We start from the raw sequence: 71,398 nt of genomic DNA, 5'->3' as shown, positions 1-71,398 counted from the left end.
CCCCGACGCCACCTCGACCCCGCCCCGACGCCGCTGCCCCGCCACCTCGACGCTGCCCCGCCGCCTCGACGCGACCCCGCCGCCCGGACGCCGCCCCGTCCACAGCACCGTCGCCGGAGCACCACCACCACCACCCGTCGCCGGAGCATCCTTATCCTCTCCGACCGCCTCCTCCACCCCGGCCCGCTCCTCCAAGGTAAGCTACTATTCTGCATTAGAGAAGTTAAGGGGAGTTAGAATATTCTGTTGTTAGATTTGATCGGTTTCTACCAATTTATAGCTGAACTAGCCTAAGGCTTAAGTAAAATGCTACTGTTTGATTCTCTCTGAAGAAGTAAATTACGTGAAATACCAAGCAAACAACTTATTACTTCTGCAGACAAGAGTTAGCTTAGGGCTTGATGGAATGCTGTTTAGGGCTTTAGGCTACTTCATAAGTGTTATTTAGTATAGTGTGTGCATACAAAATTCCAGCAAATATCATAGATATATGATATATCATGTTCCAGCAAATATCAAACATATATGATGTATCTGTCTAAAAATGAAAGGAACTCCCTGCCTTGCAAAAGAAAGTGCAGTATTTCTGCCATTCTGTTTGGTACTTTGTAAGTAGAGATCACATATGTTTTCATATTTCATTTCAAACGAACTATTTGGTTCAGTCCTCACATCATAATATTCCACAAATTATGCCTACGCAAATTGCCTATTTTCTTGTATTTTACCTTATATTGCTTCATGTGAAATTTGAAAATGCGACTCGGTCATCTTCACACATAGAACAATACAAATAAAAGAAAAAAAATCAATCCATCTTAACAAAATTATGGAGCTATATTTTGATTAGTACAAAATTTCGTTCCTGCGTGCACTGGGCCCAGACATGCCAGACCTAGGTCAAAAATCTGCTTCATTGTAGGCTAAGGGACAACTCAGATGAGTAAGGTACATATCATATTCCTGGGGAGATAATCTTGACAGAGCTGCCATGGTGGAAGACCAGGCAACATCTGTCAACCAAGGGATCGGATGTATTTATCTTCATGGTCCCAAACTCCCAAATCAAACCAAAAGCAAGGCAAAATTAACAGAAACCACCAAAAGGGAACTGACAAGATGCTATGCATAGATCTTAAAGAAACAGAAATAAACAATGAAGCTCAATAGTTATTTCACAAGACACTAGCCATGATCTCTACTTGTTTGAACAGAATGGAGTGAATCAGAACAAAGTATATGTAATATTCACAGAGGCCTAGACCAGCTTCTCGGCACAACTAAACAAAGTTGCACCATGAGTACCCATGTAAAAGCCTCATCATAAGTACCTGTCACATTTCATCATTTTCATCTCCATTCCACTAGACATAACAAAGCTAGGGCAAGAGCAAAACATCATGTTTACAAAGGCAGTAATCCTGAGGACTGAGTTTGCAGTGCTAGACCATGCACCATGATGTGTAGGCATGCAAAAATCATTTATGCAACTGTAAGAGTACCAACCAGATTACACAAATCATTTTTTCTTCAGAAGTGTGTCATAATTTCCCTGTCCTAATTGTTGTTTTGATTCAGAAATGATGATTTGCTACAACCAGTGCATGCATGCCTTTTTTCTTCTTCATTTTTAGTAAAGTGCTCTGTTCTGGGTCATGGACTTTGTGCCATGGACCAGTGCATGCATGCTGCTGCTGCTGCTGTACTACTTGTCAAGTGATGCTGCTGCTGCTATCTGCGAGCTGCTGCTAGTTGTGATTTTGTCAAGTGATGCTGTTGCTACTTGTGATCTTCTAAAATGACCCCTTTCTCCTGAAACGTTGATTAATTTCCGTTTCGGTTGAGAAATGGGGCACTCCAAGCTCAAGAAAATTAGCAAAGGTCATGCCCAATTTTCTTGACCTAGAAGGTGCCCGATTCTCAACCGAAATAAAAATTAATTTGCTTTAGTGGTTGGATTAGTTTAGTATTTTTTGTCCATATAATACTATTTTGTTGCTTCATACTTGTACTGCTCCTGCTGTTAATGTACAGTAGAATAAGAATTACTCCTACGAAGGAGTACAATGTTGATTGCTTGCTTGCTTACATATGTGATTAATTAATTAATGGCCAAGATGTCTTTGAGCCTAGTCTACAACGTTGATTACTCTGCTCTGTTGCAAACGCGTAGAGCATACTTGCGCCGGCAAGCAACTGGTTTGAGAATACTCATACTTTTTCTATTTATTTAACCGTCACTTGTTGCAACTAGTAATGTTATAATAAAACTGTTAATGATGCTATTTACCATTAAAAACGCCTTCTGGTTGTCTTTGGACTTTGGTTGTAGTATAGGACCTTGTATTCGGCGGGCAAACAATAATTGAGAATAGTATATATCGTGCTGCTTTTGGTCTTGATAATGTTTCTCGTGTGGCATTGATCGACAAGTAACAGTTTGCCCGGTCACAATTGCAACAAAGGGAAGCGACACAAAAAATTGTTACATGAAAATGGATCAGATAGACATGTCTGTGCGGGTAGCGGACTGATGGATATCCTTGGTTGTATACATCTTATTCAGCTCGCAACCAATAACCGCGGAATGGTTTGACAAATGTATTATGCTCTTTCTTGTCTCGATAATGTGTCTTGGGGTCATATCGAGCTAAACTTTAGTAGTATACTCATAGCAAATGCCTCGTCATTTCACGTGGTGTTGAGTCAAGAAATAACGTACCGGGCGGCTGAATACGAGCATGTGGTGTGTCCTCTCGACCCGTCGACCCCCTTTTCCAGTTGTCCTTACCCTTTAGCTCAACATCAATTCGACCACAAAAACAAGAACAAAAAGTGTTGCCTATGAACAAAAATAGTATTCTTATTCTTTAGTGGTTGGATTATCATGCAACAGTGCCTTCAAGATCCAAGGCAATATCAAAAACATCATAGGCAATTTGACCAAACTCACAACCTTGTATCTTTGCAGCAACCAACTTTCTAGACACACCCCTCAAGAACTAGGTTACCCTGAGAACGTGGACTTGGACCTTAGCAACAACACACTAACATGTTCTATCCCAAAACACCTAGGCAATATCACAAACATCTCTCAATTGTTACTTCACAATAACCAACTTTTTGGCGACATTCCTCGAGAATTAGGTTATTTGGTCAACTTAGAGATCTTGTTCCTTGACAATAACCAACTTTTTGACCAAACTTTGTTTCTATTTAGAGAGAAACATGGCCCACAACGATGAGGCCGGGGGTTCGGGCGGCAAGGCATTCTGGGAGCTGTCCCAGGAGATGGAGGAACAACCTCACTTCTATGAGGACGCCGCCTTCCCCACCGATCCTAATACCACGGATGGTGCCGCCGAGGATGACCACACTGATGCCACCACTGATGGTGCCGCCGAGGATGCCACCACTGATGATGGCGGCGCACGCACAGATGGCAGCCAACCGAAGAGGCAACGGAAGGACCGGCGCCCGATCGTGCTCCGCACCCTCAAGGAGGAAGTTACTGAAGTGGACTCCAACGGGAATCCAACGGCGCCCGAACGAATAGTCAAGGGGTACTCGCTTCATCTCGGGTGCATTGTCCGGAGCACCGTCTCGATCAACGCCGAGAACCTGAGGCATCCTGACCGAGGGAATTTGCGCCACCTCCTCTTCACGAAGCTGCACGAACGATACAAGTTCCCCGCTGAATTTGAAAACACAAGCCTCAAAGGGAATAAAGTGAACAATGCTGCCCTCACGAAGATGAGCAAGGCCCTGTCTACTTGGAAAAGCAATGTGAATAGAATGATCGAGAAAGGTGAGAGTTATCAGAAGATCAAGGAGAAAAATCCTTCGATCACCGAAGATGACTACAACGACTTCAAGATCAATTGCTCGAGCACCGCAAGCTCCCAATCAAGTGAGTGGGGGAAACAAATGCGGGAGCTGAACATAGGGGAACACACACTCGGTCCCGGCGGTTACAGAGTAGCGGAGCCTATATGGGACAAGGAGGAGGCGGACCGTGCCGAGCAAGGCCTACCACCCCTCTTCGATAAATACGGTGACAAGCAGACCAGGAACTTTGTTAGGGCCCGGTACAAGAAGGACCCGAAAACAAAGGAGCTTACCACGGATCCGAAGACCAGGCAGCTTGAGCTTGTTCTGGTAAGGAATACACCCCCGCGTAATTAGCTCCATATGGTTGCATTCTAATTAATGAAGCCAAATTTCTAAATGGTTCACATTCCTTCCGCAGGCGACTGAAAGCAGTAGCGCGGGGTCGACTAAGAGCAACCCTTGGGACACCACTCTAAATAGGGGGTTGAATGTAATGAAGAACAAGGATAAGCTCAGTAAGCCGACGTCAGCTGGTCGTGTGGCCGGCAAAGGCTTGTCGACAAAATGGGGGTCATACTATACCGCTGGTGTGCGGAAGGAGAAAAAGACCAGCTCGGAAAGCCAGGCGCGAGAGGTTCAAGAACTCAAGGCACAGGTGGCACGGATTCTGGAGATTGTCCAAGAGCAAGTGGAACAACGACTCGGAGCGACGATCACCGCCCTTGTGCCTACCTTGATCTCGGGGTTGAGTGCGTGGATTGCGGGCGGCCAACAGGGGCCGCACCCGATTCCTAGCTTCACGGCCAGCAACTCGCATAATGCGATGGAGGGGCCATTGGTGCCTCCGGCGGAGGCGGCATTGGTGTCTCCGACGCCGGCACGGGAGCTTAATGCACCCGGGTGTACGCCGGCCGGCACCTCTTCAGCAAGCGGCCCCTCCGTCAACTGCACGCCCGCCGTTGGCGGTGCCTCGACATTAGCCGAGCTCGACACCATCATCACGGTAACTAATTAAGCCTCTCTCGGCCGAGGACTTCATCTCCTTGCCTTTGACTGGGCATCCCTGACGCCCTACATGTTTTCGCAGGGCGCCGCCGACGTTCCGTGCACTCTCCTCCACTTCGTGAACAACGAGTTGGTCGATGTCGCCAAGGGCAAAATCGTTCAACCGGGCAACCCCTTGTTCCACGGTACCCAGATGCCACCCAACTTGTTTAGGGTTCAACTGATTCGGGTGCTGCCAGGCTGCGACGACTTGTTACCTCCGATTCGACCCGTCGGGGCCGACGATGAAGATGTGATGACCCTCAGCGCCTGCCTGAGCTGGCCCCTGCTTTGGCCGAAGAGCCAGATTCATTTGGGGGCGGGGGACACCACCCCAAAGACAACACCGCCAGTCGTGCCGGCGCCAAGTCGGCCCCATGGCAAGACCGCCGTAACGGTGCCGGACATCCCTATGCCACTGGATCCAAACATGCATATGGCACAGGATCAGAACAACGACGATGACGACAATGATACATTTGGCAACGTCGATCAGTACTTTGCCGAGCATGGGTACGATGGCGACTTCATGGGGCCTCCTTCTCAAGAACCAAACCCAACAAAAGACCTGTGCGATCTAGCTCGTACCACGGAGAAGCCAAGTTGCAATAGGCGCCGTCTGGCGTTCAGCTCTCAGGAGACGCCTCCAGCTGCCGACTTCACCGAGCCTCAGATAGGCGAGGTGCAAAATATTATCAGCCCCAACACACTCAAGAAGGCGGTCTGTGAGCAGAACTCGGTCCCATTACAGGAGAAGAAGAAGGCACGCAAAAGAAAGACTAAGAAGGGTGCGAGCCAGCCGGCACTGAGTACGATCCGTGCTCAGGACGGGCCACCTTCACCGCAGGATATCTCGAGGAGGGTGCATGTGGCGGGTAGGGCGATGCTACCGACAAATATGATCAATGCTGCAACCGGTGCTATGCGGAGTCTGCATGACAATGTTCTTGCTTTGGAGAAGCGGCGTCTCAGGGAGAAGGATGTGGCATACCCGGTTTTCGCGGCCAAGGTGCCAGAGGGCAAGGGCTTTGTGGATAACTCCATCGGGCGTACGATCGTCCTGCGTTTTCATGACATCCACACTATGTTGAACCTTCATCCGCTGCACTACACCTTCGTTCGGCTATTTTCGCTGAGTATGGAGATGCGGATCATTCGCGACAAGACCCCGGACATCATGATAGTCGACCCCTTCTACATGCGTGCCAAGATCTTGGGCAGCACTGGGGACCGGCAAGTCGCGAGTTCTTACCTCGAAGGCGTCATTCTGGCAAACCAAGATAAGGATAACTTCCTCGTGCCTTACTTTCCCGAGTAAGTCCTCCCCTCAACCGGCCCATAACATATGAATTCTTACATTTCGATCGTTTTTCTTTTAACATTCCGTGTTTTCTACAGTGACACACGTTGCACGCTCATCCTCCTAAGCCCCAAATATTCCATGGCCACGTATTTCGACCCGGACCGTCAGTCGAACGTAGACTACACAAATGTCAAGAAGGTTCTTGATGATGTTCTCCCCGGCTACGCCCAATCTGGAGGCACCTTCACTAGGCCTATTCGTAAGTACGGCAAGCACGTGTTCTCCCACAATACGACGTTCTGCTGCGTCAAGCAGCCGCCTGGCGGTCAGAAGGATGCCTACTATGCCATCCATCACATGCGGGCGATCGTACGGGACCATCATCAACTTCTGCTACCGAGTAAACTCAAAGATTGGGCCGCGAGCGTGTCGGCAATCCAGGACGCGGACCTCCGACAAGAATTCTTTCGCATCCAGTCGGAGTTTGCGGAAATCATCCATCAAGATGTCCTTCGTACCTCGGGGCAGTTCTACCTCAGAAATCAACCGTCCAACAGTGACATCGACACAATGCTACAAATGCAGGATGACAACGCCCGTTCTTTCATGACTCCCACGATAGACGGCGGCTTCATCCACGCTCCGGTCCCTTGAGTCGAGTTGTCTAGTTCTGAAACATCGATTGGCTCATGTTGTAATTAAACTTTAATGAACTTGTAGTATGTCTCTTTGGTTTCGAGAGTCGTTCAACTTAGATGTAATCGATGCTATTAATGTCTTGCTTTTCTCTTCCGATCGTTCTGTTGCATAATTATATATTGCTTATGTATTGTCCGTGAATTGGTACTAACGTTTCGTTTGGCTAGTGCATAGTGATGCCGACGTATGTCGTGTACAAGGGTAAGGTTCCCGGAGTCTACGATGACTGGGAGGAGTGTCGGAGACAGGTTCACCGATTCAGCGGTAACAGTTACAAAGGGTACACCACTAGGGCCGAGGCCGAATCTAGATACGCCCGTTATCTAGCGGGAGAGGGGAGGGAGCGTTGGAGGAACCGGATGAAGACGAGTTTCATCGTGATGATGCTCATCGTGATGACCGCAACTCTCTTCTATGTGATGGTAGTTTAGATGATCGATATCGACTTGTAATGTGAAGACAAACTCGCTACTCGCGGTCTCGAGAATTGTAATATAATGTTCTATCTTTGTTCGGTCTTTTTAATTCGGAGACTAATATGATGAATTGTATTCGGAGACTAATATGATGAATTGTATTCAAAGACTAATCTTCTATTGTATTCGATGAATCTGTTGTTGATGTGTGCTGTCTATATTTTGTCAGACTATACATTTTGTAACCTGTGCAAAAAACAGAAAATAAAAAGATAAAAAAAACCTAATATTCATACTAATGGCGCATCACAGGACAGTGCGCCATTAGTATGACAGTGCATACTAATGGCGCATCACTGGGTAGTGCGCCATTAGTATGCCGCGGTTACTAATGGCGCATCCAGTGGTGGTGCGCCATTAGTATGCCAAAGCACCTGGGTATACATGGCCCCTGGGAGGCATACTAATGGCGCACGCTGGCCTATACTAATGGCGCACCCGCGGTGCGCCATTAGTATACCAGATACTAATGGCGCACCAGGTGGTGCGCCATTAGTAAAAATTACTAATGGCGTGCTGTTAATGGCGCACCACAGATGCGCCATTAATGGCCATATTAGGTGCGCCATTAGTAGGGGTTTTTCTAGTAGTGAGCCGAATACAGTAAGGACAAAAAGAGCCATGTTACCTCTATGGGGGGTTCTCGGCATCAAGGCCTATGTCCTCTCTTTCGGCAGGCCACTTCTTCCGAGGCTTGAACAATGCCTTCCATATATTTTTGTGGGTGATGCCATAGAAGTGATGGATGGTGGCCGGACCCCCGGGCTTGTAAGACCACAAGGGATTGGCCCTTTGCAAACAGGGAAGGAGGTGGCGGATGAATATTACCTGAACCACGTCGGCCAGCATGGCGCCCACCTTCCTCACACCCTTAATGAGCTTTTGCAGCACCTTTACCTCTTCGGGAGGCCCCCAGTCCAGGCTCTTCTTGATCCACGAGGTTAGCCTCATGGGGGGGGGTCTGGATCTAAACTCAGGAGAGGCCGTCCAGGCTGCGTCCCGTGGCTCTGTGATATAGAACCACTCTTTCTGCCAAACCTTGACAGTCTCTATGAACGTACCCTCTGGCCACTTGACTCGAGCAAGCTTGTTGATCATCACCCCGCCACAATCTGCCTGGGTGCCACTGACTATCTTTGGCTTGACATTGAACACCTTCAACCATAGGCTAAAATGCGGTCGAACTCGCAAAAAGGCCTCAGAGAGGGTGATAAAGACCGAGATGTGAAGAAAAGAATGGGGGGCTAGATCGTGGAAATCTAGCCCGTAGAAAAGCATCAACCCTCTGACAAAGGGGTGGAATGGTGTAAGTGCATCTAGTGCCCCTTAGTGATTTTGGTGTATTGAAGACTTATAGGATAAGGATCTAATGTGTTTATGAGTGTACACAGGTCTATAAGTCTATGAGGAGTTTGATATTTACAGAGAAAGTCGACCCCTAAAAATGAATATCTTCGACTGAAGATTCTGGTATTTCTGAAGACTTTCATGAAGACTTTGGAAGTGAAGAAATTGGTGTGTCCGTGAAGACTTGATATTCATGCGAGGAATGTGAAGCTTGAAGACTTTCATTTTCATAGTTTTGTTTTTATCTTTCTTGAGTCATAGGAAACACCGTACTATTAAAGGGGGTCGAGGAAATACTAAGGAAAAATTTCCATGTGATACTCAACTCAAAATCCTACACCTACCAATCCCTTCGAGTGAAGCCATTGGAAATCTCATACAATTCAGTCAATTTCTCCAGAGACAGAGACGAAGTTCTTCTGGTCACTGAGGAATTTGTTCTGACTAAGGAGTTAGGAATTCGCCAGTGCGGATTGCCTACACAGTGAGGAACATGATAGCCCTGAGGAATTTGAGAGTCAAATTTCCGACCGTTGCTGTGCTACGCGCCAGCTATCCCAAAATATCTTATCCACATAACGGTCATATCATTGAAGGGCATTTATGTCTTATCACGTCGGGCTGCTCCCTAGGCTATAAATAGTCGCCCCCTACAACCACTAGCTGGTTGGCTGCTCCGAGAGAAACTGACACTTGTCATTTGAGAGCAACCCATCCTCCGAGGACTTTGAACGAAAATCATCGAGTGAGGAAAATCCAAACCCAAACACCCACAAACCCAAAGTGATTGAGCATCACTGAAGAGATTGATCCTGCGTGGATCCGACGCTTGTTACCTTTGAAGACTGTGCTTCTTCCAGACGGTTAGGCGTCATGGTCTAGAGCATCCAAGAGGAATTGTGGATCGCCGAGTGACCGAAGTCTGTGAAGGTTTGGAAGTCGCCTGAAGACTTACCACGAGTGATTGGACGAGGTCTGTGTGACCTTAGTTCAAGGAGAATACGGTGAGGACTTGGTGTCCTGAGCTGCGTGCTCAGCAACTAGGTGTCCGGGACTGTGTGTCCTCGAGTTTAAATACTCAGCCGCTCCAACCAGATGTACAACTGAGACAGCAGTTGGAACTGGTCTACCAAATCATTGTCTTCACCAACCCTACTGGTTCTATTTCCTCAACTCTTTCATTTCCTCATTACTGTGTTGAGTGATTGTTCATATCTGTGTTTGAAGACTTTGACTGAAGGCTTTCTCAATTCCTCAGTTCAATTTCTTCAGTCTGTTTGTCTTCATCTTGTGTTATCCTGTGTTTACGCTTTCTGTACTCTATGCTTGTCTTCATTTCATCATGATGACCATGTGTGTATTCTGTCATGCTTACTTCTAAGTACTTATTCCGCTGCTAGTAGTTCTTCGCTAAGGAATTTCCTCACCGGCAAATTCCTTAGTGAAGAATTCATAAAAATCTCCTATTCACCCCCCCTCTAGTCGATATAACGCACTTTCAATTGGTATCAGAGCAAGGTACTCCCTTGTTCTGTGTGATTTTGGTTTAACCGTCTGGAGTTTTAGTTATGTCGACCGCAGGTATGATCAAGGTCTCTGCTGGGTGTCCTACCTTCGATGGCACGGACTACCCCTACTGGAAGAATAAGATGCGGATGCATCTTGAAGCAATTGACAACGATCTCTGGTATGTTGTGGAAAATGGTGTTCCCTTTGTCACACCTACTCTGAATGCTGCTGATGTGAAGAGATTCAAGCAACTCGATTCTCAAGCGAAGAATATCATATGTGGTCATCTGAGTAAAGGGCAGTATGGCAGAGTGAGTGCTTTGGAAACTGCTAAGCTTATCTGGGATAGGCTCTCCAAAGTAAATGAAGGAGTCTCAACTCAACGTGACTCTCGTGTTGACGTTCTTCGCAATCTCTTCAACCGCTTCAAAAGACTCGACAATGAAAATGTTCAGCAAACCTTCGATCGCCTCACTGATATCTCAAATGAGCTTCAAGCGCTCGATGCCACTGACATCACCGATCATGAGGTGGTGAACAAATTGCTGAGATCACTCGATTCATCATTTGACACTCTCGCACTGATGATTCAAGAGCATGCTGACTACAAGTCACTAGATCCCGCTGATATCCTCAAGAGGCTAAATACTCATGAGTTCCAGCTTGCTGAAAAGAGAGATCTCTATGGTTCAAGCTATGGCAAACCACGTGCCCTGAAGGCCAAGGCAGTGTCTGAATCTGAGTGTGAAGATTCTGGTAGTAGCCTTGGTGACCCTGAAGAATTGAGCTAGGAGCTAGCACTGCTAGTGAAGAAATTCCAGAAATTCTCAACACGTGGTCGCTTTGGAAAATCTTCAAGGAGCAGTGATTCCTCATCAAGTGACTATAAGAGAAGGCTATGCCACAAATGCAAGAAGCCTGGTCACTACATTCAAGATTGTCCTCAGTGGGACAAGGAACTAAAGAAGAAGAAATACAAGGATTACAGTTCTGATGATGCCAAGAAGAAGAAGAAATCTTCAAAGTCTTCATCATCAAAATCCTCGAAGTCTTCATCTCACAAGAAGAGCAGCTCCAAGAAGGCTCGGGCATTCATTGGCAAGGAAATGGATTCTGAGGCTGAATCTGAGGATAATGGGGAAGAAGAGGGATCCGAGGAGTCTGAGTCAGGTGTGGCAAGTCTAGCTCTTGCTACCGCATTCGTCAGCAAGTCAATCTTCAACTCTGAAGAAAATGGCAACACCAACAATGCTGATGAAGGCAATGATGACTATGCCCCCACCTACTGCTTCATGGCAAAGGTTGCTAAGGTAACTAAATACCCCTCCTCTGAATCAAGTGAGGATGAATCTGATGAAAATCTTAAGCCTAGCTACTCTAAACTTGCTAAGATTGTTGTGAAACAACAAAAGGCTATTGAAAAACTTCAAAACATGCTAGACAAAAGTGATGATATGTTGGGTGAAGAAATGGACCGCACTAAAGACTTAACTGAAAATCTTCAGAGACTTCAGTCTAAGCTTGACAACCTTCAAAGTCATCATAAAACCCTCTTAACTGATCACGAGAAGCTTTCTTATGAATTTCTTCAAAGAAAGCAAGATCTTAAGAAGCTAAGAGTGTGTTATGAAGATCTTTAGAAGGAGCGTGATTCATTGCTTGCTCAACAAATCAGTGCTACTCAGGACGAATTTGATCCTCCATGTTTAAAGTGCATTGAACGTGAATCTGCTAATTCTTCACCTGAATGTTCAAATGCTTCAAATGTTACAAATTCTTCACCTGCCTCTGTTATCACTAATTCCTCATCTGAGGACATTGCTAGTATCACTAACGATGCAGGGTTGAAGGAATTATATATGACAGGCATGTACAAAAGTCTCAAAGGGCATCAGATTCTTTGTGATGTGCTTAAAAAGCAGATACTCAACAGAAATCCTAGGAAAGAGGGTATTGCCTTTGAGAGGAAACTCAATGCTGATGGAACATATTGGAAGCCTGAGCAGTACCCCAAAACCTCATGGATTGCTGCAAAGGGACCTCCAGTTGATCCATCTAACTTATCTGGCTTTACATGTGATTCTCCACATTCTTCTGATGAGTCATTTGACTCCAACTATAAACTGTTCAAAAATCAGAATGGTGAAGTATTTGCTAGATATGTTGGGACTAACTGCAGGAACAGTTCTCCTATGAAGCAAATCTGGGTTCCCAAAAGCTATGTTGAAAGTCTTCAGGTGAATGTCCTCATGACACCACCAGTGAAGAATAGGAACCCCGGATCAAACTCCTCATATGAACATCATCATGCTAATAACTCTGTTTCGCAGGGTAGAGCTAAGGGTTATGAATAGGAGCATTATTCTTCAAATCATTATGTTCATAAGTCCTCAAAGAATTTCTCTGCTTATTCATATGCTTACCCTAACCCATCTTATGTGAAACAAAATGGTTTGGCATCTTTGCCACCTTTCTCATATGGTGCTCGCAGAGTGATGAACTCTTTGCCACCCCTCCAGATGTGAGTGGTGAAGAAAAAGAACTAATTTCTTATGCAGGGTCAGGTCTCCAGTCGTGTTCAAAACGGCTGAAGAATTTGCTGGAGACCTGAACAATGCCTAAAAGGACGCAGGCGAATCATGATGAAATGAACTTTCATTTCACACGTCCTCATACTGATTATCTGATCGAATTACTTGATGAAATTGAACTGATGATACTGATGTCATATTCTTCACTTATGAAGTATATGAGTTTGTAAGCTGCACTAATTCATCTATAGGATGATCAACCCAAAGCAAACGAGTGGGTCCTTGATAGTGGTTGTACAAATCACATGACTGGTGACAAGAATCTATTGATAGATGCTCCATTAACTCCATCACATCTGAAGCATATCATCTTCGCTGACAAAGGCAAAAGTCAGGTATTGGGTCTAGGTAAGGTTGCGATCTCTAAGGATCGACACATGGACAAAGTCATGCTTGTCGAGTCCTTAGGATACAACCTCATGTCTGTCTCAATGCTTTGTGATCTTGATATGGTTGTTGTCTTTGGCAAGTATCGTTGTATTGTGATCATGGAAGCTGACAATTCCAAAGTCTTCAAAGGCTTCAGGAGAGGAGACTTGTACATTGTTGATTTCTCTACAGGACCACAACCTTCCATGTGCTTACTTGCAAAAGCTTCAGAAGGCTGGCTATGGCATCGATGACTTGGTCACGCAGGCATGAGGAATTTGCACACGCTTGCGAAGAAGAAGCATGTCATTAGCATTGAGAATGTCAAATTCCTCAAGGATCACTTGTGTGGTGCCTGTGAAGCTGGGAAGATGACTAAGGCCAAGCATCCAGCGAACACTATTATGACCACTACTCGTCCATTGGAATTGCTTCACATGGATCTCTTCGGTCCTAATCATTATTCTGCTGTGACTAATGATGCATCTCTATATGGCTTTTTTATTGTTGATGATTACTATCGTTACACATGGGTACGCATTGTTACTTACAAACATGAAGTGCAGGAAGCCTTCAAACGATTTTCCTCGAGGGCTTCAACCAACTTTGGTGTGAAGATCAAGCACATCAGGAGTGACAATGGAACTAAGTTCAAGAATTCCGGTCTTGATGGCTATCTTGATGAACTCGGTATTACTCATGAGTTATCTGCTCCTTATACTCCTCAGCAAAATGGCGTTGTGGAGCGCAAAAACAGAACTCTTGTTGAGATGGCTCACATATGCTTGACGAATACAAAACACCTCATCGGTTTTGGATTGATGCAATTGACACCGCGTGCCACATCATTAACAGAGTATATCTTCACAAATTCTTCAAGAAGACTGCCTATGAACTCCTCACTGATAAAAAACCCAATGTGAGTTATTTCAAAGTCTTCGGTGCTAAATGTTGGATTAGAGATCCTCATCGCAATGCTAAATTTGCACCGAAAGCACATGAAGGTTTTATGGTTGGTTACGAAAAGGACTCGCACACCTACAGAGTCTTCAACATCACTCTTCACAAGATTGTTGAAACTGTAGATGTGTGGTTCGATGAAACTAGTGGCTCGCAAAGAGAGCACCTACCTTCTGTGATAGATGAACCAACACCTAAGGATTCTATCAGGTTCAAGGCTACCGAGGATATCATTCCTACCGAAGAATCTACTGAAGAATTCATTCCAGAAAGCGAAGATCGTCGAGCTGATGTACCTGAGGAAAATGCTGAAGAAAATGCTGATCAAATTCCTCAACGACAACCAGCTCATCCTCGAATTGCAAAAGAAGTGCAAGTTGAAAAGATCATCGATGACATTGAAGCACCAGGTCCTCTCACACGCTCAAAAGCTTCACATTTATCTAACTTTTGTGGGCACTATGCTTTTGCCTCTATCACAGAGCCCACCAAGGTAGATGAAGCATTTCTGGAGCCTGAGTGGATTCAGGCTATGCAAGAAGAATTACATCAGTTCGAGCTTAATAATGTCTAGGAACTGGTTAAACGTCCAGATCCTCGCAAGCATAATATCATCGGCACAAAGTGGATCTACCGCAACAAGCAAGATGAAAATGGCCTCGTGGTGAGGAATAAGGCACGACTTGTAGCTCAAGGCTACACACAGGTTGAAGGAATTGATTTCGATGAAACTTTTGCACCTGTTGCTAGACTTGAGGCTATTCGCATATTACTTGCTTATGCTAACCATCATAATATCACTTTATATCAAATGGATGTGAAAAGTGCATTCCTCAATGGTAAGCTTGAGGAAGAAGTATATGTTGCTCAACCCCCAGGTTTTGAAGATCCAAAGAATCCTGACAAAGTCTTCAGACTCAACAAGGCCCTCTATGGCCTCAAGCAGGCCCCTCGGGCGTGGTATGATACTTTGAAGGAATTCTTCGTGAAGAATGGCTTCACACCCGGTTCACTCGACCCTACTCTCTTTACTAAATCTTATGATGGTGAACTGTTTGTGTGCCAAATATACGTTGATGATATTATCTTTGGCTGTACTGACCAACGTTATAGTGATGAATTTGCCTATTTGACGAGTGAAGAATATCAAATGTCTATGATGGGAGAGTTGAAATTCTTCTTAGGTCTTCAAATTCGTCAACAGCACAATGGCATATTCATATCTCAGGAGAAATACCTCAAGGATGTTATGAGGAAATTCGGCATGCAAGATTGCAAAGGAGTCAAAATTCCTATGCCCACAAATGGCCATCTATGCACTGATGAAACTGGTATTGACTTCGATCACAAGGTATACCGCTCCATGATTGGTTCTTTATTGTACTTATGTACATCTAGGCCAGATATAATGCTTAGTGTTTGCATGTGTGCCCGATTTCAAGCTTCACCGAAGGAATCACACCATAAGGCTGTGAAGCATATTCTTCGATATCTAGCTCACACACCAACACTAGGACTATGGTACCCCAAGGGCTCTACCTTTGATCTCATTGGATATTCTGACTCTGACTATGCTGGTGATCGTGTGGACCGCAAGTCAACATCTGGTACTTGTCATTTCCTCGGACGATCTCTGGTCTGTTGGTCCTCGAAGAAACAGAACTGCGTATCACTGTCTACTGCTGAAGCTGAGTATATTGCTGCTGGTTCTTGCTGTGCTCAATTGCTGTGGATGAAGCAAACTCTCAAGGACTACGGCATCAACATGAAGAACGTGCCTCTCTACTGTGACAATGAGAGCGCCATCAAGATTGCTCATAACCCAGTTCAGCACTCGAAGACAAAGCACATTCAGATCCGTCATCATTTTCTTCGTGATCATGTGTTGAAGGGCGACATTGCTATTGAACATGTGAAGACTGAAGAACAGCTAGCCGATATCTTCACAAAGCCCTTGGATGAGAAGAAATTTAGCAAGTTGCGGTGTGAGCTAAATATCTTAGAGTCTTCAAATGTTCTTTGAAAAGGACACACATCCTAACACTTATGCAAAATTGATGACTTAGATGTGCAACACATGAAGAAACGTTTTTCTTCAATCAATGAAGAATAACACTCTAAGTGTGAAGAAATTAATGAAGAATTTGATTCTCAGAACCCTACGACAATTGTACGCGGTGTTTGAAATCATCATTCTTATACGGTGGGTCACGCCACCACAAAAGTTGAAAATCTTCAATTTGAGTTTTTCCTCAGTTTTGAAATTCCTTAGTTTTTCAAATTCTTCAACTTTGCAAAATCTTCACTGTTTCCGTCGTTTTCTTCATTGGCTATATATATATATATGGGTTTATGTCCTCTACAGCATTCACTTATGGCTATTTCTTCAAGTTGCATTTTCTGCTAAGTGAATGTGATCGGACCCTTCCCCCTTTATGCTATACTCAACCCAATCTGTTCACAAATTCTTCATGTGCGTTATATTTGAAACTCGTTCAAAATCTTCACTGTGTCCTTGTCAGCTGAAGAAATTGCGAACGAAACTTTAAAACCCACCTTATCTAAATTTTCGGTTTTGCCGCTCAACCCATCCCATATCCCACGATAGACTTATCTATTCACCCACGATCTAACACGATCTACACCTTCAGTACGTGGGTGACACATGTCAAGCGAATGAGAAGGGCCAGGGGCACGTTCGTCCTAAATCTTCGGGCGAACAGTTTTTCACCGTGACTATAAATACCCCCTCACCCTTCCTCACTTCCTATACTCTGCTCGACCGCTCTCTCTCGCTCGAGCTTCTCAAACCCTAGCGCCGCCACTACTCCATCGTTGCCGGAGAGGAAGAGCTTCACTGCCTCGACCTCTTCGCCGTCGTACTCGCGCCGGCCGCGGAAATCTTCACTCCGCCGCCGCCGTAGCTGTCTTCCTCCGCCAAGTTAGGGCGTGGAAGATCTGAACTGACGAGCTTCAAATCTACACTTCTCAGTTCGTCGTGTTCTTCATCAGGGTAATTAAAAGTTACTTTTACTGCCCTCTTTGATTCAATTTTCTCTACAAAATCTTCAAAGGTGTTTTATTCTTCAAATCCTCACACACAAAACACCTCACTAGTCATCTGTTCTTGATTTGTCTCCCTAAGCATCATTTTCTTCAAGATTCCTCAATTGTGTGGATCGTCGATCTATACAACTCTGGAACCTAAGACAAAGTACGCTTAGTGAAATTCTTCAAGACTCATCTGGTCAAATTGCTCATACTTGTTCATTTTTGAAAACCTTCTGAGAACACATATGACCTCTTCAAATTCCTCGCAACTATACTCTGTTCACAGGTACTCATGTCTGCTGCTGAATCACTAGGTTCTCATCAACTTAACTCATTTGCAGCGTTCCTTGAAGAAAAGTTGCATACTTCTTCAGAGTGTTCAATTGTTCAAATTCCTCATCTGAAGAATATGGCTGAAGGTAAGAAACCACAGAAAGGAGGAAAGAAGCCTGAGGTCATGACTGCTTTTGTGATCCCTGATGACATCTATAAGGACTATTGCACACCTGATGAGGCCAAGTTCGGCAAAGAGAACAAAAATCAGCGCAAGGTGCGCATACAGAGGATTGAAAGGAGATGGGCAAGAGAATGGAGGGAGTACAGATATGTAACTCCAAAGTATATGAAGAAATTTGCTCTAAATCCTCCATGCCCAAGAGCTCCATTGGCACCTGGTCAAAGAGCTGATCCCACCAGCCTCAAGCGTGGTGAGGATTTTCCTGACGAATGGGCCAAGCGCCAAGCCAAGTTGGCTAGACACGCCAAAGAAGCAGTGAGGAAATTTAATGAAGACTCTGCTGCTGCTGCTGCCACAAAGGCCTCTGACAAGCCTAGGAAATCAATGGCAAAGAAGCCCGCTCGCAAGCCAAGTGCTTCAATAACTATGCCCTCACGACCAAGTTCCTCAGCAATGCCCTCACGGCCAGATTCTTCAAAGCCCTCACGGCCAATTCCTCACGCTGCTCTTGCTCCTCCAAAGTTCTCAGTTGCTCCGGCAAAGTCCTCAACACCTGTTCACCTGGCCACATGCCAAAGGACTACATGCATCTCCATTGCCTCTGGTATCTCAGCAAGTTCCTCAGCTGCACCAAACTCTTCATCAGGCCCCACTCTGCTGAAGACAAAGGCCACTGCTGGACGAGGTCCTCGGCCTAGTCCGAAAAAGAAACAAGTTACCTTCCATGTGCCATCTGACGATGATACTGATGATGATGAACTTGCAGAAATCATCAGAGACAGGCAAGAAAGGGCTGCTAGAGCCAAAGGCACAAATGTGCCACTGCTTTTGGATCCTAAGTTGATCCTCGACTACATTGATCTCTGGCACAAGGACCCAAACACTCCTCTGCCTGATTTTCATCTGACACCTGGCCAAAGTCACATGCTGACCCATTTCATCTCTGAACAGAAATGGAAATTTGAGAAGGCCAGACAAATCAAGAAGGCTTGGTTCAGGAAAGATAAGTTCCTGAAGAACAATGTTGTCAAAATGACACCTGATGAACTCCTCAAGATCTAGTCTGATATCAAAACCCTCAGCGATAATTTCAATTCCTATTATGCTGATTGGCAAGGAGCCAAAGTCAGGTTTGTTAAACTGACTGAGAAGTTCACCAATGTTGCAGCCCCATCGCAACAAGAAAGTCCTCAAAATGAAGAACATGCCAGCACCGCTGATGATTTTCAGCCTGCTGAAGAAAATGCTAGCTCCAGGACTGATGATTCCATTCCAGCTGCTGATGAAACTGCCAGGGCATCCACTAGTGGTGCGCCTGAAGAAAATGAAGAAGTCAGAGCAACTACATCAGTTGCGCCTGAAGAAATTCAACCAGATTCCTCAGCTCCTCCTGCACCTACACCAACTCCTACCCTTCCATCTGCATCAGATGTGAGGAAGACCAAGGCTGCAGAGAAAGCTGTAGTGAAGAAAAGGAAAGCATCATCTGCTTCAGATTCTTCAGCTCCGAAGAAGATGAAGACTATGACCAGCTCTTTTGAGAACCCTATTGATGTTGTTCCGATTTCCACCATGCATCAAAGGACTTGTTCCTTATGGTGAAGAATATGTGATCCCTAGCAGATCTGATGAAGAACATCATTCTGCTGCTTCGTCAGAGCAGATTGATGAAGAAATTGAAGTGCATGCAATCCCTTCAACTCCTGCTACTTCCTCGCCCATGCCTCAGTTCACAGCTGAAGAGGCAGGTGTTGAAGAACTTGAAGATGAAGACGTGGACATTGGATGCACCACGCCTGTGATGAATGATGACTTTTGGGAAAGTCAGCATCCCAATTCTCCACACTTCACCCACTACAGCAAATACCTCAGTCCCCTGCACCAACTGTTCAACTGGGCTCTGAAGAAACTCATCCCACCTCGTCTGTGCATGAAGAAATTCCAGCCACTAGTGCTGAAGAAACTGTTGCTGCTGATACGTTGCACATGCAAACTGCCACTGAAGAGGAACCAGAAATTCCTCAGTTGAAGAACCAGAAATTCCTCAGCCTGTAGAACCTGAGATTGTGATTCCTGAGGTTGTGATGCAACTCACTGACACTCCTGTGCCCAAGCCAAAGGATCCATTCTCAAAGAAGCAAAAGTTCAAGGCAGCTGATTTCTTCAACGAGCATGTGTTCTTCACTGCTTATAATCCATATGATTCTGCTCGCATAAGGAAGAGGCGTTTCTGGACTGCTAGTCAAGCAAACTTTTATTCCTCTGTGCTATTCGACAAAGACAAAGTCTTCGAGCATGCACACATTCCTCACGTGGACATGGAATCTCTGCCGTGCTTCCAGCCAGTCCTCGGTGTTCTTCACGACGCTGGATTACTGAATTTCTGCATTGACATCTGTGATTGGAATGAAGAACTCATTCTTCAATTCTATGCGACACTGCACATCACAGGAAATTCTGAAGATGTGAACTCATGGGTGCTGGACTGGATGTCTGAAAATACTCACTACAAGGCACCAGCAACTAAATTGCTTCGTGTCCTCCCACTCAGTCCTCCCCTTGATGGTGCTCGTTGCATCTACAATGAACCTGTGCTTACAAATCATTACATGCAAGTGCTGATGAAGCCTTTGAAGCCAGGGCAAGCTCCTCGAACCAAATTCCTCGTCAAGGAATTACTATATGTGCCATGGACTGTCTATCGCATTATGACGAAGGCAATGAGTCCTATGAAAGGTCACGACTCAAATGATGAAGAAGTCGTTGGCATCATGAAGAATATGCTTTTCAACATCGTTCGTGGCATTCCTGTCAACTTCCATGATTTCTTCATGAGTACTCTGGCAAACATTGCTATGTCACCGTTTGAGCTGAAGCCTTATGCACCATGGATTATGAAATTCATCAGGACAAGGTCTTCACTCAACTATAAGGCTGATACTCTGAACCATGGCAGTTTCTTGCCTCCAATTGAAGTCCTCAAACGAACATTTTCCTCAGCTGATGACAAAGGCAAAGCAACTGCTGTGATAGATGAAGGCATTCGTCCATTGGATGGTCAATTTCGCAAGGCTGCATCCTACTCCACCAATGATGACTCTGCCACACATGATTCTGCCGCCAACACCTCTGCCAAGCAAATTCCTCAAGCCACAGCACCCAGGGTGATGACTGATCGTGAGTTACTCCTCAGTCTTCATCAGAAAGTTGATCGCAATCATAAATGGGTCAAGCGTCAGTTTGGTTCAATTCTTTACAACATGACCTCAACCCACAATGCTGTGAAGAAAAACCAATACTACCTCCATGAAACCTTCAACCGTACCTGGGCTGTTCTATCTCATATCTACAGCGCCGAAGATCTGAAGAACATGGGTCTCAAGGAAGAATTTGACTGGTCTGCACCTCCACCGAAGAAATTCAAGAAGGTCAAGGTTCCTTCCTTGGAGGCCAGCTCCTATTCTTCATCGCGCGACACTGATGAAAATGAAGACTTGGACGACACTGCGGCAGGCCCTACTACGACAACCAACCCCGACAACGCTGGCGCTCCTCCATCAACTTGATATTCTTCAGGGGCGTTAGTCCTCAGTTTCGATCCTTTTGGTCATTCGATGACAAAGGGGGAGAAATCTGAGTTAGTCTTCAAGCGGGTCTATTATATGGGCGTTTTTTTGCTAAGTTACAACTCTCGCTCTTCTGAAACTTTTATTGGATCGAGTTGTAATCTTAAACCCGATGGTGCTCTAATACTTTTGATGCACTGTGCTCTGATTTTGCATGTTTATTCCTCGTTAATATTATTGCTCGCATGCTGAATCTCCTCAGGCACCATATTTCATCATGCATTTCAAATTCTTCATATTATATGTCAAATGCATGTATGAATTACAAGATATAGGGGGAGATCTCCATGATTCAACTCTTCAAGTGTGCATTGCTTCAAAAGCAAATTCCTCACTATGCACATCTTCAGGGGGAGTTCTTCTATATCTTGCAATCAAATTCCTCAATATCAGTACTTACACTTCATATGTTTATCCCCGTTGAAAACTTAACCTATATTGTCATCAATCACCAAAAAGGGGGAGATTGTAAGTGCATCTAGTGCCCCTTAGTGATTTTGGTGTATTGAAGACTTATAGGTTAAGGGACTAATGTGTTTATGAGTGTACACAGGTCTATAAGTCTATGAGGAGTTTGATATTTACAGAGAAAGTCGACCCCTAAAAATGAATATCTTCGACTGAAGATTTTGGTATTCTGAAGACTTTCATGAAGACTTTGAAAGTGAAGAAATTGGTGTGTCCGTGAAGACTTGATATTCATGCGAGGAATATGAAGCTTGAAGACTTTCGTTTTCATAGTTTTGTTTTTCTCTTTCTTGAGTCATAGGAAACACCGTACTGTTAAAGGGGGTCGAGGAAATACTAAGGAAAAATTTCCATGTGATGCTCAACTCAAAATCCTACACCTACCAATCCCTTCGAGTGAAGCCATTGGAAATCTCATACAGTTCAGTCAATTTCTTCAGTGACAGAGACGAAGTTCTTCTGGTCGCTGAGGAATTTGTTCTGACTGAGGAGTTAGGAATTCGCCAGTGCGGATTGCCTACACAGTGAGGAACATGATAGCCCTGAGGAATTTGAGAGTCAAATTTCCGACCGTTGCTGTGCTACGCGCTAGCTATCCCAAAATATCTTATCCACATAACGGTCATATCATTGAAGGGCATTTATGTCTTATCATGTCGGGCTGCTCCCTAGGCTATAAATAGCCGCCCCCTACAACCACTAGCTGGTTGGCTGCTCCGAGAGAAACTGACACTTGTCATTTGAGAGCAACCCATCCTTCGAGGACTTTGAGCGAAAATCATCGAGTGAGGAAAATCCAAACCCAAACACCCACAAACCCAAAGTGATTGAGCATCACTGAAGAGATTGATCCTGCGTGGATCCGACGCTTGTTACCTTTGAAGACTGTGCTTCTTCCAGACGATTAGGCATCATGGTCTAGAGCATCCAAGAGGAATTGTGGATCGCCGAGTGACCGAAGTCTGTGAAGGTTTGGAAGTCGCCTGAAGACTTACCACGAGTGATTGGACGAGGTCTGTGTGACCTTAGTTCAAGGACAATATGGTGAGGACTTGGTGTCCTGAGATGCGTGCTCAGCGACTGGGTGTCCGGGACTGTGTGTCCTCGAGTTTAAATACTCAGCCGCTCCAACCAGATGTACAACTGAGACAGCAGTTGGAACTGGTCTACCAAATCATTGTCTTCACCAACCCTACTGGTTCTATTTCCTCAACTCTTTCATTTCCTCATTACTGTGTTGAGTGATTGTTCATATCTGTGTTTGAAGACTTTGACTGAAGGCTTTCTCAATTTCCTCAGTTCAATTTCTTCAGTCTGTTTGTCTTCATCTTGTGTTATCATGTGTTTACGCTTTCTATACTCTATGCTTGTCTTCATTTCATCATGATGACCATGTGTGTATTCTGTCATGCTTACTTCTGAGTACTTATTCCGCTGCTAGTAGTTCTTCGCTAAGGAATTTCCTCACCGGCAAATTCCTCAGTGAAGAATTCATAAAAAACGCCTATTCACCCCCCCCCCCTCTAGTCGATATAATGCACTTTCAAATGGAAACCCTAGGCCCGGGAAGAAATGAGGGATGAATAATACCCCCTCTCCTGGCCGTGGGGTGGGAATAACCTAGCCCTCCTCGGGGGATCGATGAACGACGTTGGTCGGCAAGTAGCCAGCTCGCTTCACCTCCTCGATATCACCATTGGTGATGGTGGAGGCCTCCCACTTGCCATTCGCGCCGGATCCGGCCATGGCGGGAGCAAGGGAGAGGCTGGAAAGGGGCTTTTCTATGAAAAGATAAAGCGGGGCGCTGGAGCTCTGGAGATTGGAGAAATAACGGCAAGAGATGGAAGAAGGAGTGGGCCGATAGCAATGGCTTCTCCCCTTTTATGGGTTACCAAGGGTCCCCTTTTTCTGTGACGCGGGCTCCTCCACTTCCCGATGTACTCATGACATTATGTGCGGGTGGGACGATCGAAATGATTAACCATATCCCCCAAAAGGCGGGACACTATCTCCACCTTAATGAGACATGCCAATGGAGGGGCAGCCTCGAGCCGCGTATCGAGGCATATCAGCGGTATGGCATTATAGCCTGTTGTGACCCTTCGTCGATGGCTGTCAGACAAAAATACTGTTAACAATAAGGCACTTTGACCTTCGGGGCAAAGTAAAGCCGATACTCCGGATTCCGGATACCAATCGATTCTGAGCGCTTACAGGATATGATGAAGAACTCACCTCGCAAGCCGAGGACTGTGGGATATGCGGATGCCAAACATAAACCTCGGCATTGGAGGTTAGTTCGGGGGCTATCGAGGGAGTCCTGGACTAAGGGGTCCTCGGGACGCTGCCTATTCCCTATGGACCAGACTGGTGGGCAATTACGGAGCCGAGCTAGGGTGTGGACCCGTGACCGGATTGAAGACCTCCGAAGCCTTGGTGTGTCCTCCAAGTCAAGACTTAGCATGATCTTCCTATTGTTGTAACTAACTATACATGTAACCTTAGCCCTACTGGTGTCTATATAAACCAGAGGGTTTCAGCCTTTGGGGCCAAATGCAACTCCCATACCCCATTAGCCTAGGGTTTAGCTCATCTGATCTCGTGGTAGATCGACTCTGTAATCATACCATCCACATCAATTCAACAAAGCAGGACATAGGGTGTTAACTCTTCGGGAGGGCCCAAACCTGGATAAACATCGTGTTTTTCGTCCCTTGTTCCCCATTGAGGCTAGATCCATAGCGTGGGACCCGCTACCCGAGATCCGTCGGTTTTGACACCGACACTCGGCTCCGGCTAGCTTTAATACTTATATTCGTTGATAGATGGTCTACGAATCTGGATGTAAATATTGTTTTTAGTGTTCGATGTACTATCATGATCGAAGAGGGATAGATAGGAAGGTTTTTTAAGAAAAAAACTGTTGACGAAAGAAGTGCTTCCGCCAATGTATAGTCGGTCAGATATGTTGTATGCGGCCGCAGATGACGGCAACGTCGATGGTACGTTTGGAATTAGCCTGGACCACCAGGGCGCAGTTGGTTGCCACGTACAACCCCAGATGGCGGATGAGCCGATCGACATAGCCGTATCGCCGGGTGTTGGAAGTCTACTACACGCACACCAGCAGAGGGCCAACGGCCTTGACCTCTTCTCTCCGTCAGTTCAGCAGGCTCGTGCACTTCATGGGCACGCCCACCTCGCATGCACGGCATGCTCGGCCACGGCCTTGTACACGTTCTCTCCCTCACCCCCTTGTACCTCTGCATGTATAAATACCCCTGTGATATGTGAATACAAGGGTGCGATGAGTTCAGTCATTCAACTTGGTACCTGAGCAGTTCCGATCCCAACCCCATGCTTCCGCCATGAATCGCCTGCTCCGCCGCTCCCGCTCCGCTGACCTCGACGCGGCGGCCAACCTCCCTCCTTTAGTTCCTCTTGCTGCCGTCCCACCCGCCCATGCAGCTCCCGGCGCGGGCCTCCATCCTAGGGCTCCGGCGCCCGCCCCGGTGCGCCTCGGCAATGTCGCACCCGCCGCGCCTGCGGCCGTTCGGGCGGCCCCTCCTGCGGCTCCCCTTCACCACGGCGTCGGCCGTGAGCTCATCCCCTGCCTCGACAACACGGGCGCGTCGAGCTCCTCCAACCCCGCCCCCTGGGACAACTACGCCGCCCTCCATGCTGCCCTCAACAACATCGCGCACCAGCAGCAGCACGGCTCCGGCGAGTGGTTCCTCGACACTGGAGCAACTTCCCACGTCACCGGTGAGACGGGTAATCTCTCCCAACTGTCTTCTGCACTTGCGCGTTCTTCCAATAGCATTGTCGTCGGTGACGGTTCCCGGATTCCTGTAGTTGCCGCCGGCTCCACCCGCCTAGGCTCTTTCTCCCTCAACGATGTTCTTGTCTCCCCCACGATTATTAAGAATCTCATCTCCGTCCGTCGTTTTACTCGCGACAATTCTTGTACAATTGAGTTTAACCCATTCGGTTTTGTTGTGAAGGACCTCAAAACCCGGCGCATCCTAATGACGTCCAGTAGCCATGGAGACTTATATCCGTTCTTCAGCTCCAGCGCAGTCCAGCAGATCCTCTCCGTCGATGGCAGCTTGTGGCATCAACGCCTTGGGCATCTTAGCAGTAGTTCCCTTTCAGTCTTAGCTAAAACTTTTCTTCAATCACCATGTAATAGAGATAGTTTGAATTCCCATATTTGTGAGTCCTGCCAATTAGGCAAGCAATCAAGATTACCTTTTTCATCCTCTCGCTCGTGTACTACTGCTCCCTTCGATTTGATACACTGCGACCTCTGGACCTCCCCCGTTCCTAGCGTATCTGGTTACCAATTTTACCTTGTCATCCTTGATGACTTCTCTCATTTTTCGTGGACTTTCCCATTACGTGCTAAATCTGATACGTCCATTACCTTACTCCGTTTCTTCGCATACGTAGTAACACAATTTCGTGTACCCATCAAATGCATACAGTGCGACAACGGCGGTGAGTTTCTCACCACCTCACTCCGTGATTTTCTCTCTTACCGGGGTTCCTCTCTCCGCCTCTCTTGTCCGTATACTTCGCCTCAAAACAGTAAAGCTGAACGCATGATCCGCACAACAAATGACGTGCTCCGCACCATCCTTCTCCACGCACATCTTCCTCCCAACTTTTGGGTCGAGGCTCTCCATACAGCTACACACCTACTCAACCGGCGACCGTCATCCACCATCCATAACGACACGCCCTTCTTTCGACTCTACGGCCAGTATCCCACATACGATCATCTCAGAGTCTTTGGGTGTCTTTGTTTTCCCAATGTATACCCCACCACCGAGCATAAACTTTCACCGCGTGCTGTTCGCTGTGTGTTCATTGGATATCCACTTGAGCATAAGGGATACCGTTGCCTTGATCTCAACACCCGCAAGGTCATCGTCTCACGTCACGTAACTTTTGACGAGGCCGTTTTCCCGTTCGTCACCACTACCCAGCCCCAACCACCGGATCACGCGGCCGCTGAGGATCCCATCGAACACATCCCCCTTGAGCGGCGCACTTACCTACCTCGTATTGGCCCCGCAGAGGATCTTCCCCAGATCCCGCAACGCCCATCACCAACCCGCGTCGCCCGCGCACCCCACCTGCCGCCCGCGGGATCGGCGCCCGCCAGCCCGCCCTCCACCCCGCGCTCCCCAGCCAGCGCCATGCCACACGACGCCGCGCCAGAGCTCACCACTCCCACCTCCAGCCGCGCTGACCCCGCGTCTCCTGCCGCAACCCCCATTCCCACCGCCTCGGCCAACTCGCCAGCCCCACCTATCCCGAAACTCCCGCCCAGGGCCGTTCCTACCGATCCACCCGCCAATCTGCACAATATGCGCACCCGTGCCAAATCGGGATTCCTTCTTCCCAAAAATCAGCTCAGCCTGCATGCCTTTGCGTCCACCATTAGTCCTATCCCCTCTTCCTACCGAGCGGCTTTGAAAGATCCCAACTGGCACCGTGCTATGCTAGAGGAGTTTAACGCACTTTTGCAGAATAACACTTGGGATTTGGTTTCTCGTCCTGCAGGTTCTAACGTGGTTACAGGGAAGTGGATATACCAGCACAAATTTCATCCGGACGGCTCCCTGGCTCGCTATAAAGCTCGTTGGGTGCTCCGAGGGTTCACGCAGCAAGCCGGCGTCGACTACGGTGAGACTTTCAGTCCCGTGGTCAAACCGGCGACGATCCGCACCGTGCTCAGCATCGCTGCCGGACGTTCTTGGGCGATCCACCAGCTCGACGTCAAGAACGCCTTCTTGCACGGGCACCTCGCCGAGACGGTCTACGCGCAACAACCCTCCGGCTTCATCGACACCGCCAACCCCACCAGTGTGTGCCGCTTGAACCGCTCGTTGTACAGGCTGAAACAAGTGCCGCGGGCGTGGTTCTCCCGGTTCACCACGTACCTGCTCCAACTCGGCTTTGTGGCATCTCGGTCCGACTCTTCTCTGTTTATCCTCCGTCGTGGCACACAACTAGCTTACCTACTGTTGTATGTCGATGACATTATCCTCACCGCGAGCGCCACTTCTCTCCTCCAGTCCATCATCTCCTCGCTCCACCAGGAATTCACCATGTCCGACCTCGGGCCGCTGCATCATTTTCTTGGCATTAATGTCACCTCCACCACCGCTGGCCTCTTTTTGTCCCAAGAACAGTATGCCTTGGAGATACTTGATCGGGCAGGGATGTTAAACTGCAAACCCATATCCACTCCAGTGGACACGCATGCAAAACTTCCAGCTGATGCTGGCCCATTATTCCACGATCCTTCGTTGTACAGAAGTCTCGCCGGTGCTCTCCAGTATATCACTCTCACACGCCCTGACCTCTCCTATGGAGTTCAGCAGTGTTGCCTCTTCATGCACGCTCCCCGTGACTCGCACTTTCAGCTGCTCAAACGCATCCTGCGCTACCTTCGTGGCACCACACATCTCGGGCTGCAGTTCCACCGGTCTGCTTCCACAGAGCTCGTCGCGTACTCCGACGCCGACTGGGCAGGGTGCCCTGACACCCGCCGCTCCACTTCGGGGTATTGCGTGTTCCTCGGTGGCAACCTTGTGTCGTGGTCCTCGAAGCGGCAACACACCATCTCCCGTTCTAGCGCGGAGGCCGAGTACCGCGCCGTCACGCACGCCGTCGCCGAGGCCGTCTGGTTGAGACAACTCCTTGGCGAGCTACATCAACCCCCAGCGCGTGCCACGGTTGTCTATTGCAACAACGTGAGTGCGATGTACATGTCCACTAACCCTGTCCAGCACCAGCGTACAAAACACGTGGAGATCGACTTGCACTTCGTCCGGGAGCGTGTGTCGCTCGGCGAGGTGCGCGTCCTCCATGTCCCAACGAGCTCTCAGTTCGCCGACGTCTTCACCAAAGGGCTGCCGACGAGCATCTTCCTCGACTTCCGGTCCAACCTCAACGTTCAGGAACCCCACGTTTCGGCTGCGGGGGGCTGTTGGAAGTCTACTACACGCACACCAGCAGAGGGCCAACCGCCTTGACCTCTTCTCTCCGTCAGTTCAGCAGGCTCGTGCACTTCGTGGGCACGCCCACCTCGCATGCACGGCATGCTCGGCCACGGCCTTGTACACGTTCTCTCCCTCACCCCCTTGTACCTCTGCATGTATAAATACCCCTGTGATATGTGAATACAAGGGTGCGATGAGTTCAGTCATTCAACTCCGGGGACCGGCTGCGTGCGTGGTCGCACGTCGGCCTCAGGCACGCGACAAAGCTAAATCCGGAAATTTTGCACCAACCAATCAGCCGGGGAGAGGGAGCTGCCACTTTCATCAGCGCCGAGCTCAGCAGCAGGTGGAACCGCTCCATTTTGCATCCCATCAACCAGCCCTTTTTAATGTTTCCATCAGCGCCGTGCGTGGTGTTCTTCCCCTGTCCACTCGTCAGATTGCTTCTTTAGTCGCCAAAAGAGGCAAGAGAACATTTTCTACACTAAAGAAACGGAAAGCTTGAATACCACTTGTAGATACGCGACAATCGAGGTCCAAGATATATTGTTTCTATCTTTGCTCATCCAAGACGGAAGAGGCACGTATTGAGGCCCACTGATGAGCCCGAGGGTCACACTACGCTCCACATTTAGTATTAGTTAACTAACGTATGCATGCAGATGTTGACAGGCCGGCTTCCGATTAAAAATAAGGAGGCTGACAGTTGACAGCGGGCTGATTCATCGTCGGGGAGCGACACGTATCAGGATCGATCTTTTGCCCTGACGAGGGGACGCCACGCAGGGCTCCCCGTCGCGGACACGCGTCCGCTCGTACTTGTCACCTGTCCCATCACGCCTCCCTGCGCGAGTATATGTATAGCTCGGCTACCACTCTCACATCACAAGTCATTCCTCATTCGTGGCACTAGACCAATCGCGAGTGAAAGATGAGCACCGGCGGCGCCGGCAAGGGGTGCTCGGGGAGCGACGGCGGCATGGTGGCGCCGTTCGTGGCCAAGACGTACGCGATGGTGGACGACCCGGCGACCGACGCCGTGGTCGCGTGGGGGCCGGCCAGCAACAGCTTTGTCGTCGCCGACCCCTTCGCCTTCTCGCGCGCGCTGCTCCCGGCCCACTTCAAGCACGCCAACTTCTCCAGCTTCGTCCGGCAGCTCAACACCTACGGCTTCCGCAAGGTCGACCCGGACCGGTGGGAGTTCGCGCACGCCTGCTTCCTCCGCGGCCAGACGCACCTCCTGCCCCGCATCGTCCGGCGCCGCACCGGCGGCGGCAGGCGCGCCAAGGACAGCCACGACGAGGAGGAGGATGAAGACATCAGCAGCAAGATGTTGGCCATGGAGGTGGCCCGCCTGAAGGAGGAGCAGAGGGCCACCAAGGACCGCCTGGCGGCGATGTGGCGCCGGGTGCAGGACGCCGAGCGCCGGCCCAAGCTCATGCTCGCCTTCCTCCTCAAGGTCGTCGGAGACCCCGACGTGCTGCGCCGCCTCGTAGGCAACTCGGGTGGCGGCGGCGGATTGTTCCCCGGCGAGGGCGCGGAGGCCAAGAGGCCGCGGCTGCTTCTCGATGGGGAAGCCCAGGTCGGCAAGAAGATGCGCATCGACGGCGACGGGATGTTGTGCGGCATCAACCGGCAGGAGGCTTTCGTGCGGGAACCCAGGGTCGACTTCACTGGTTTCTACACCGGAGGCGATGGCTTTAGCGAGGTGCCGGTGGACGACCCGCCGTACGCTTTCCGTGTGGACACCGGCTACTGAGTTCGGTTCGATTAGAGGGTGTTTCACCGACACATGTGTGTACTGTACTTAGTAGGAGGTTTGTTTTTTAGACGACGTGGTAGGAGTACTTTGTGGCAAACAGTATGTGAACAAGGAAAGCTACAAAATACTATGCGGTAATTTATACTTTTTGTTTTGCAAAAAAATCCGAAAAAAGGGTAAAAGTACACAAGGACGTGATGTGTATGTAAATTTTCATAAGGAAATACCTGAACCTGTGCAAAAGAAACTGATTTGTCTTTCCTACATAGCCCTCATTTCAACATATTTCGTCCTAAAAATTTACACACATACATGTTATGTGTCTTTGTATGCCTATATATTTTTTTTTAAAAATCGCAGTGTGAAAAATATATTTTTTTGAATTTCAATTTTTTTTTCTTTTTTGCAAAAACAGGCCTCCATTAACACCGAGCTCCGAAAGCAATTTTCACTACAACACTATAGTTCCAAGTTTTAAAAAGGCCACATTCAATTGGGGTCTTCAATAGGAATTGGGTCATCTGATTATAGCCGAGTCAATAATTTTTTCATGCTTTCTCATTTAATACTATTATGCTATATACCGTGCTTTCTAATTTTAAGGCCACAAAATTAATTGAGCTATTTAATTCAGAATTGATCACTTGATTTTGACTCGGTATATAATTTCTCAAGGAGCTCGCCTATTCGATTCTTTTAATTCAACATATTTCTCAATTTTGAAGATTTTTTATTCTATTGCGTGTTCAATTTAAGATTTGGTTGACGATTTTGACCGGGACAATAAGTTTCCAAATCAGACGGCGTATAAAAATATATCAACCCCGTGCACTTTCCCATCACCTAAAAAAATGAAATGTCACCATGTAATACTATAGCACAAATATGTTACATGCAATCACCGACACTGAAATTTTTCCACATAAATATAGGTTGCTAGAGGATAACACAGAACCACGACACAACAGCCACCAAATCACCACATTATATATAAGAATAAAATACACTCCATCATCTCCCGCACCCGGCAAACTAAATTGCATCTGTTCAAGAAATAAAGGTTATTAGTTTTTTAGAAAATCGAATTTCTATAACATTTACCAAGTTCAGAGCAAAAAATATAGACATCCACAATATTAAGAAAAAATCAAAATTCATTTCATGATGAACCTAATCATGCCGATTTGATATTTATGGATTTTGATATATTTCTCTAAAATTAGATCAAACTTTAACATTTTGACTTTTCAAAAAAGTAATACACCTTATATGAGTTACCAAAAGACAATAATCATTAAATGTTGCATAATTTTCTTCTTCTTATTTTCCCCACTGGGTTTAATGAAGTTTTAGCAACATATCCGATGATGACCATTCCAAAGGCAAACATATACTAGGAGGAGGAGTTATCAAGATGATATATATTGACAAAGAGAAGCATTGATTAGCGGGGTGTTAGGAATTAATTAATTAGGCAAATTAAATGTTGATCTATGCTACTCCCTTCTTTCCGTTTTATAGGGCTCAATTCAAAAATCTCACCTAGATGGTGAGTGGTGGAATATTTTTTGTAGTTTGCAAAAGCACCTAATTAATACTCTTGTTTTTCTAAAAAAATTGTGTTTATCAATGCATTAATTGCAATGCATGCATGCATAAAGTACATGCATTGGTCAATTTTCTCTTAACACTTGCATGCAATGATTTGATGCACCTTAAAATCTGAACATGTGATGGAAAACAATCAAATTGAGCCTCATAAAATGAAAAAACTAAAATTTTAAGATAAGCCCTATAAACCGGAAAGGAAGAAGTATGTTAGTGGCCATGTTTCGGCAACCGCCTCCATCATAACCGCCTTGTATTGGGGTATAAATACCTCAACTTTCAATCAATGAAACAACAGTTCAATCATTAGCTCCTTTCTCTTTTTTTTTCTCTACAGGAATTAGCCTGGACCACTGTTGCGCAGTTGGTGGCAACTTACTAGCCCCAATGGTAGATGAGTCGGTCGAGCTAGCCGTATCGTCAGGGACCGCGTGCGTGGTCGCACGTCAACCTCAGAGGAACTCCAACGCGGCGATCCATTTCGTTTGCGCGCGCACAGAAAAGTCGGCCCAACGCGCCGATTAAAATGGACGCGTGTCCGCTTTTCGTCCGTCTGCCGACCCATTCTCGGCCTGTTTTTGAGACGGATTTACGTTGGCGCAAAAACGAAATGGACGCGCGCGCACCCGTCTACTCCTCCCCGGCCAGCTGGTCGGTGGCTGCCTCCACCATTTCCCTTTATTTTCCTCAAAACCCTCCCGCCCGCGCGCGCTCCCGCTGCTCGGCATGGACGCCGACCTCGATGCCGCCGCCGGCCTTGCCTCGTCCGGCATCACGTCCGCCCGCTCCGGCAAAGGCAAGCCTCGTGCCTCCCGCAAGACCGCCGCCGCACCCAAGGCAAAGAAGAAGCTGACGTCTAAGGAGCGAGCAAGGGAGTCAGCGAAGAGAAAGGGCCGGAGGCAAGCGGCGGAAGCGAGGGAGGAAGCCATCGCGGCGGCCGGCATCGCCGCCGCCGCGCAGCAGGAAGCCACCAACGCCCGCGTCACGGCGACAATGAGGGAGGTGCTGATGTACCTAGGGTTAAACCCTGGACAGTACGGCCTCATCAATGCCACCGTAGCCGTGGCCAGCACCGGCTCATCTGCGTTTGCTCGAATAGTGCTGCCCTACTCGCCCCGCGCGTCGGCGACGCAGCCGATGCCCGGCTTCCACATCTACCCGCAGGCCTCTCCGACTCTCCGGGGAGTGCTCGCCCAAGGTGAGCGTGGTGCCGCCTTCCACGCCCGTGCCCGCGCGCATCGACCTCAGCGCCACAGCGGTGGCCGGTAGCTCGTCATCCAGATGGGCGAGGAAACACGCGCAGCAGATGCCAGCGGACGTGCTGCCGGGCGCACGCAACCTGTTCGATGGAATGACTACATACAAAACATCATCTTCGAGGGTGGTGCGTCGGTCGCTGGCGGTGCCACCGGGGCTGGACGGCCGAGGGCCATTCACGCCATCCATCTTTGATCAAGATCAGGTTGCCTTCATGCATGACCAGGTCGGCGTGGACCTGGAAAGCTTCCCGCTCGACCACGAGTTTCAGGAGGACTACGGACTCGAGGAAGAGGATGAGTGTGACATCGAAGGGGAGCCTTTGTTCGAGGACAAGCTCGCCAACCAAGCCGCCGGGGGGAAGCCGAAGCGCAAGAGCAGGCGGATGAAGGCATACACGGCGGCCGAGGACAACTTTCTTTGTGATTGTTGGAGGGACATTGGGCAAGACCCCAAGACCGGCGCCAAACAAAAGGCTTCGACCTTTTGGACTCGTGTCCATCGTGAGTACCATGAGCGCAAGAAGTTTCCGCCGTACCAAATGCAAAACACGCGCGGGTGGGTGCCCATTTCAAAGCGTTGGAAGGTGATCCAACAAGAGTGCAACAAGTTTTGTGCCACTCTTGAGAGCATCAAGGGTCGCCCCGTTAGCGGCATCGGCATGCAAGACATGGTATGCTAGCAAGCGTCCCTCTTTGTGTCATTCCGTTTATTCTTGCATGTCCATTTTGTAGTCTAAGCCTAAGCTCATGCATGATAAGATAGCGTTTGTTTTCTGTTTAAAATAAGTACATGCATGCGGTCGATGTGACGCGTCCATGCAGCTAGCTAGTGGGACGGTGTGGCATGTTTGCACACGATCCCGTTTCCTTTCTTTTCTCCCGGACGTGGTAGACGCTGTGTGACGCAACCGTGGGATGGCGCGGTAACTGCGGATCATAGCGAGTCATCCGGGAGAATAGTTAGCCTCTGAGCTTTGTAATCGCACGAGATAAGGAATGAAAAAACAGAAAGCGCTGCGACAGTTTTCGGCAGCAGAAAAACTTCCTCGTTCGTCTACCTCCGCCTCTCTCTCGCTCGATCTCATCTGATCGCTCTTGCAAAGTCCGGCAACGACAATTGGCATCAGAGCCGTGGTGTTCGATCCACTCTCCGGTGGCCGGCGGTGTCGGATCCGCGGCGTACCATGTCGGATAGCGAGGAGAAGACGAGCAAGTCCGGGACCAAGTCGCCGCCGAAGACGCCGACGTCCAAGGCGCCAATCGCGCGTCTCACCGGCAGCGGCAGCGGCAGCGGCGAGCTCCGTGTGGTGGAGCGCGTGGTGCGCGAGGAGTCGGGGACGGCCATGATGCTCACCCGCACCAATTACCAGGAGTGGGCGCTTGTGATGCAGGTCAAGCTGCAAGTCGCCCGCGTCTGGACCGCGGTGGTCGAAGACGGCGCCGACGAGAACGACGATCGACGCGCGCTACAGATCATCCTCACCGGCGTCCCGCCGGAGTTGATGCGCGTATTGGCCGCGAAGGACTCGGCGAAGAAGGCGTGGGAGACAATCAAGACGCTCCGCATGGGGAGCGAGCGGGCTCGCGAGGCCAAGGCGCAGGTGCGCCGCCGCGAGTTCGAGGATCTGCGCTTCAAAGACGGCGAGTCCGTCGAGGACTTCGGGCTGCGACTTGCCGGCCTCGTCTCCGACCTGGAACTGTATGGCGATCCCGTCACGGAGCACAAGGCAGTCCAGAAGTTCCTCCGCGTGGTGCCGCGGAAATATCGTCAGATGGCGATGGCAATCGAGAGCCTCATCGATCTGAAGACGATGACCATCGAGGAACTCGTCGGGCGTTTCTCGGCATGTGAAGATCATTATGATCTCGACGATGCTGGGCAGTCCGGCGGCCGCCTGCTCTTCACACGTGAGGAGTGGCTCGCCCATGAGCGACAGCTAGGTGTGGGCGGGTCATCGTCCGGTGGCGGCGGCGGCAAGAACAAGTCGCCGGGCAAGCCCAAACCTCACGGCGGCGGCGGTGGCAGACCTGCGCCGGGCAACGGCGGCACGGGCGCATCCGGCAGCTCGGGCGGCAAGAAAAAGGGCAAGTGCCACTACTGCAATAAACCAGGGCATTGGAAAAAGGACTGCTGGAATCGGATCAAAGCTGAAGAGCAACAAGGGAAGCAGGAGCAGGCCAATCTTGTCCGCGGCGAGGAGCATGATCATGGCCTTCTCATGGCTTTGGTCACCGGGCCGGTCACCACGCAGATCGCCGCGCCACAGGCCGTGTTCCTGAATGAAGAAAAAGTGATCCCTGTCCCATCGCCCGACGGGGTTTGGTTCTTTGACACCGGTGCGAGCAGCCATATGACTGGTGAGAGGGGCATGTTTGCAGCCCTGGACGAGGATGTGCACGGCACGGTCAGGTTCGGAGACGGTTCCAGGGTAGCCATCTGTGGGCGCGGATCCGTTGTCTTCCGGTGCAGGAACGGCGATCAGCGCGTGCTGACAGAGGTGTATTTCATACCTAGTCTCAAGAGCAACATTATATCTGTTGGTCAGTTGGATGAGGCTGGGTGTGCTATCAGCATCAGGGATGGGATCATGTCAGTTCAAGACCCATGGGGGCGTGTTCTAGCTCGGATCAAGCGCACTGAAAGCAGACTGTACACTGGTCTCTTGTCTATAGACACACCAGCGTGTTTGTTGACTCAAGGGGAGGAACAGACTTGGCGATGGCATGCCAGGATGGGTCATCTTCATTTCCGTGCACTCAAAGCCATGTCCAGCAAGCAGATGGTGAGGGGAATGCCCACTATTGATCACGTACAAGAATACTGTGACGGCTGCGCACTCGGCAAACAACACCGAGCTCCCTTTCCACAGACCACATCGTACCGAGCTGAGAAAGGGCTCGAGCTCGTCCACACGGATCTGTGTGGCCCGATCGCGCCAACGACACCAGGTGGCAGCAAATATTTTCTTCTGGTTGTTGACGATTACAGTCGATACATGTGGCTCGAGCTCCTCAAGTCAAAAGACGAAGCGTTAGAGCGTTTCAGAAAAGTTCAGTTGATGGCCGAGGCAGAAGGAAAGTGCAAACTGCGAGCTTTCCGCTCAGACAGGGGTGGTGAATTCAACTCCGGCGAGTTCCGTGAGTACTGTGAAAAGCTCGGTGTCAAGCACTACACCACCGCACCTTATTCACCGCAGCAAAACGGGGTGGTGGAAAGAAGAAATCAGACGGTGGTAGAAATGGTTCGTTGCTTACTGAAGAGTATGGGCGTTCCATCATATTTCTGGGCAGAGGCCGTAAAGACTGCTGTGTACTTACTGAACAGGGCTCCTACCAGAAGCTTGGAAGGTGTCACTCCATATGAGGCCTGGCATGGCCGGAAACCAAGCGTGCAGCACCTGCGTACTTTTGGATGTACGGCACATGTGAAGAGGACTGGACCAGGCATCACCAAACTATCAGATCGCTCCACTCCCATGATCTTTGTAGGGTATGAAGAAGGGTCCAAGGCATACCGTGTATATGACCCGGTGTCTGGGAAAGTTCAGGTAACCCGTGATGTAATTTTTGAAGAAAGCAGGGCATGGTCATGGGACACTCCGGACAAGGCGGCGTCAACTACAGAATTTGCCACGCCCTCGACCTTCACCGTGGTCTACACCACGGACCGCGGAGTGCATGAGTTGGACACCGAAGGGTGCACTCGACGTACCCCACGCAGCGGGGAGGACATGCCTGCTACACCAACACTGGGGACGCCGTCTCCGAACGCCGGGACGCTGCAGCCTGACTCGGCCTCGCCGGGGATCGCTGGAGCGATACGCTGGGCAACACCTCTCTCTGGTGATGAAGAGCGACGGGACACGGACTTTGGACCTCATTTTGGTCCTCTCCGCTACCGGCTCATCTCCGATGTCCTAGACGAGACGGAGGGAGAGGCAGTATGCGAGCAGATGGAACACTGCCTTCTCAGCGCGGAGGAACCTCGCAACGTGGATGAAGCCATGGATGACACAGCATGGAAGGCAGCCATGGATGAAGAAATGAAGTGCATAGCTGACAACCAAACATGGGAGATTGCTGCTCTTCCCCATGGACACAAGGCTATTGGCCTCAAGTGGGTCTACAAGGTGAAGAGAGATCCAGAGGGAAACATTGTCAAGTACAAGGCTCGCTTGGTTGCAAAGGGATATGCTCAGAGAGAGGGCATAGATTTTGAAGAGGTCTTTGCGCCGGTGGCGCGGATGGAAACTGTACGGCTCCTCCTAGCTCTTGCCGCTCACTCACGTTGGGAAGTGCATCATATGGATGTCAAATCTGCATTTCTCAACGGCGAGCTCGCGGAGGAGGTGTATGTGGTCCAGCCGCCTGGTTACAGCGTTACTGGAAGCGAAGGCGCTGTTCTGAAACTGAAGAAGGCGTTATATGGTCTTCGACAGGCCCCGCGAGCATGGTATGCCAAACTTGATGAGACTCTGCTTCAACTTGGTTTTGTTCGCAACCCACTTGAGCATGCAGTCTACCGACGTGGGAACACCGAGTCATTCCTGCTAGTTGGAGTATATGTGGATGACCTCATCATCACTGGAACAGATTTGGCGTCAATCCAGGACTTCAAAGGTCAGATGCATCAACTCTTCAAGATGAGTGATCTTGGCTTACTGAGCTACTACTTGGGAATAGAGGTGATGCAGAAAGAGGGGGAGATCACGCTGAACCAAAGGAGCTATGCTGACAAAATCCTAGAGCAGGCGGGCATGAGTGAATGTAACAGTTCCAGTACGCCCATGGAGTGTAGGCTGAAACTGAAGAAGGAGGACGGGTCCAAGCCGTTTGATGCCACTCTGTACAGAAGCGTGATCGGGAGCTTGCGGTATTTGGTCCACACTCGGCCAGATATAGCCCACGCTGTTGGGATTGTCAGCCGCTTCATGGAGGCTCCAAGAACTAGCCATTGGGCTGCAGTGAAGCAAATACTGAGGTACGTTCAAGGCACTAAGCAGTATGGATGTCGCTACACAGCAGGAAATGGGAGTGCAACACTTCTTGGATACAGCGATAGTGATCACGCCGGGGATTTGGTTGACCGCAAGAGTACATCAGGGCAAGTTTTCTTCCTTGGGCAGAACCCTGTCAGTTGGACCTCCCAGAAGCAGAAGGTTGTGGCGATCAGCTCGTGTGAAGCAGAATATGTCGCGGCTGCAGCAGCTACTTGTCAGGGCATTTGGCTGAGCCGTCTTGTTGCTGAACTGCTGGGGACTAAGCCAGAAAAGTTCACTCTGCTGGTGGACAATAAATCTGCAATAGCACTAGCAAAGAATCCCGTTTTTCATGATCGGAGCAAACACATCGACGTGAAGTTTCATTTCATTCGAGATTGCGTCGAGGAGAGGGTACTGGAGATCGAGCATGTGGGAACCCAAAATCAGCTGGCTGATATTCTAACTAAGGCACTGGGAAGAGTGCGCTTCTTTGAGATTCGTCAGAAGCTGGCGGTCATGGAGGGGAGCTGGAATACATGAGCTTAAGGGGGAGAAATGTAGTCTAAGCCTAAGCTCATGCATGATAAGATAGCGTTTGTTTTCTGTTTAAAATAAGTACATGCATGCGGTCGATGTGACGCGTCCATGCAGCTAGCTAGTGGGACGGTGTGGCATGTTTGCACACGATCCCGTTTCCTTTCTTTTCTCCCGGACGTGGTAGACGCTGTGTGACGCAACCGTGGGATGGCGCGGTAACTGCGGATCATAGCGAGTCATCCGGGAGAATAGTTAGCCTCTGAGCTTTGTAATCGCACGAGATAAGGAATGAAAAAACAGAAAGCGCTGCGACAGTTTTCGGCAGCAGAAAAACTTCCTCGTTCGTCTACCTCCGCCTCTCTCTCGCTCGATCTCATCTGATCGCTCTCGCAAAGTCCGGCAACGACACATTTTCATATCCATTTGCCAATATGCTTGCATGGAATTAATTTGTAGGCATTTCAAGCTTTGGAGGCATTCAAGCTCCAACACGATGGCAAGTGCTTCAACCTTTTTCATTGTTGGAGGGTCATCAAAGACGAGAAAAAGTTCAAGGCACAATATACCACCCTCAAGTAGCGTGGGGAAGAAGGCCGTGAAGGAGGAAAACGGCTAGAAGCCATCGCCACGGGGGAAGACCAAGAGCCAGTTTGGATCGCGTCCACGCGACTAGATGCCTGGCCTGGAGCCTCCCTGAGATGTGCCTGGTAGTTGTTTGCTTGCTGTCCAGGACAAGTGTGAAGCAGCCTGGCCTGGACGTAAAATCTAACTTGATTAGCCTGGCTTGATGCCGGGCAAGTTCATTAGCCTGGGCCAGGCGTTCTTATTTCCATGCCTGCCAGGCGAAAGCAGCAGCAGCCTGGGACTACTGATTAGCATGTGATGTGATGTTCTTTAGTTTGATCTAGTACACCTTTTCGTCTCACGTGTTGTTCTCAAACCAAGGCGCGAGGCCACCAACCAAACGCTTCACAGTCAGGCATGCCTGATGAGGCAGAAAAATAACTGCTCTTCAGGCTACATTCAGGCATAACTTTCTGTCAGGCATGCAACCCAGGTCAAGAATCAAACTGCCCCAACTCCAAGAAGAAGGACAAGAGGATGCGGTCACGAACGCCTTTATCGCAAGCGTGGATGGCATGATGACCAAAAAGGACTCGAGGGAGGAGGAGCGCCGGTGATCTAAGGAAGAACAAATAAACGCCTTCATGAAGATCCAAAGAAGGAGCCTTGACATGGAGGCGTGAAGCAAGCCAAGATGCTGAAGATGGAGGCGGAGAAGTAAGTCAAGATGTTAGAGATCGAGGCCGCCAACGCCAAGACCAAGGCGAAAGAAGTGGCTCTCGCGAGCATGATGACGGGGATGAAGATCCTGAAGGTGGATCTCAACAATGTGTCGTCAAGGGAGATGCCACTGTTCGAGAAGATGCAGGCCGACATGCTCAAATATGACGATGAGTAATCTATGGCGGCGAGCGCCCTCCTTTTCTGTATGCCGGCAAGTGTGCTGGCAATGACCATGGCCGCGATGGCGTGGTCGAACTCTCCCGCCCCTTTTTGTGTGTGGGCAGCTGGCAAGTGCGCCAGTTGAACAGTGTGTTATTTTTCTGAAGCTGGCATTGTATGCAGTCGCCGGCATGGTGCCGGCATGAACTTCATGCTATGACATGGCCACTGACATGATATACGGTCGCAGGCCCTTTTTAAAATTTGCGTGCGAACATGAAATGGGCCGCGGCCGTTGGGCGCACTACCGATTCAAATTAAACCCATTAAGAGGCGCTGGAGTGGTGGCCAACCAGCTACGCCATATGACGCATGTTGGTTGGTCACGATGAGATTTTTTTTTAGAATTGTTTAATGGTAGGGAGACATTTTTTCAAGAAAATTTTTTCTAGGCTTTTTTTTTTAAGATGGCTGTGATGTCCACGTGATGCAAGATTATATTTTTAAAAAACTGACATGATGGTGAGGTGCGCATAGCTTCCTCTCAAGCGGCCCGCAATGGCGGGCCCTAACCACTAGTCTTAAAGAAGGCGGATGCCGAACGGGCAGCCGACCCAAACGTATGAAAAACGGACAAATCAACCGTTTGAATCGGCGCGGTGGAGTTGTCCGGCACGCGACAAAGCTAGTCCTGAAATTTTGCACCAACCAATCAGCCGGGGAGGGGAGCTGCCATTTTCATCAGCGCCGAGCTCAGCAAGTCGAACCGCTTCATTTTGTATCCCATCAACCAACCCTTTTTAATATTTTCCCCCGGACGTGGTGCCCCTGTCCACACGTTAGATTGTTTCTATACATTTTCTACCACTTGTTGCCGCTTTGTTTGGCAGAAGGAGTGTCGCCTACGCCGCATAGACAATAGAGGTCCAAGATCGTGTTTCTATATTTGCTAATCCAAGAAGGAAGAGGCACGTATTTGGGCCCATCGGGTCACACTACGCTCTACTATTAGTAGTTAATTACTACTCCCTCCGTAAACTAATATAAGAGTGTTTAAATTACTACTTTAATGATCTAAATGCTCTTATATTAGATTACAGAGGGAGTAGTAGTTAACTAACGTATGCAAGATGTTGACAGGGCGGCTTTCGATTAAATGTAAGGAGGCTTACACTTGACAGCGGGATGATTCATCGCCAGGGAAGGACACGTATCAAGATTCGATCTTTTGGCCTCACGTGGGGACGCCACCCAGCGCAGACACGCGTCCACACGGAGGACCTGGCAGCTGTCCCATCACGCCTCCCTGCTCGTGGTCATCCATGGAGTATATGTATAGCTCGGCTGCCACTCTCACATCACAAGTCATTCCTCATTCGTGGCACCAGTATTGCTTTCTCTTCTTTCTTGCTGTCACGAGTCGAAGATGAGCAGTGCCGGCATGGAGTGCTCGGGGAGCGACGGCGGCGGCATGGTGGCGCCGTTCGTGGGCAAGACGTACATGATGGTGGACGAGCCGGAGACCGACGCCTTGGTGGCGTGGGGGCCGGCCAGCAACAGCTTCGTCGTCGCCGACCCCTTCGCCTTCTCAGAGATGCTGCTCCCGGCCCACTTCAAGCACTCCAACTTCTCCAGCTTCGTCCGGCAGCTCAACACCTACGGCTTCCGCAAGGTCGACCCGGACCGGTGGGAGTTTGCCCACGCCTCCTTCCTCCGCGGCCAGACACACCTCTTGCCCCGCATCGTCCGGCGCCGGAGCACTACCCGTCCTTCCAAGGACGACAACGAGGGGGAGGATGAGGACACCAGCAGCACCATGCTAGCCATGGAGGTGGTCCGGCTGAAGCAGGAGCAGAGAGCCACCGAGGACCGCTTGGCGACGATGTGGCGCCGGGTGCAGGACGCCGAGCGCCAGCCCAAGCTGATGCTCGCCTTCCTCGTCAAGGTCGTCCGAGACCCAGACGTGCTGCGCCACCTCGTAGGCAACTCGAGTACCGACGCCGGATTATTCCCCGGCGAGGGCGCGGAGACCAAGAAGCCGCGGCTGCTCCTAAACGGGGAAGTCCAGATGCAGGACGCCTTCGTGGGGGAACCCGCGGTCGACTTCACTGGGTTCTACACCGGAGGCGACGGGTTCAGCGACGTGCCGGTGGACGACGACCTGCCGTACGCTTTCCCCGTGAACGACGGCGGCTACTGAGCTGAGCACTGCCTGTTGGTTCAGCTGGTGTTTCTATCCCCGGCTCTGTGCCGACGCATTTGTGTATTGTACGTAACAGGGTGTTTTTGTTTTTTTGGCCGACGTGGTAGGAGTACTTTGTGGCAAACTACTATGTGAACAAGGGAGGCTATAGAGAATTGGGTGTAGCTCAGTTTTTTTGGACGCGGTGTTTTGGCTCCTAGGTGCATATGCACCCATTGTCAAAATACACATTTTGAAAAATTGAAAAATTCGAAACAAAAATCCCACGTGTATACTCGGACATTTTATGTGCGTTCACAAGATTTCGGTGAAAAATGATGTTTTCTGTGGCTTGTGTAAAAAAGATAATTTCTGATGCTTCATTCTAACTATTCACGAGGCATTTCTTTATCTTTTTATACAAGCCACAAAAAACGTCGTTTTTCACCGAAACCTTGTGAACGCACATAAAATGTCCGGATATATATGTGGGATTTTTGTTTCGAATTTTTCAACTTTTCGAAATGTGTATTTCGACAATGGGTGCATATGTACCTAGGAGTCAAACGCAATTATCGAGTTTTTTGTTGGTTTGGTGGAACTAGTCCACTAGGTTAAAGTCCTACACTTTTCAGTGAGGTTACATTCTATGTGAGGCCCTCATAAGAACTTCGTCAAACTTAACATGTTGTGCTAGCAATATCTCGAGGACCCTTATAGAACAGGGCGTGTATATGTATGCGTTCATCAGGATAAACGATCGTACTATGTTAAAGAAAAACAAAAACAGCCATACAAGCTATGTTTTCTGAGAAAATATGTTAAACTATGCTACTAAGCTTTCGGTACTTTCGTACGAATGCAAACACCACTGGATTACCAGGGTCGACTTCACTGAGTTCTACGGCCGGAAGCCACGGGTTCAGACGTGCTGATTGACGACCAATAACACTACAAATACGAAAGCCCTTACAAAGAGTTGCGTAAAAGCATCTATGGCCGGAAGCCCTATATCCGTCTCAAACGCTCGGACAGGTCGTCCGGTCACTCACAGTCATAAAAAATCGACCCAACCAGACCACTCAAACGGGCCTCAAATGTCCGAACTAACGGACACATCTCATATCTGTTTCAAATGTAGGACGGATATGAGGCGGCCCGGACGTGCCGAACGTGTCCGCCACGTCAGCCCGGCCCACCGCTGACCCACCCCGACACCACAAAATCTCCCATCCGGAAAAAACCCTAGCTCACTCCGCTTCGCTCCCCGACACTCCCATTTCCCCGATCCATCCAATGCCTAGCGCCAGCCAGCATGTCGAGCACCGACAGCCACTCTAACAACAGCTTCGGAGACGAGGTGTAAGTGCATCTAGTGTCACCCCTAGTTGATTTTGGAGTATTGACGACAAACCTGGTTGAGGGACTAATTTGTTTGTGAAAAGTGCAGGATAACACATGTAGTAGTCCCTCATTGATTCGGTTTACCTACCGGAGATGACCCCTAAAAATGAGTGAAGACATTGAAGACAATGGTGGTCTGTGAAGCTAATCACGTTGAAGACTATCACATGAGAAGACAATGTCTGAAGACTATGTAGCGCGAAGACTTAGTTGTTTCGTTGTTTCTTTTCTTCTTTGTTGAGTCATAAGAACCACCACACTGTTAAGTGGGGTCCAAGTGAACAAAGTCAGAGTGAGTGAAGTGATATTCAACCAAATCCTATGTCTTCGAGCGAAGACAATGAGTACAAAATCTTATCCAGATTCGGATAAGTCAGCTTTACTTGTAGCCCAAGTCAAGCTGCCGCGTGTGGTTGAAATCTAACCATTGCGACACGTGTCAGTTCCTTAGTGACCCAGGGTCATTTCGGACAAATTAGGTCGGGTTGCCCAGTGGCTATAAATAGCCCACCCCCTACACCATAAATTGGTTGCTGCTCAGAGTTAGTATACGGTTTTTGTCGTTTGAGAGCAACCCACCTCCGAAGCCTTTGAGAGAGAATCTTTGCGAGGACAAAGCCCAAACCACCCAGAGCCAAAGAGAGTTTGGCATCACTTAAGTCCTTCTGTCCGCGTGATCTGAAGACTTATTTCACTTGAGGACTGTGAATCCTCCAGCCGGTTAGGCATCACGTTCTGAGCATCCAAGAGTCATTGTGGATTGCCGGTGAACGAAGTCTGTGAAGGTTTGGGAGTCTACCTTGAAGACTTACCAGAGTGATTGGGCGGGGATTGAGAGTCCTTAGCTCAAGGGGAATAAGGTGAAGACACAGTCTTCTGAGTTCAATTTCAGCCTCCCTAACCAGACGTACAGTTGTCACAGCAACTGGAACTGGTCGAACAAACCACTGTCTTCCTGAAGCTACTAGTTCTATCTCTCACTTCTCCTTACTTACAGTTTGTCTTCGTGAAGTCATTGCCTGCTTGCATAATCTGTTTGACTTCACTGTGTGACTACTTGTCTTGATTGCCTTCATACTATCTTCCACCCTGATCTTTACTAGCTAGCTGCTAATAGTCTTCGTGCTTTCACATTATTGAATACTTGACTATGGCGTGTCTAGTGTAGTCTACCTTCTGCTGCTTACGAATAGTGTTGTTTCTGCTGTTTGTCTTCGAAACTCCCATGTTTTGAAGACTTTCATAAAAATCGCCTATCACCCCCCTCTAGTCAATAACTAGCCCTTTCAATTGGTATCAGAGCAAGGTACTCCCCTGTTCTATGTGATTCGGTTTAACCACCTGGAGTATTAGCTATGTCGATTGCAGGGATAATCAAGGTCTCCGATGCGTGCCCCATCTTCGATGACACTGAATATCCCTACTGGAAGAATCGGATGCGCATGCATCTTGAAACCATTGATGTCGATCTGTGGTATGTCGTCAAGAATGGCGTCCCAAGACTGGTGAAGGTGTCACCCCTGCTGATATCAAGAAGTTCATTCAACTGGACTCTACAGCCAAGAACATCATATGTGGTCATCTGACCAAAGGGCAGTATGGCCGTGTGAGCGCTATGGAAACGTCGAAGCTAGTCTGGGACTGGCTCTTCAAAGTCAATGAAGGCGTCTCAACTCAGCGAGATCAACGAATCAGTACTCTCCGCAACCTCTTCAATCGCTTCAAAAGACACAACAATGAGAACGTCCAGCATACATTTGATCGCCTCATGGATATCACAAATGAGCTCCGTGCACTCGGTGCAACTGACATTACGAAGCATGAAATAGTGAAGACACTACTGCGATCTCTTGACAGCTCATTTGACACCTTAGCCCTGATGATACAAGAACGCCCTGATTTTAAGACACTCGATCCGTCGGACATACTTGAGAGGATCAACACACGTGAGTACCGGCTATCTGAGAAACGAGATATCTATGGCCCCAACTATGGCCGAACTCGCGCTTTGAAGGCGAAGGCAGTCGCTTCCTCATCTGGAGAAGAATCTGACTACAGTTCTGGTGATCCTGAAGACATTGGAAAGGAGCTTGCTATGCTTGTGAAGAAGTTCCAGAAATTCACTAGGAAGAAAAGCTTCAGAAAGTCTTCACGATCCAGCTCAAGGTATGATGAAGCTTCCACCCATGACAGCAAGAAAGAACCTATCACAAGTGCAAGAAATCTGGCCACTACATCTCTGAATGTCCATAGTGGGACAATGAGAAGAAGAAGAAGAAAAGCAAAGAATATGATTCCGATGACAAGAAGAAGAAGAAATCTTCAAAGTCTTCTTCCAAATCTTCCTCCAAGTCTTCATCACACAAGAAGAGCTCATCAGGCAAGGCACGTGCTTTTGTTGGCAAGGAAATGGATTCAGAGGAGGAGTCTGCTTCTGAGGAGGTGGTGGTGGAGTCTAAGGAGGAGTCCGACTCTGGTGTCGCAAGTCTGGCTCTAGCTACAGCTTACGTCGCCAAGTCCATCTTCAACACTGAAGACAATGGCTCCGTCACCAACATTGATGACAAGAACGACTCGGCTCCCACCTACTGCTTCATGGCACATGGTGCCAAGGTAAACTCTCGTGATGCTTACTTTCAAACATCAAGTGAAAATGACTCTGATGGTGAATCCAAACCTAGCTACAAAAAACTTGCTAAAATTGCAACTGAACAACAGAAAGCTATGGAACATATTCAAAAATTGTTAGACAAAAGCGATGACCTGTTGGACGCGGAAATGACTAAGACTCAGTCCTTAATTGAAGACATAAAAAATCTTCATGTTAAGTACCAGGAACTTGAAGGTCGTCATGAAACGCTCTCAACATCTCATGAAAAGCTCTCCTATGATTATCTTCAAAGGAAGCAGGAACTCGAAAAATTGAGATCGGATCATGAAGATCTTGAGAAGGAAAACGAGTCACTCCACGCTCAACAAATCAGTTCCGCTCAGGAAGGATTTGAACCACCATGTCTAAAATGCATTGAGTGTGATAACGCTGCCTCTGTTGCTGAATGTTCTACTTCTACTACTGTTGAGATATCTTCAATTGCTGATGTGGTAACTAACCCCTCTGTTGAGGATACCACTACTATTGCTAATGAGAATGCCAGGTTGAAGACACTGCTTGAGACAGGGATGTACAAAAGCCTCAAAGGGCATCAGACATTATGTGATGTCCTCAAAAAGCAGATTCTGAACCGAAACCCTAGAAAAGAGGGTGTTGGGTTTGAGAGAAAAATGAATGTTGATGGGTCGTACTGGAAGCCTGAGCAGTACCCCAAAACCACCTGGGTTGCTGCAAAGGAACCTTCAGTGGATCCACCCTCCTTATCTGGCTTCACTTGTGCTAACCCTATTATCATTAATGAATCCTTTCATGCAAACTATAAATTGTTTAAGAATCAGAATGGTGAAGTGTTTGCCAGGTACATTGGTACTAACTGCAGGAATGGGCCACCTATGAAGAAGATATGGGTACCCAAAAGTTGTCTTGAGAATCTTCCCGTGAATGTCATCATGACACCACCTGTGAAGAAGACAAACCCCATACCAAAGGCTTCATATGGTCCAAAAGCTTCATACAGACCGAGGACTCATCTGAGTCACCCTAACGTCAATGTTTTGCAGGAAAATCATACTCAGACCCATGAATATGAGCGTGTTTCACTAAACCGCTATGTTCATAGAACCAAGAACTTTTCTGCTTATCCATATGAGTATTATTCACCCCCTGCAAGGCTATTTACTAGGGCTCCGAAGCCAAAATTCTCAGATGCTGCACTTAGACTCATTGCTTCTAAGCCACCCCTGAAGATGTGGGTGGTTAAGAAAACTTAACTCTCTTTTGCAGGGAAAGGTCTCCAGCCAGAAATCAAAGGCATCCAAAGCTAAAGCTGGAGACCTTAAAAATCTTGTAGGGCGCAAGATAAATGCCCAAATGGTCTTACCATGTATTTCACTCAAGATTTCCTTGACACTCATCCTATCTATCCTAACCAAGACCTGAATTTCCATGTTCCACTTCTTCGTCAAATGTTTCTGCTTCACAGCTCGCTTGGTGAAGCCTATCCCCCAAACTGCACTGTAGGCTACGACACCTCGTGCTTCAGAATGAATTATGGACAGTGGATGCACTAATCACATGACTGGTGATCGAAGTCTTCTGATAGATTCAATGCTACGTCCTTCAGACAAGAGCCACATCACATTTGCTGACACTAGTAAAAGCAAGGTATTAGGTCTAGGTAGAGTGCAATATCAAGGGATCAGCACATGGATAAAGTGATGCTTGTTGAATCCCTTGGTTTTAACTTAATGTCTGTCTCAATGCTTTGTGACTTAAACATGATTGTGCTATTTGGAAAATATCGTTGCCTTGTACTAATGGAATCTGACAAGTCTCTAGTCTTTGGAGGGTATCGAAAAGATGATCTGTATATGGTAGATTTCTCAGCAGGACCACAAATGGTCATATGTCTTCTAGCAAAAGCTTTACAATGCTGGCTTTGGCATCAAAGGCTAGGGCATGCTGGCATGAGAAACTTGCACACTCTCGCAAAGAAGAAGCATGTTGTGGGCATCGAAGGCGTCAAGTTCAAGAAGGATCATCTGTGTGGTGCCTGCGAAGCCGGAAAGATGACAAGAGCCAAGCATCCCTTGAAGACAATCATGACTACATCTCAACCCTTCGAGCTGCTGCACATGGACTTATTTGGCCCTACTCACTACTCTACTCTCAATGCTACTGCTTGCCTCTATGGCTTCGTCATTGTTGATGATTACTCTCGATATACTTGGGTGCATATAATCCTCTACAAGACTAAAGTGCAGGATGTCTTCAGACGCTTTGCCAAGCGTGCCATGACGAATTATGGCGTCAAGATCAAGCACATCAAAAGTGACAACGGCACTGAGTTCAAGAACACTAGTCTCGATCTCTATCTGGATACCATGGGTATCACTCATGAGTTCTCTGCTCCCTACACACCTCAGCAAAATGGCATCATGGAGCGCAAGAACAGAACTCTTATTGAGATGGCCCGAACGATGCTTGATGAGTACAAGACTCCATGGAAGTTCTGGCCTGAAGCCATTGACACTGCATGTCACGTCATCAACCGTGTTTATCTCCACAAGCTTCTGAAGAAAACCTCCTATGAGCTCCTAACTGGTAAGAAGCCAAACGTAAGTTACCTCAGAGTATTTGGTGCTAAGTGCTGGATCAAGGATCCACATCACACTTCAAAATTTGCACCGAAAGCACATGAAGGTTTTATGCTTGGTTACGAAAAGGATTCACACTCCTACAGAGTCTTCAACATCTTTCACTATAAAGTGGTTGAAACTGTGGATGTGCGGTTCGACGAGACTAATGGCTCGCAAAGAGAGCACCTGCCAAATGTGCTAGATGAATTACCCCCTAGCGAGTCAATCAAGCAGATGGGAACTGGAGAGATCATACCTTTTGAGAATCAGACTGAAGAAGAATTGATCGTTTCTGCATCCACTCAACCTGAAGACAATGCTCAATCTGAAGACAATCCCTCAAATGATGACATTGATCAGAATGAAAAAAATCTTTGTCCTGCCCATCCTCATGTTGCAAATGAAGTATAGATTGAGAAGATGATCGATAGCCTCAATGCACCTGGTCCACTCACTCGTTCAAGGGCTACACAAAGAGCAACACAACTTACCAATTTCTATGGGCATTTTGCATTCGTCTCAATCTCAGAACCCAAGAAAGTCATGGAAGCCTTTATGAAACTTGAATGGATTCAAGCTATGCAAGAAGAGCTTCAATAGTTCGAGCTGAATAATGTGTGGGAACTGGTCAAGCGTCCTGATCCTCGGAAGCACAATATCATTGCCACCAAATGGATATATCGCAACAAGCAAGATGAGCATGGTCAAGTGGTCAGAAACAAAGCTCGTCTCGTTGCACAAGGTTACACACAAGTGGAAGGAATTGACTTTGATGAAACATTTGTTCCGGTGGCAAGGCTTGAAGCCATTCGCATACTGCTTGCCTATGCAAATCATCACAACATCCTTCTATATCAAATGGATGTGAAGAGTGCCTTTCTCAATGGAAAGATAGAAGAAGAAGTATATGTTGCACAACCTCCTGGCTTTGAAGATCCAAAATATCTTGATATGGTATAAAAGTTCAGCAAGGCACTGTATGGCCTCAAACAAGCCCCTCGTGCTTGGTATGATACGCTCAAAGACTTCCTGATGAGCAAAGGCTTCAAACCTGGTTCACTAGATCCTACTCTCTTCACGAAGACATATGATGGTGAACTGTTTGTGTGCCAAATCTATGTGTATGACATTATCTTCGGCTGCGCCAACAAGAAATACAGTGATGAGTTTAGTCACATGATGCAAGAGCAATATCAGATGTCCATGATGGGTGAACTGAAGTTCTTTCTGGGTCTCCAAATCCATCAGCAACAAAACGGCATCTTCATCTCTCAAGAAAAATATCTCAAAGATTGCCTGAAGAAGTTTGGAATGCAAGACTGCAAAGGATACACGACGCCAATGCCAACTAAAAGTCATCTGGGTCCCGGCGCCAATGGTAAAGAGTTCGATCAAAAGGTATATCGCTCCATGATTGGTTCTTTGCTTTATTTATGTGCATCTAGGCCATATATAATGCTTAGTGTTTGCATGTGTGCCCGATTCCAAGCGGCACCAAAGGAATCACATCACTTAGCTATGAAGCAAATTCTTTGATATTTGGCTTACACCCCAACACTAGGATTATGGTATCCAAAAGGCTCAGAGTTTGATCTAGTTGGATTCTCAGATGCTGATTATGTTGGTGACAAGGTTGATCGCAAGTCCACATCAGGCACATGTCATTTTCTGGGACGATCACTTGTCTGTTGGTCTTCAAAGAAGCAGAACTGTGTATCTCTCTCCACTGCTGATTCCGAATACATTGCTGTTGGATCTTACTGTGCTCAGCTTCTCTAGATGAAGCAAACTCTCAAGGACTATGGTATACACCTGAAGAATGTGCCTCTCTACTGCGACAATGAGAGTGCCATCAAGATTGCCAACAACCCAGTTCAGCACTCGAAGACAAAGCACATTGAGATTTGTCATCACTTTCTCAGAGATCATGTCATGAAGGAAGATATTGATATCATTCACGTCAACACTAAAGAGCAATTGGCTCATATCTTCACAAAGCCCTTGGATGAGAAAAGGTTTTGCAAGTTGTGGTGTGAGCTAAATATCTTGGAATCCTCAAATGTCCAGTGAATTGGACACACATCCTAACACTTATGCATTTTGATGACTTAGATGTGCAACACACAAAGTAACGTATATCTTCAATCAATGAAGATATACACTCTAAGTGTGAATACATTAATGCGGAATTTGACTTCGGAGCGCCACGATAATTGTGCGCCGTGTCTGGGTCTAATACTTCCTATACGGTGGGTAACGCCACCACCAAACTTTTGTTTGAAGTGTATTCTTGGCGTTATATTTGCAAAGTCTTTGAAATTGATTTATCTTTATTTGGTAGTATACTTATGTTCTGTCCTCTACAACATTCACTTATAGCTATGGTTTTGTGCTGAATCTTTTGATCTAAGTGAATGTGATCGGACCCTAACCTATCTATGCTTCTACCTCAACTCTATCTGTCCAAATCATATGCATTCTATTGAAAACTATCGATTGTCTTCACTGAGACCTTGTCAGCTGAAGTCAATCTGACAAACATTTATATCTGTTTTTAATTCTCTATCTTTATTGCCTCAAATCCAAAGAATTCGGAACGAGCACCCTGACAATCCAGGCATGCGTGGGAACATGGAACAACTACCAAGGAGTTGCATGCTTGCCACGTGTCCTTCAGATGTGAATCGCGAGGGGCACCTGCGTAATTGTGTTGTGTTGTCTCTTTCCTTATAAATACCCGTCTCATCTCGGTCAAAAATTCTTCTTCCACGTCGCCACCTCTCGAAAACCCTAGCGCCACCGCTAGTTCTCGACTACGCTGGCGACAAAGCGCTTAGTTGTCGCGACTTCTCCGACGCCGTCCTCACGTCGGTCGCGGACCTCGTCCTCTCCGCCATCGCCGTAGGTGTCCTCCGTCGTCAAGTTAGGGCACGGAAGATCGATATGCTCGGCCTCCAACTTCGCTCCGTCTAGCAGTTCCTCGTGTGGTAATTAAAATTCACTTTTTACCATCTTTTCGATCTGATAGATTCATCCTTCTTTACCAAAAGTAGTTTCTGGATCTCCAAAGTTGAATCTATCTCTTTCTGCATCTCATACTATGCCTAGTATGTTCACTTATACTTCTCTACAAGTTAGATTCCTCACTTGTACTTATGCTTGGATTCGTACAAATCTAGAACCAACTCTCATCAAATAAGTGAATGTCTTCACGTTATGTGGTCAATGTCTTCAAACTGATTTATCTTCAAAATCTTCTGAGAATGCATATGACCTCTTCCCCTTCCCTCGCACCTCTAATGCTGTCACAGGTACATGTCCGTGGGAGAATCCCTTGGTTCTCATAGTCTGCATTCATTTGCAGAGTTCTTACAGAGTCATATAAATTCTCCCGAAGCAAGTTCTTGTCTGACCAGCCGTAAGAAGCCTTTGCAAGTTCTGAAGCCTTTCAGGTTAAGCTTCATGGCTACTGAGAAACCAGCAAGAAAGGGTGGCAGAAAGCATCGTGGGAACAATTCCAAGGATTTGCCTCCAGATTTGCACGAGCTGTACAAAATAGACCCACAGGAAACCTATACAGGACGCAAGAATCGAATCCAATGGATTCGAAGATACTGGGCTGAGGAATGGTTCAAGTATCGATTTGTCACAGAAGACTATGCAGAAAAGAATGCCATCAAGCAACCCTGGGGAGATATACTGTACAAGAATCTTCAACCCAGGTCCCAGACTGAAGCTATTGAGCGAGGCTTCTATCCGTGCATGGTTCGCGGGTCACAGCCAGAGAATGCTGACCCCTCTTCTCTACTGTGGTGCCGTGAAGACCATCTATTCAAGCGCAACTACCAGTTCGTAAAAGACTCTGCTGTGAAGAATAAGAAGGCATTCGGACTTGACTTCAACCCAAGTCCGTCCTCTCCACGGGAAGATGGCACCCATGAAGCCAATGAAAACAAGATCGGCCCCTTGTACAACTTCGAAGGCCTCCGGTCGCACATTGCCGTTCAAGGTGCAAACGTAGATCATTCTGGTGATGATGCTGACTCTAAAGATGCACCAGCTCCTCCTCCTAAACCACAGAAGCAGAAGAAAGCTAAGGCTTCCAAACCAAGTGCTAGACCAAAAGCTTCTCGAGTGAAGCCATTGGCAACTGCCCCTCCTGCTCCAAGTAACACCGCTGAAGATCAATCTCATGTCTCCAAACGGAACGAGAAGCCTCAGAAGAGAACTGCTCAGAGGACAAGTCAAGCACTGGCACCAGCTGCCATTCTAAGGAACGAATCTGAATCTATTGATCTATCGTCAGACGACGAGTTTGGTGAGGATGCTCTTGAGCAGCCGGTGAAGAGCAAGCAAGAGGCGGAGATCTTCAATGATCTGCCCCTCTTTGACATAAACATTCTGAATAACTTCATTGATGAGTGGTTTGACAACCCAGATCTTAGCTTTGATGATCTTCAGCTCCCGATTGGCATCATCGTCGCCTTTCAAGGCGCCATTGCTCCTGAGCTGGCTCTGGCTCAAGGCATTGTTGAACTGAAGAATAAAATTGACTTTGAAAAAGAACAGTTCAAGAAGCATGTGGCCAAGCTTAGTGTGGCTGATGTTCAGAAGTTCAAGCTGATGCCGAATGATCTCAAGGAGGCGTTTCGCACGAAGCGCGAAGAAGCCAAAGGCTCAAGAGAACGCATGAAGAATCTTGCTGCCAAGTGTGTTCAAGCTTACAATGAAGCTGAAAAGCGCAAGGCTCTTGGGCGTCCAGGCATTGACCCCAAGATGGCTGCCAAGAAGAAGTCTGTTGTGGCCCCAACTGAAGCTCCACGGAGGGAAGAACCACGCATTGTCTTCCCTGCCAGCATGACAGGCTCGAAGCATAAGGTCCCAAGAGCAGCTTCAGAACAGAAGAAAACCAGGGCAGCTGAAGCCGAAGCCAGAAAGAGAAAAACCAAGAACACCACTGGTGATGCACCACCCCCCAGGAAGAGGAAGACCAAGAAGAGAGATCGGATTGCACCCAAAGAGCCCCTTGTTGTCGAGCCCATTGCTTTTCCTCCCACTGCATATGAAAATCAAGAGCGTCAGTTGATTATTCATGAGCCTGCTTCCACAGAGGCTCCTGAAGCTCAAGATGTTCCAGTCGTTGACCCCATCGCGACTGAAGACGTTGGTCCTCAAAACAATGTAGAAGATGATGAAGTCCTTCCTCAGATCCAGCGCCCCACGGTATCATCGCCAGTTCACATGAACAGCGAACCCATCAGTATTGGTCGTCCCTTGACACCAATCACTCAGGATGCCTCATAGGCTGATCGCCCCCAACCAGCAACCCCAGTTTAAGACTCACCAAGTACACCCCGTCCCTCACCAACGCAAGTTCCCAGCCCAATTGTCAATGACGAAAATTACATGGAGACCGCACCATCATCGAAAGCATCGCCCGTGTTTCAACGGCTTCGTAAAGGCCGGAGGCCATCGGTCTCCATGACAAACATCACAGAAGAGGATTCTCACCAGTCCAGTTCAGTGGCACGTCAAGTGTTCCCTGAAGATAATCCTTCTGTGACGGTTCCTGTGTCTGAAGCTAATGCTTCTGAAGAAATTCCGGCTGCAGCAGCCGATGAAAGACAAGAAGAAGAACATGTTGCCACCCCCCCCCCACCAATCAAGAAGAAGATATTCTCGAGGAGAATGTGTCCATGCCCAACCCTCCAGCTACTCAAGTGGAGGTTGAAAATCCTGAGGCGGCCACCAACAACACTACTGACGCCAATGACGAGGTCATGGGTGAAGATAATGTGGTGCCTATAGTCAATATTGTGAATAAAGCCAATGTTGCACCTACAACCACTATGCAGCCTAACGCCTCTGCTAATGCCTCTGCTCCTGTCCCGCCTCCAAGGCCTCATACCATTGAGTAAACATTCTATCAAGGCGAGCTGGTCATAGTAAGATGGCCAATTCTGGTACCTCCGCCTACTCCCGGACCACAGTTTGACTATCATGTGGAGCACATGCCTCAGGTTCAGAAGCCTAAACCAAGGCTGCCAAGGTTTCTAGGTACTGCATCTGCACCAGGATCATTCAATGTAAATGGCTTCATTGCACACAACACCTTCTTTGATAGTGCCAAGAACCCATATTCCAAGCCAAGAATATCATCTCATCGGTTCTGGAGCTATCAACAACGAAGCTATTACTCCTGCATTCTATACAACCAAGGGCGCATATTCCCTCATATGCGACTGGATTCCGAAGCCATTGCTGGCCTGCCCTGCTTAGAAGAAGCACTTGACTGTTTCTAAGATGCAGGCCTGCTATAGTTTGTCACTTATAAGGAGCATTGGAATGAAGAGCTTCTGCTCCAGTTTTATGCAACCCTCCACATTCGCGGCTTCAACAAGGATCCGAAGACATGGGTCCTTGAGTGGATGACAGGCAATGTACATCATGAAGCCAAAGCTTATGATCTCATTGAGCTTACCGGCCTATCCACTCCAGGTGAACTCTATGAGCCTGGTTGTCAGCTTCACCGCGATGCATTGGAGATCATCTTTCAGAAGCCAGAGCCCAACATGAGCCAAATGCTGAGCATGATGAAGCCACTGCCTCGGGATGCCGAATATCCCAAGGAATTCTTTGTTCAAGACCTAGAGTATCTGCCCCGCACCATCTATCACATCATAAGGCGAACTCTATGGCCCATCAAAGGGCATTCCTCCTCAGCAAGGCTTGAAGGTGCAATGAAGACATTGGTCTTCTACATTCTCAATAGCAAAAGCTTCAATGCTCAGGATTTCTTCATTCGACAGTTTGCTGCATCTGACTCTAACATCTTTGGTCTGAAATTTTATGCTCCTTGGGTTATGCGTCTGATCAAGCTTCACTCTGCTGTTAACTATCAGCCCTCTGCACGCAACCATCTTATATTCCTGCCAGATGTTGATATGTCAGTCGAAGCCATCTACCAAGAGCCTGCCAAGGAGGCGATATATCTTCACAATGTCAATCGTCAGAGTTTCACTCAGCATGTTGAAGGTGTTCAGGCTACTTCTTGTGTCTATCCATTGGCCGACAACACTCGCCGTGCATGTACTGAAGCCACAGAAAGCACCATTGCTCCAAGGACTCGGAAGCGATCTCGTGTGCTCAATGACCGAGAGCTTCTAGTGGCCTTGCATCAGAAACATGACAATCATCACTACTGGCTGAAATGACAAATGCAAAGCCTCTTGGTGGATGTAAATCGCATTCGCAACCTTGCCACCAAGAACGCCTTTGTTACTCATGAAACCTATCGGAGGACTTGGAAGGGTTTGACATTGCTCAGTGCTGAAGCTGATCTTCAAGACGATGGCTTCACCGAGAGATTCAAGTTTGACTCCACTCCTCCAAGGAATGTTGTCCTGCGTCGAACTCCATCTCTTGAAGACTCAGATTACTCTTCCTCCGCAGCCACGGTAAATGCCAAAGTTATTGATGAATCTGATGATGCTACTTCACCACCTCCAACATCAGCGTGTATCGACACTGCACCAAGTTCTTCTGCACCACCAAACCTCAACGACGACCCTACTGCTTCACCTACTTCTCATGGGAATGAGTAGCGACTATGTCTTCAAACCTTTTTGGTCCTTACTGACAAAAGGGGGAGAAGCATAGGTTGATAGTCTTAAAGCGGGTCCATATGGGTGGTCACTATACTTTTGCCTAGTGTTTACAACTCCCGTTTTGATACATTTGGTTATTTGAGTTGTAACACTTAAACTCGATGGTTGTCTGCTACTTTTTACTGCTATTCTGTGATGCGACGATAAATTCCACATGTGCGATGATAAATCCTGCATGAAGTCATTTCGCAGACATCCATCTTTCATTATGCATGTCATTATCCCTGTATATTTGTTCATGCATGATGTATTATATTCATATGGTGAGGAGGATCTCCACAAGTACAGCCTGCCATGTGCATTTGCATTCCAGCGCAAAACATTTATATGCACATCTTCAGGGGGAGCATTTTGCCACTTATGAAGACAATGCCTTAATCCTTTACAATTTCACATACTTTTATCCCCGTTAAAAACTTCAACCAGTTTGTCATCAATCACCAAAAAGGGGGAGATTGTAAGTGCATCTAGTGCCACCCCTAGTTGGTTTTGGAGTATTGACGACAAACCTGGTTGAGGGACTAATTTGTTTGTGAGAAGTGCAGGATAACACAGGTAGTAGTCCCTCATTGATTCGGTTTACCTACCGGAGATGACCCCTAAAAATGTGTGAAGACATTGAAGACAATGGTGGTCTGTGAAGCTAATCACATTGAAGACTATCACATGAGAAGACAATGTCTGAAGACTATGGAGCACGAAGACTTAGTTGTTTCGTTGTTTCTTTTCTTCTTTGTTGAGTCATAAGAACCACCGCACTGTTAAGTGGGGTCCAAGTGAACAAAGTCAGAGTGACTGAAGTGATGCTCAACCAAATCATGTGTCTTCGAGCGAAGACAATGAGTACAAATCTTATCCAGAGTCGGATAAGTCTGCTTTACTTGTAGCCCAAGTCAAGCTGCCGCGTGTGGTTGAAATCTGACCATTGCGACATGTGTCAGTTCCTTAGTGACCCAGGGTCATTTCGGACAAATCAAGTCGGGTTGCCCAATGGCTATAAATATCCCACCCCCTACACCATAAATTGGTTGCTGCTCAGAGTTAGTATACGACTTTTGTCGCTTGAGAGCAACCCACCTCCGAAGCCTTTGAGAGAGAATCCTTGCGAGGACAAAGCCCAAACCGCCCAGAGTCCAAAGAGAGTTTGGCATCACTTAAGTCCTTCTGTCCGCGTGATCTGAAGACTTATTTCACTTGAGGACTGTGAATCCTCCAGCCGGTTAGGCGTCACGTTCTGAGCATCCAAGAGTCATTGTGGATTGCCGGTGAACGAAGCCTGTGAAGGTTTGGGAGTCTATCTTGAAGACTTACCAGAGTGATTGGGCAGGGACTCAGAGTCCTTAGCTCAAGGGGAATAAGGTGAAGACGCAGTCTTCTGAGTTAAATCTCAGCCTCTCTAACCAGACGTACAGTTGTCACAGCAACTGGAACTGGTCGAACAAACCACTGTCTTCCTGAAGCTACTGGTTCTATCTCTCACTTCTCCTTACTTACAGTTTGTCTTCATGAAGTCATTGCCTGCTTGCATAATCTGTTTGACTTTACTGTGTGACTACTTGTCTTGATTGCCTTCATACTATCTTCCACCCTAATCTTTACTACCTAGCTGCTAATAGTCTTCGTGGTTTCACTTCATTGAATACTTGACTATGGCGTGTCTAGTCTAGTCTACCTTCTGCTGCATAGGAATAGTGTTTTTTCTACTGTTTGTCTTTGAAACTCCCATGTTTTAAAGACTTTCATAAAAATCGCCTATTCACCCGCCCCTCTAGTCGATAAATATCCCTTTCAATTGGTATCAGAGCAAGATACTCCCTTGTTCTGTGTGATTCGGTTTAACCACCTAGAGTTTTAGCTATGTCGATTGCAGGAATAATCAAGGTCTCCGCTGCGTGCCCCATCTTTGATGGCACTGAATATCCCTACTGGAAGAATCGGATGCGCATGCATCTTGAAGCCACCGATGTCGATCTGTGGTATGTTGTCAAGAATGGCGTTCCCAAGACCGGTGAAGGTGTCACCCATACTGATGTCAAGAAGTTCATTCAACTGGACTCTACAGCCAAGAACATCATCTGTGGTCATCTGACCAAAGGGCAGTATGGCCGTGTGAGCGCTCTGGAAACGTCGAAGCTAGTCTAGGACTGGCTCTCCAAAGTCAATGAAGGCGTCTCAACTCAGCGAGATCAACGAATCAGTACTCTCCGCAACCTCTTCAACTGCTTCAAAAGACACGGCTATGAGAAAGTCCAGCTTACATTTGATCGCCTCACGGATATCACAAATGAGCTCCGTGCACTCGGTGCAACTGACATTACGAAGCATGAAATAGTGAAGACACTACTGCGATCTCTTGACAACTCATTTGACACCTTAGCCCTGATGATACAAGAACACCCTGATTTCAAGACACTCGATCCGTCGGACATACTTGAGAGGCTCAACACACACTCGCCCATCGCCACAGCGCCAGCCCTTCCTGCCCCGCAAGCGGATTTGCGAGGCCTACCCAATTTGCTGCTCCCGCCCGACGGCCTCTTCGACCTCTGGCCGCTGCTCCGCACGGGCAACGGTGGTTCTAGTGTCCGCTCCGCCGATGCTGCAGATGCAAATTTTGGAGTCGGAGGCACATGTCGCCCGTCGCGAGAGGCAGAGGGGCAAGGGAGATGGGTGGCGGGTCCGCCATGGCTATGCAGTCTGCCCGGCGCCGCCACGTGATGCCAGCGCCCGATGATGAGGAGCGTCTCCTCGAGTGGGTGTGCCGTCGGTCACTTACTAAGGCGGAGACAAGGCACGACGGCTCCGGAGGACCAACGCCAAGCAGCTCTGGCTTGACATTGCGTAATCCGAGTGGGAGGCGGCTGAGGTAGCGACAGAGGCGGCGAGAGTGGCCAAGCTCAAGCACAAGAAAGACTGCGTCGTCCGGCGCTTGCAAGGCTACATCGTCATCTCCGATTCCTCCTTCGAAGACGGTTCCGACGGCTTCGACATGGACCCACCTCTTGCCACGGACTCCTACAGCTGCGTCGCTGACCGAAATGTCAAAGGGCAGGCGAGGGAGTGGTGAAGCTCGCCCTCTCATGTTTATAATCTAGTTCTATTATTTAGTTACAATGTGCCGGATCGTTGAACTGTGTGACTTATGCCCGTTTGGTATCAGTTTATATGTCTGTTTCCTGTCGACTTTGGTCATTTGGTGAGCTACATTGTATGTTGCATGAATTTGTATGGATATAGGGTTCGGAATATGAGATACGTGGGTGTGGAGGCGCGGATTTAGGGAGTGCCCGGTCAGTGTCCGTGGAGGATCAACATCAAGCAGGTCTGGCTCGACATTGAGCAATTCGAGTAGGAGGCGGCGGAGGCGGCGGCGAGGATGGCCAAGCTCAAGCACAAGCAAGACCGCATCGTTGAGCGCTTGCAATGCTACATCGTCATCTCCGATTCCTCCTTCGAAGACGGGTCCGACGACTTCGATGTGGATCCACCTCTTGCCACGGACTCCTACAGTTGCGCTGGCGACCGGAAGGGTAAAGGGCTGCGAAGGAGTGGTGAAGCTCGCTCCTGTTGTTTATAATTTAGTTCTAGTATGTAGTTACAATGTGCTAGATCGTTGAACTGTGTGACTTATGCCCGTTTGGTGATGTTTATGTGAATTATGCCCGTTTGGTATTAGTTTATATGTTTGTTTCCTGTCGATTTTGGTTGTTTGGTGATCTACATAGTACGTTGCATGAATTTGTATTGATATAGGGTTCGGAATATGAGATACGTGGGTGTGCAGGCGTGGATTTTGGTGAGAGATGAGATAGGGCCATGCATATGTGGTTGGAAGGATAGGGAGAAGAGTGGGACTATGCATGTGATTGCTCAAGTGCATTTCTGGACTCAGACAAAGCCCTTCCATTTTTGTCTCTTGGATACTCAAATCCGTACGTCCAGACTGCTAAGCGGACAAATATAGGTGTTTCCGTTGGATAAAACTAGTCCATCAAAAATTCTTTAAACTGGTTGAAAATGTTATTTGGACGGCCCACTTCGCGTCAAGAGTGAAGAAGAGCAATAGTTCTGTGACGCAATAGGGTGAGAAACCTCCTAATTGGCGCCTATAGCGCTTGCTAGGTATGTGGCACTCACGCGCAAGCTTAGTAGGCCGCGACCCATAGCGGTCGGACGGTTCGCTTGCTTCGTTCGCCATTGATCGTTGATAGCGAGAGTTGACTGCTAACATGGCTATTGATGCTTGACCATGGAAAAAACCACATATTCTTAAAAAAGTGTACCGATTTGAAAAAAAAAGTACACGAATTCGCAAAAAAGTTAACAAATTTGAAAAAAGTTAACAAACTTGCCAAAAATATCATGAATTTGAAAAGAAGTTCATGATTTTGATGTGTTTTCACAAATTTGCCAAAACAAATTCATGATTTGAGAAAAGTGGACGTATTTGACCAAAAAAAGCACAAATTGAACAAAGTTCAAGCATTAGCAACAAAGTTCATGAATTTCAAAACTGTCCTCGTATTTGAGAAAAAAGTAATGATTTTACTTTTTTCCTGCAAATCTGAATGAAAAAAAATCACGATTTGAGAACAAGCTGACGAATTTTAGAAAAAAGGTTCATGAATTATAAAAAAATCTTGATTTTGAAAAATATTCATGAATTTAATAAAAAAAGTTGAGCAATTGCAAAAAAGTTCAATAACTTGAGAAAAGTTCAAGAATTGAAAAGGTTCATCATTTGGAAAAAATCATGAAAATGAAAGATAATTCACAAACTTTCAAAAAAATCATAAATTGGAAAATAGTTTACAAATCTGCAAAAAATTCACAAATTTCAAAAACATGGATAAATTTTGAAACATTCAGGAATTTGATAAAACCGAAAAATGGAAAAGAAATAAAAAAGTTTAGAAAAACAGAAAGCAAAAGCAAAAATAGAAAACTAGCAAACACCCATGTTGGGTAAAAACCAGTAGAAAAATCGCCCCAGGAAAAATTGCGCAACATTCATGGAAAGGTTCCCAGGAAAACCGACGAAAAAGAGAATAACTAACGGGCCAGCTCATGTAGATCGACATTGCTGTGGATTTGTTGTGCGCGGTTTGCAAGAAGTACTCTATCCGGCGCATAAGGCGCCGAATAGGAAATACGGTAGGGGTGAGACCTCCTCAGCGCTTCATGTGCCGCCCACACCAGTTAGACGTGCCTCAGTCCTAAAAGCATTGGTTGCTTGCTGGTTCCGCTCAGTGGCTGGTAAGTTCGTACCCTTTTGCCGCTGCTGCTTTATGAAAATACCGGCTAAACTGGCTGCGTTTAAAACTAATTGAAATCAGAAAATGTTCATGGATTTTAAAAAGTCCAAAATTTGTAAAAATGTTTGTGTATATAAAATATGTTCACCAAATTTGTTTTTTCTTCATGAACAGTAAAAATGTTCGCCCATTTGAAGAAATGTTCACGGATTATTAAAAAGTTCATCAATGTTTCAAAAAATTTGTGAATTCATAATTAGTTCACAAATTCATAAAAGTAACGAATTTCAAAATATTCACAGATTTGAATTGTTTTTAAAAAATAATCAAAACTCATAAATTTGAAATAACTTGACGGATTTGAAAAAAAATGTTCTTAAAGTTCAAAGAACGTGTTCACAATGTAAATTAGAAGCCGATATGGGGTGGGCTATCTAAGCAGCAACAATTCCTAGCGTGCAAGCTCACTACAAAAAGGACTAGTAACCAGCCTATAAGAGCCAAGAACAATGATTCACCTACGGACGGGATCTCACAGTCTTGTGTGGCATTTTTTGGTTATAGGAAAATCGGCAATTCCTATTTAGCGCTGCAGGCGCCGATTTCTACTGTTTTTACTAACCGGCCCATCTTTCATTTTTCTTCCACTATCCAAACTCTACGGAAAAGTGCAAAAACACAGCGGGAGCTAGGATTCAAACCCTGCATCGCTGGTTATCAGTGATCGTGGCGTGACCGACCCCACTACCTCACTAACTGAGCAACACTAACGTTTTTCATCCATTTATACCTTCCAGTTTTCCTTTTTTCTTTCTTTTTCTTTTTTCTCTGTTCTTTTCTTCTTTCTTTTTCCAAATTCGTAATTGTTTTCTTCAAATAGATGAACTTGTTTTCAAAATCCATGACCTGTTTTTTTGAAACTCTTGAACCTTTTTCAAAATTGATGAACTTATTTTTCAAATTTTATGAACTTTTTTTCAACATTGATGAACTTTTTTCAAAACTGATGAACTTTCTCCAAATCCGATGAACTTTTTTCAAATTGATGAACTTTTTTATTCTAATCGATGAACTACTTTCATTGTTCGATGAACATTTTTGAAAATCGATGAACTCTTTTGAATCTGTGAACTTGTTTTTGAATACATGAACCTTTTCCAATTTAGATTAACAAATTCAATGAATTTTTTTTATTCAAATTGATAAACTTTTTTTATTCAAATTTATGAACTAATTTTATTGTTCGATGGACATTTTTTGAAAATCGATGAACTCTTTTGAATCTGTGAACTTTATTTTGAATACATGAACTTTTTTTATTTGTTGAACTATTTTTTGAGTACGCGAATTATTTTTGCATGCGCGTGAACTTCATTTGTAATATGTGCACATGTTTTTAAATAATTGGAAAAATTAAACTCTACAGTGTAATGCGAAATTAATAGTGCGTCTTTGTTTCTATTCTTTTAAGCTTCACGCTCTACATAATCACTACAGTTTGGTTGGTCATGTGGTTAGCCTCGCTCTTTGGAAGCGTGAGCGCGCGAGATCGATCCCGATCGATAGCAGGTTTCTCGGCCGCCTTTTTTCTCGCTGCGCCATTGTGGGCCGGCCCATCCAGCCGCGGCTGCAGGCGCCGGTCAGCTTGCGCGGCGCTGACTAGGAGTTCCCAGGGGAAGGGGCCCATAGTTAAATTCAGGGAGGCCGAGGGAGGGGGGGGGGGAGGTTGGTTGGTGAGAGGGAGGGCCCGTAAGTTCTTGGCATAGAGGTAGCCTGTAAGTGTAGCATTTTTGGCCCACAGTGAAATTCAGGGGTGGTGTTGGTTAGTGTACCATTTCTGCCTACACATGTGGGTGCCCAAGCATTTTTGGCCCACGGTTCTTGGCACAGGTAGCCTGTAAGTGTAGCATAGGTAGACCCATGAGCACCTCCGAGAGACTTGACCGACACTTCATCTTGAGATTAACGAAATCGCCACTTATGTCTTTGTTTTCGATGGGAGCGTTTCCTCCCACTGAACGCACATCGTCGGAAGACCTGAATTATATTCAGGAAAATGCGAGAACTAAGGTCATGTCTAAGATTTGAACCCTGGTGGGCTAGTGATACCACTCTCCTCCTAGCCATCCAACCCAGGTTGGTTCGCCTTAGCATAAATAAATTGAGGGTCTCATGGAAGATCAAAAATTCTTCTGTTATGTATCTCGGTCCTTCCATAATGTATCTTCCATTAACAAAGGCAGTTTGTACATGAGAAATCCAGGAGCCAGAACGTTATATAGCTAGGGTTCTCTTTATTTGGGTGCTCTGGAGCCAAAACGATATATAGCTAGGGATCTCTTTATTTGGTTGCTCCCTCACAAAACTTCATGTTGCATGCCGGTTAGGTCCTTGCCTCAGGCTTCCGCTAAAATATGAGGTTGCGATGGATGTTTCCAATCCTCTGGAATCACCACGGGAGATAAAACTTTCCTCTGGAACACTATTCAATTTCCTCCATTTCGGATGCTTGGAAAGGTAACTGTTCCATAGGAATAGCTTTCCTGTAAAATTCCTCCAGAAATAGTATGTTCCTAACAGTTCCTATTTTAACTTTTTTTGAGACAGAACAGGCCCTAAACTTAACGTCTCTAGCGCCGCTAATCACATCTTGATTTTGTTTTTATGCGCATGATGGGCTTGACACGCCACTGCATCAGGAGCCGAAGCCTTGCTTATTGTGAGATCGAGGCATACAATAAAAAAATTCTTTCACTTTTTTATAAAACTTCATCCCATTCATTTTTTTCTCATGACATTTAAAAATGATCACACATTTACGAAATGTTCATGAAATTTAAAAATTGTTCACAACACATAAAAAATGTCTGCATGTTTAATCATTTTTTCTACTACTTGTTCATGGCATATAGAAACTGTTCGCAGTTCTAATTTTGTACTACTTGCGCTCTCACTCGCTGCCCATTTTCCTTTTTCTGGAAAAGGTTTCATACGCTGGCGTGATTCGTCACTAACAACTTCAGTTGCCTCGGGGAAAGTGAATTCGACGAGCAACTTGGGTGGCTCCTGTCCAAAAGAAAAGAAAAAGAAGGCACGCCGGTCTATAAAGCACAGCAAATGATGGCGCCCGAATCCGAATCGTATTATCTTCTCGTCCGGCTCACCGCCTCCTTGCCTTCCTTGCTTCTTATCGGGAGGAATATTATATCATGAGCATGGGCCGGCAGGCTGCAGGCACTTCCTCCTCTTCTCTTTCCATTTGGTTTCTAAGAATAATTACAGGGCCGATTCTAGCTTGGAGATAGACGTGCACCGTCAGTCATTGTAGTTGGGGTTTTCAATCAACTTGGATCTCTAGCGCCGGTAATTAACTTGGATCATTTCATTTTTACTTGATTGATATGGGAATTTCCCTCTTTATCTGAACAGTGACAGGGCATCTCAGATATTTCCGTTGCACGCATTAGATTACTTCTGGTCTGTTGGAATATATTAGCATATCTCTATATTTCATGGTATAATATAATTTGCAATCCATCTTCTAGCTTATCTCTAGGAGAGACTCCTATGCTTTAAGCCTTAGACTATCTACAACCAGAAACACCTAATTCGATGCCCTATATGCCCACACACGTGTTCGCTGGCACTGCCTTGACAGTACCCAAGTTTCCCCTCCACAACACCAAACCCCAAATGCAGATACTCAATTTCATGCAAACTCATGCATTTTATGCGCATCGGACATGCAATTTGTTCATCCAAAAGGGCCGAGCTAGCTCAAATTAAATCTAAAACAAACATAAAAACAACTAAAATCTAAACTGGCATGGTGGGCAACCGGAGTTCACCACTTCTTGGTCTGGCCCCTCCCCTTGCAGTAGGCAGCGCGGCGGTCCATCTCCTCTATGTACGCGTCGGCGGCGGGAGGGTCATTGTCGTCCGTGGTGGTGCTGCTCTTCGATGCGGACAAAATGCACCCGAAGAGGCGGCAGAGGAGGCACTACTGCTGCTTGGCATGGCAAGCGGCCTTGACGGCGGCGGTCTCCTCGTGCCGGGCGAGGTTCTTAGACACCTCGAGACCGAGGCAGAGCGCCTTCGGGTTCTTGCACCGGAGGTGTCGAGCGTTGGTCTCCAGCGTGGTCAGTGACCACCGCATGACCTCGTGGAGGAGCGCCTCCTCCAGGACAACAGGGAGGAGCACGCTCGCTGGCAGGAAGAGCTGGGCGCCGCCAAATCTGCCGCTCACACCGAGCCGCCTGCTCCTCTAACTCCGGCATACGCATCCCCGGGCACGAGCACGCACCGTCGCTCGGGTGGTGCGCACGCCAGAAGGCAATGTGAAACGGCCGCCGGACGGATCTGGAGTAGCGCGGAGTAGGAAGGGCGACTGCATCCTGCATTCCTACATCAGGAGGTGTAGGAGCTAGCGGCGGATGTGAGGGAGCTCGAGTTACTGCCGGTGTCCACACACGAGCGATCGATGGCGATGTGGATCACGAACTCCTCGTCGTCCGGTGTATTGCAGCTAGATCCGACGTCCTCCTACTTCACGAGCCCGTTCAAGTCAACGGGGTCGGATTCGCTGCCAGAGCGCTCACCGGAGTTGGCCACGCTGGAGGGGAGGGTATGGTTTCGGAGGAAGCGGGTGAGACGAGGAGAGCGGAGAAGACGAGTATGGACAGCGGTTTGACTAGGGTTCGTCGGATAGGATGGGGTTTTTGTGGGGGTAGCGCGGGCCCTAGTGGGCTGATCCGATGTGGTGCCCCCGTCCGGGCATTTGGACCGGATTTGGAGGGCCCAGTTGGGTGCCGCTTTTGTGTCTGGTCACTGACCTGGCAGCCCGTTCGGGCGTTTGGTGCAGATTTGAGGGGGACGGTTATAGATGCTCTTATACTCTACGTAAACAGCCTGAGAGAGGCTTAATACAACACACATCAAATCATGTCAATTCTAGTTTGAAGATATATGTCAATCATCACAGGAGGAGTTAGGTTTTCTAAACTAGCAGGGGTAAGTTGTATCCTTTGCTTTTGCCCTGATGGTAATGGGAATTCTCTCTTTCTGGTGAGTTAACATCTCTGATATTTCTCTCTCAATGCTTCAGATTCCATATGGTCAACTCTTCCAACACACAATTCGTACCCAGGAAAAATCTGATAATGCTAACATATAAGCTGCACACTGTGAGTGCCAAATGATTGTATCAACCCGAATAACAAAAAGGCCTGAGTATATGGGAGAATGAAAGATTTTTCACCTCAAACGCATCTTTGGCAATAATCCCTATTTTAGTGCCCATATAGGTAGGTCAAATAGGGCTTAAGCTCCATTTTCTGAACCCAAAATTGATCGAACTTCAATGATTGCCCCCTAGTTACCATGATAGATGCACCCCCCCCCCCCAAAAAAAGGCTCATGACCTACTCAACTACTTCTTATTTTTCCCACGTCTCTATCCTCTCTCATCAACTGGGTAGAGCTTGGGGGCCGCAAATGAGCGGCAGCGGAGCTCAAGAGCCAGCAGCGTCAGGGCGGCTGACGCATGTGGTAGGGCAACGTCGGCATACAATGAAGCGGTGGAGGTGTTGGCTGGCGGAACTTCATCAGGGGAGAATGGTAACGGAGCCGAGCAAGGCTCGAGAAAGGTCAAACTATGCTAGCAGCATGGAAACCTTGGCGCGGCAGGAGCTCCGTCGGGCAGGAGGCGTGTCGGTGCATGGGCTTGGGGCAGAAGTTTCCATCATTCCTATTATACCCAACGATAGGGGTTATGGGGGGCATCCCCTATTCTTGGGGGTTGTTGCTGGTTTTCCAGGGGCCTCCCTATTTTGGGAGCTTAAGTAGAGACCCCGCCAGAGCATATATTTTTAGCCTTTGGCAAGAAAAAAAAGGTGACGGGCTTGAGTAGAGCCCTTCTTGCGGATGCTTTAAGCTACCCATTTGTGGGAATTTTGTTTGTGAAAAATCAATAAGTATGGAAAAATATTGCCCCATTATAGTTCACGCAGTGTGTAGCAATAAATGTTCAGCCTAGCTAGTTCAGTGACAGTTTCAGCTTCCGCAACTGCCTAAATGAGAATTAACCGAAATTTTCAATAGTGAGCAATGGCAATTGTAAATAGCCACAAAAGCATTACCATGCTAAATTGGAGCTATCCACTAGTAGAAAAGGGGGCAATGGTCCAGGCCGGGTCAGCCCATTAGTCCCGGTTCAATCCAGAACCGAGACCAATGGGGGCATAGGACCCGGTTCGTGAGCCCCGGGGGCCGGCCGGGCCACGTGGGCCATTGGTCCCGGTTCGTCTGGATCTTTTGGTCCCGGTTGGTGGGACGAACCGGGACCAATGTGCCTTGTTCCTGGCCCACCACCATTGGTCCCGGCTGGTGGTCTGAACCGGGACCAAAGGCTTCCATCTAGTCCCGGTTCAAATCACGAACCGGGACCAATTAATTGCCTATATATACCCGCGAGCAGAGCACTCTCACTGTTCTGTTTTTCGTGGCCGGCAAGGAGAAAGCTTTGTGGTGCTCTAGCTCACCTCCTATGCACACGAGGTGTTCGATGGAATGACCGAGCCACACTACTTAAGCTTTCTCCTCTCCAAGCTCGACCTCCAAACTCCATTTTCCTCAATATTTGTCTAGGTTTAGCGGTCCGTCACGTCCCGTCCCCGTCTTCACCGCCGTCGATCGCCCGCGCCGATCTCGTCGCCGGCACCATCGTGGTGAGCCTCTTGTTCTTATCTTCTTTCTGGAAGGAAAAAAACTCTTACTTGTATGTTTATATAGATACTTGTATAATTTTCTTACTTTTATTATTGCATCTTATATAGTGCGATGGTTTTGGTATCCGCCCGTCGGCCCTCGTCCTGTCTATGATTCGGATGTGCTATATATTATCTTTTCATAACTATTGGTTTATCTATTGTTTATGACAATTATGCCGACCAACGTGACATAGATTTTATTTATCTAGGAGGTTGTTGAACCGGAAATTCCAACCGGCCCTATTGTCGAGAGGTTAAATTTAGTTGAAGAAGAAAACAATTTCTTGAAGGAAAAAATTAGAAAAATTGAGGAGGAGAAGATGATATTGGAGTTGCATGTTGCGGATGTCGTGGATGATCACAAGATCAAGATGGATGCAATGCGCTTGAAGATTAGAAAGATTAGAAAATATGTCATTCATGTCAAGGCTTGGTATCATTATGCCGTTGGATCAGTTGTTACATTGGTTGCGATTATGATCGCATTTGTTTTCGCATTGAAATGTTTTACATAGTTTCAATGTATGGTTTAACTAATTTAGATGCTCTGCAGAGCTTTATGTTGTTAGATGAGAACTATGTATGTACTTTGGTTTTAATGTGATGATGAACTTCTATTAATTTGGTCACTTAATTATCTATTCGTGATGTTCTGTAATGATTTTTGACACACTTAATTATATATAATGCACGTAGATGAACCGGCAATGGATGTACGGTTCAAGACACACCTCCGAGTACATTAAGGGCGTGCTTGAATTTCTCGAAGTGGCTGAGGCAAACAAGCAGAATGGTTTTATGTGTTGTCCATGCCCTATATGTGGGAATACGAAGTCTTACTCTGACCGGAAAATCCTTCACACCCACCTGCTTTACAAGGGTTTCATGCCACACTATAATGTTTGGACGAGGCACGGAGAAATAGGGGTTATGATGAAAGACGGCGAAGAAGAAAAGTACGATGACAACTATGTGCCCCCTGAATACGGTGATGCTACTGAAGATCAAGAGGAACCAGACGATGTGCACGATGATGCTGCAACAGGAGAAGCTGCTAAAGATCAAGAGGAACCAGACGATGTGCCCGATGATGATGATCTCCGCCGGGTCATTGTCGATGCAAGGACGCAATGCGAAAGTCAAAAGGAGAAGCTGAAGTTTGATCGCATGTTAGAGGACCACAAAAAAGGGTTGTACCCCAATTACGAAGATGGCAACACAAAGCTCGGTACCGTACTGGAATTGCTGCAGTGGAAGGCAGAGAATGTTGTGCCTGACAAAGGATTTGAGAAGCTACTGAAAATATTGAAGAAGAAGCTTCCAAAGGATAACGAATTGCCTGACAGTACATACGCAGCAAAGAAGGTCGTATGCCCTCTAGGATTGGAGGTGCAGAAGATACATGCATCCCGTATGTCGATGATCAGAAGAACAGTCTACGCTCCAAACACCCGGAGCAGTGCGACGACTGGATTACATGTGAACACATCAGGACTTTCAACTGTTGGTTGGAAGCACGTCTCAGAGGTGACAACACTGTTTGTGATGAGCTGTACTTGTTGTCCAGGGGACCATCTTCGACTGTTACGATTTGAAAAGGATACGAGATAAATGGGAATACATTTTACACGATTGACCAAGATCAAAAGAGCATCAACCAAAACAGCGGTGTCCGCTTTGATGCAACAACCGAGAGGGGAAATAACACATATTATGGTTACATAGTCGACATATGGGAACTTGACTACGGACATGATTTTAAGGTCCCTTTGTTTAAGTGCAAATGGGTTAATCTGTCAGGAGGCGGGGTACAGGTAGACCCATAGTACGGAATGACAACAGTGGATCTAAAAAATCTTGGGTACACTGACGAACCATTCGTCCTAGCCAATGATGTGGCACAGATTATCTATGTGAAGGACATGTCTACCAGACCGAGAAAAAGAAAAGATAAGAAAGCGAATACATCATACGATGAGCCAAAGCGCCACATAGTTCTTTCAGGAAAAGGGACATCGTGGGAGTGGAGGGCAAGACAGGCATGTCTGAAGATTATGAAAAGTTTCATGAAATTCCTCCCTTCAAAGTCAAGGCTGACCCCAGCATCCTGATAAACGATGAAGATTATCCATGGTTACGGCGCAATAAGCAAATGACACAAGCGAAGAAAAAGTGAAGACTTTCTCCCACAACTATTATGATGATACCATGCTAACTTTATAATAGACGAGTACGATACCATTGTCCGTTTTGTACATGCACATGCTATGTGGGTAAATTTATGATACCATGCCAACTTTTAACTTTTTCATAGTTCATTTGAAATGCTTTAATGTCTTATGGTTCGGCCCTCGTAATAATTAAAAATAGCAACAATAAGTATTTTGTTGTAAGTAGAAATAAAATAAAATAAATAAAGCAAGAAAGAAAACAAAAAAACAAAAAAAGTGTTTTCAAATTTGAAAACTAATGGCACTAACAGAAAGTTTATAATTTTTCTAAAACTAAAAGCAAAAAGAATTAAAAAATAAA

The 71,398-nt window shown here is 47.3% G+C and overlaps 2 protein-coding genes and 1 long non-coding RNA gene across 3 annotated transcripts; all 3 read left to right on the top strand.

The window, feature by feature from the left end:
• The first annotated feature begins 25,366 nt into the window (after nt 1-25,366).
• LOC123089758 (uncharacterized) lies at nt 25,367-25,993 on the top strand. Its single transcript, XR_006442372.1, has 2 exons — nt 25,367-25,505; nt 25,736-25,993. It is a non-coding gene; the product is annotated as an uncharacterized lncRNA (long non-coding RNA).
• A 3,645-nt stretch (nt 25,994-29,638) lies between these two features.
• On the top strand, nt 29,639-30,653 carry LOC123089757 (heat stress transcription factor C-2a). The gene has a single exon (XM_044511347.1). It carries the CDS (start codon nt 29,679-29,681, stop codon nt 30,504-30,506), a length of 828 nt encoding a protein of 275 aa, XP_044367282.1. The 5' UTR covers nt 29,639-29,678; the 3' UTR covers nt 30,507-30,653.
• Nucleotides 30,654-41,739: 11,086 nt separating this feature from the next.
• On the top strand, nt 41,740-42,730 carry LOC123089756 (heat stress transcription factor C-2a-like). Its single transcript, XM_044511346.1, has one exon. It carries the CDS (start codon nt 41,768-41,770, stop codon nt 42,539-42,541), a length of 774 nt encoding a protein of 257 aa, XP_044367281.1. The 5' UTR covers nt 41,740-41,767; the 3' UTR covers nt 42,542-42,730.
• Nucleotides 42,731-71,398: the final 28,668 nt, after the last annotated feature.

The sequence above is a fragment of the Triticum aestivum genome, chromosome 4B (assembly GCF_018294505.1).
Source record: "Triticum aestivum cultivar Chinese Spring chromosome 4B, IWGSC CS RefSeq v2.1, whole genome shotgun sequence".
NCBI lineage: Eukaryota > Viridiplantae > Streptophyta > Magnoliopsida > Poales > Poaceae > Triticum > Triticum aestivum.
Note: the sequence above shows the minus strand (reverse complement) of the source record. Positions and strands in the feature narration are given on the sequence as shown.

Coding starts and splice junctions, on each gene's coding strand:
- LOC123089757 (XM_044511347.1), top strand. CDS start 29,679: ATGAGCACCGGCGGCGCCGGCAAGGGGTGCTCGGGGAGCGACGGCGGC.
- LOC123089756 (XM_044511346.1), top strand. CDS start 41,768: ATGAGCAGTGCCGGCATGGAGTGCTCGGGGAGCGACGGCGGCGGCATG.